General features: G+C 35.7%; 1 protein-coding gene across 3 annotated transcripts; it reads right to left on the reverse strand.

The window, feature by feature from the left end:
* Positions 1 to 29,951: 29,951 nt before the first annotated feature.
* On the reverse strand, positions 29,952 to 55,761 carry LOC131154450 (sphingoid long-chain bases kinase 1). Of its 3 annotated transcripts, none has more exons than XM_058107237.1 (9): positions 55,301 to 55,761; positions 54,439 to 55,062; positions 53,971 to 54,339; positions 47,224 to 47,317; positions 47,075 to 47,112; positions 41,658 to 41,804; positions 36,250 to 36,349; positions 30,592 to 31,587; positions 29,952 to 30,454 (listed from the first exon to the last, which is right to left on the reverse strand). In XM_058107237.1, the coding sequence occupies exons 2-9, from the start codon at positions 54,880 to 54,882 to the stop codon at positions 30,399 to 30,401; spliced, it is 2,244 nt and encodes a 747-aa protein (XP_057963220.1). In that variant the 5' UTR covers positions 54,883 to 55,062; positions 55,301 to 55,761; the 3' UTR covers positions 29,952 to 30,398. The 3 variants fall into 3 exon arrangements, with proteins under 3 accessions (XP_057963220.1, XP_057963221.1, XP_057963219.1); XM_058107238.1 differs by having other exon boundaries at positions 30,696 to 31,587; positions 55,301 to 55,752; XM_058107236.1 differs by having other exon boundaries at positions 30,635 to 31,587; positions 55,301 to 55,752.
* Positions 55,762 to 72,089: the final 16,328 nt, after the last annotated feature.

Raw genomic sequence — 72,089 nt, forward strand, 5'->3', positions numbered from 1 at the left:
GTAGGTTGTGCAACCAAACTGGCAATAAATGCCCAAGGATCATCTTCCACTAACTCCACACCAAGCCTTTCCAAATCCATCTGAATTTGGTCATGAATTGCTACTGCTAACTGCGCTGCATCCTCTAAATTATGGCTCAGTGCATCAGCCACCACATTTGCTTTACTTGGGTGATAGTTGATGGAACAATCGTAATCCTTGATGAGTTCCAGCCATCTCCTTTGCCGCATATTCAACTCTTTTTATGAAAAGAAATACTTTAAACTATGGTGATCAGAAAACATTTCACATCTCTCACCATATAAGTAATGTCTCTAGATCTTCAGTGCGTGCACCACTGCAGCCAATTCTAGAACGTGAGTAGGGTAGTTCTTTTCATATTCTTTCAACTGCCTAGAAGCATACGCTACCACATAACCATGCTGCATCAGTACACAACCGAGCCCTCTCAAAGATGTGTCACTGTAAATTACATACCATCACCTCCTGATGGAATCGTCAGTACCGGTGTAGTGATGAGCCGCTACTTTAATTCCTAAAAACTCTGCTCACATTCTTCATTCCACACAAATCTAGCATTTTTTCTGGTCAAACATGTGAGAGGTTCTGATAGGGTTGAAAACCCCTCAACAAAGCGACAATAATAACTTGTAAGTCCTAAGAAACTTCTGACTTCCCGCACGTTCTTTGACCTAGCCCAATTCACCACCGCATCAATCTTACTAGGATCCACTGAAATACCGTCTCTTGAAATCACATGACCCAAAAACGCAACCTTCTCAAGTCAAAACTCACACTTGCTAAACTTGGTAGAAAGCTTTTCCTCCCTAAGCGTCTGCAATACCCGTCTCAAATGTACCTCATGATCCTCAAAACTCCTTGAGTACACCAGTATATCATCAATAAAAATCACTACAAACTGATCCAAATACTGGTGGAAGACTCTATTCATCAGGTCCATGAACACAGCTGGGGCATTCGTCAAACCAAAAGGCATAACGAGGAATTCATAGTACCCATACCTGGTCCTGAAGGCTGTCTTTGCAGCATCCTCTGCTTTCACCCTCACTTGACGATAACCTGATCTGAGGTTGATCTTGGAGTACACCCGTGTACCCTAAAGCTGATCAAACAGATCATCTATACGGGTTAGAGGATATTTATTCTTAATAGTGACCTTGTTTATCTCCCTGTAGTCAATGCACATCCTCATAAACTCGTCCTTCTTAATAACAAATAACATTGGAGCTCCCCATGGTGACACACTGGGTCGTATAAATCCCCTATCCAACAAGTCTTGCAACTGGTCCTTTAATTCTCCTAATTCAGCTGAAGTCATATGGTAAGGAATTTTAGAGATTGGTGCTATCCTTGGAGGTAAATCTATAGCAAAATCCATCTCACGTTTTGGAGGCAACCGTGGTAGCTCCTCTAGAAAAACATTTAGAAATTCTCATACTACTGGTGTACCGTCAAGCTTCAATTCATTCTCTGACACTTCGTTTACAAAAGCCATAAACCCTTGACTTCCATCCAGGAGCAATCTGCTCACCTGCGTGGCTGACACTAACTGCAACGGAGCACATTCACATAAACCTACAAATCTGAACTTCTGTTCACCCAAGGGGTCTGAAAATAACTTCCTTCTGATGGTAATCAGTACTGGCATGATTTATCGCTAACCAGTCCATACCCAGTATTACATCAAACCCACACATATCCAACACGATCAGATCAGCTGGTAACATTATCCTTTGTATTTCTATTGGGAAGCCTCTGAGTGCCCTTTGACACCTCATCACTAACCCTGACGGTGTAGCTACTAACAATCCTATATCTAATGACTAGGTCTCACTTCTAGATAATTTAACATAAAATGCAGAGACAAAGAAATAAGTAGCACCTGAATTAAATAAAACAATAACGGAATGTGTTAAAATAGTAAAAGTACCTACCACCACATTTGTAGTAGCCTCAACATCACCCAACGTCAATGCGTAAACCCTGATTGGGGCCACATTCCTCTGCTGGCCTCCACGAGGCACCTAATATCCTCCATGATAGGGCCTAGGAGTTGGAACCTAGTCTGGCAGACCTGAGCATGCATGTGTCATGTGGTCAGGTCTCCCACAACGATAACATACATCTCTCATTACCAGGCACTCCCCCAAGTGTCGTCTCCCACATGTCTGACACACTGGGAAAGTCTGCGCACCTTGATTCTCATGAGGCCCTGTCGTCTACCTCTGATCTCCCCTGTCACAGCCTCCTCTCCATGGGCCCCTGCTAGAACCAGCCTAAAAACCCTGAGGTGCAAGCCTTTTTCTCTATCTCTCAGTTGTTATACCTCTCTGTATACCACTCTCAATGATCGCAACTCTGTCTACAACCTCTGCAAATGTATAAGCTCTAAAACCAATCACCTGCTAAAACAAGTTCTACCTCAGACCCTCTTCAAACTTCCTTGCCTTTTTCTCTTCATCTGGTGCTAGATGTGGGGAAGATCTTGAGAACACAATAAATTGAGTTGCGTACTGAGATACCATCATCTACCCCTGTACCAGGTGCATAAACTCTACTACCTTCGCTCTTCGAATTATAGTGGGGAAATATCACTTGAAGAACAAATCTTTGAATTGGTCCCACGTCACTAGCACTGGAACCGGCCTCTGCTCCTCAATCAGCCGTGCTGATCTCCACTAGCGCTTCGCCTCTCCTGTCAGTTTAAATGCCGTAAATACCACCTTCTGTTCATTCGTACATGGAAGCACAACTAGCGTCTCTTCAATGTCTTGAACCTAGTTTTCAACTATAACTGGGTCATCTTCTCCAACAAAATATGGGGACTTCATCCGCATAAAATGCTCGATCGTGCAGCTATGCTCCCCTGAGCTCCTAGCCATCTCAGCCATCACCTGTTGGGTGACGCTACGCAGTACAACATTAGTATCTCCACCTCCCATACTGGAAGGTCCTGGCCTGTCTTCCCCAACATTCATGTCACTGGTTCCTGGATCCATCCTGAAAAACAAGGAACATAATTTAAGAACCTTATCTCCTATACAATCCTAACTTGAATCCCATATTCATAATCAACTACCTTCCCTAATCTTAATTCAAAATCCAGTTCGGCAACCTAGACACATGACCCAACGATAGTTTACTATGGCTTTCCTGAAATCGTCATCCCAGGAAAAACACATAAACCACCATGAAAATATTGTACCCAGACTTAACAAACCTCAAAGCCCTTCCTATACACTGGTATTGCTTCCACTGCACTCTTCTATAGAACCTAGCAACCTAGGCTCTGATACCAAACTGTAAAGACCTGCTAAATTTTTCACTGCTCTAATACCTTCTAATATTAATCTAACTATCAACCTAAGCGGCGAGAAGCTGAAATCATACATCCACAACCATATATATATAATACCAGAGTGCCAGAATATCCTCAAAATATACATATACAACTGAACTAGGCTATATACAAGTACTCTCTTCCCAAAAACACTTACCCTACTGATAGGGCAGCATTGTAGCCCCCTTTATCTGCGAGCCTGATCTGCTCACCTAGCTGGATCACCTGAAAAATATTAGTTTAGTGGGATGATATGACGCTCAGTAAGATGAAATAGTGTGTGGCAGGTGAGCTACATGCTTGTAAAATCTGACTTAAAGAAATACCATTGTTGGCCTTATAGGTCATACCCAGTTTTGATTATGACAAATACTCTTGGTACTAATGGTTGTACTGAGAATTGCATACAGGTTCACCTTGTGTGCCTTTCAGGATTAAAATACATATCATGATGGTGTGCAGTGTTCGTGCTAAAGAATAAAGATCTATGTATTGTATTTTGTATTCAATAATTTATTTCTTCATTTTGGGATGTATTTTATTATGAACTGTGCATTCATATGACTTGTAATAATTTGCATCACGCATGGTAGGTAGGTATGCTCAAAGTGATCATAGTTGGACCTTAGGTACCTACACTCAAGTCCCCTACATCACTAATCATAATCAGGGGAATCAAATTAAAGCTAAAATGAACTTAATGGGAAAAGTTGAAAGGGTTCAGGCGACCGAACCTGTGTCGTGTAAAGCGGCTTGAGCAACCAAACAAGTCAACATGTTGACTTGGTCTTCGGGCACCTAAACCTATTTTGAACATATCTTCCTCGAGCACCTGAAAGCTTATCAGGGCACTTTTCAACTACTCGAGTGACCGACCATTTACGTTCAAAAGAGGGTCGAGTGACCAAATTGCCTAGTTTGGTTAACCGAACTGTAAGCCGGGTACCCGAACCTCTGGCCAGGCACCTGAACCTCACGCGTTAAAATATTTTTTACCGAATTTTTAAATAGGGTAAAATGGGTTAATATTTTCAATGGCCTTTTAAAAAAACTTAATTATGCCCATTTTGTCCCCAACGGTCAAAAATTCCTCCTTGCCTACATATACCCATTCATTTTTCATAATTAGTAAGGATTAGCAAACTTGCTTAGGGAAAAATTGTCTCAACTATAAAAACCCTATATTAGCCAAATAATATTTCCAAACACTCACATACTCCTCATTCTTGATTTCTCCAAACATTGTGAGTATTTTCTAAAGGCTATTGTGCTTAATCTCTGTAGCTAAAACTCTCACTTGCATTATTGTTTGATTTTTGTTATTTGAGAGTTTAGCATTAAAGTCCTTCCACCGGTTTCATTTGATAAATCTAGTGTGGAAAGACTTTGAGGGTTGTGGTTCTTGCATTGTTGTTGCAAGTTAAATAAACCTAAATTTTGTGTGTAAAAATTCTTTTCAAAAGCTAGTACTTCAAACAACTCCATTGTGCCTTGAATATTAGAATACATTATTGAGTTTGTTTGTCTGAACTTGCTTAGCATATTTTGAAACCCCAATCTGATATTGTATTATTCACATAGCGTGTTTCAAATATTGAATGGATATACACTCTAGATCTAAACTGAAAATCTACACGTGACTGAGTGTTTAGCACACATTAGAACACTGAGCTTATTTACATATCATTCGTGCTTGCATTATTGATTGAGCTATATTGGTGTACACATCTGCTTGTCTAGAAGTGTATTTTTGTGTACAAACATTTTTTACACATTGGTTATATTCCAGGCTCGGGCCTAAAGAGGGAGACTAGCCCTGTGGAATAGTTCCGAATTGCCTTTGACCCAGTTAGGAAAGTTAGGTGTGTCATTCTGTTAAGGCGTGTCAGTTGAGGTCAACCCCTTGAATTGACCTAGTTGTATTAGGTGCCGCTCCACCCATTTAAGTGAGCATTATAGTGGTAATCCTTGTGCTGATGTGGCCAAGGCGGGGACGTAGGCACAGTTGGCTGAACCCCGATAACATATCGTGCATGTTCCTTACATTTTCGCACTTTATCTTTATTGCACATGTATGTTTATTTGTTGATTGTGTAGACTAACCCTAGGTTGGTTTGTACTATTGACAAAACCAATTAACCTAGGCATTAAATTTTAAATACCCAATTCACCCCCCCTCTTGGGGTTGCACTAAATCTAACAATTGGTATCAGAGCCTCGTAACTTAGACCTAAACGTCACTTAGTAAAAGATCATGATGGCTCGTGTTAGTGCATCCCCTTCGTGTGAGGGAAGATTGGTCATACACCCACCTGTATTCTGTGGTGATAATTATGTTGTATGGAAATTCAGAATGACTGTGTATGTGAATTGAATGATCATGATAGGGACTTAGTATTGGTAAATTTTGATGCCATGAATACCTTACTGCATGTTTTAGATTCTAATGTTTTACGTGAGGTTATGGCGTGTAGTAAAGCTAAGCAGATCTGGGATGAACTTGAGAGGAGATATGGTGCATCCACGCAAAAGGATGTCATCTCTCCGTGCGACTCAGGCTCCACCGGTCTTAAGGGAGGTAACCAGTGTTTTGTTGCTTTAACTAACGATGAGGTTATCTCTATTCCTTCTGCTTTAGTAGAGAAATATGAACATAATTCATGTGCTAAATTGAATGTTGTATATGATTATGAATCATATGACAGTAGTGATTGTGAAAGCATGTCATCTTATGAGGAACTGCAAGTTGAATACATTAAGACTCATAAGTTACTTGTAAAATCAAAAAAGAAATATTATGTGCTAAAAAACAAGTATGATGCATGCATTAAAGAATGTGACTCAAAGGTTCTTGCTGAAAGAGAAAATAATTTGAAAATTAAAAGACTAGAGAGTAAGAATGAATCATTAGAAAAGGAGTTGACTGTTCTGAAATCTAAAGTTTCTAATGATGATAAAAGAACCACTTGATTGCATATCTTGAAAGTAAAGCAAGCAATATGTCTAAAGAACTTTTGAAACTTCAAAATGTTTGCAAAAATTTGGAGAACTCAAAAATTCAAGTTCTAGAGAAGAAAATAGAAGCCCAATCTAAGATCATCTACACATTCACTAAAGGCAAGGAAAACTTTGATAAACTGCTAGGTGCACAGAAGATGAACTTAGATAAGGAAGGTATAGGTTATAATGGAATTAAAAATAAGAAAAGAAAGAACCTCTACATGGGGTATTTTGTAAGAGAATCGAAACACTATGCTAGTACCTCTTCTAGTCCATACACTCACACCACATGCATCTTATGCATCTTATGTAAAAAGAAGGGGCACACAAAATTTGATTGCCCATTTAAAAAAAAAAAAAGGTATGAAACCCAAACAAGTATGAAAAATTAAGGAATCACCAACTCCTAACCCATTGACAATAAAAAGAAGAAAAATGATATGGGTTGTTAAGAAAGAAAACCCCTTGAAATTCAAGGAAGAATTTGCTCAAACAGGAATTATATGATCACACAATTCTTCCTTAGGAGTTAGGATTATCTATACGGGGTAACATTCTCTAAGGGGTTAGGAAGTGGCTTGGGGCTGAAAAATGTAAAATCTTAGTATTTACACTATTCAAAATATTACATACTAAGTATTTTGAAGAATCAAGCCAATCTGTGAATTCAAGCACATAACTTATCTGGACTTAATGCATATATTCATTGGTTAAAATATAAATTCATTGGCTATTTAAATAAAAATCCACTTCCAAATGGACATGGCGTATTTGCCTTGTATTTAAGTTTCAAAGTGTCTAACTCAAGCTTCAGCATATATATATAAAGTTAAGCACACTTTGTCCACTGCACAAGTCTTAGGTCTAGGAAACAACTAATAATCCTGAACTCATCCTGAAGCCCTTTTCAAATGCCCTAAGTCTTGTAGATAACTCTAGCTTTGAAAAACTAGTCAAAACAAAACAAGTTGACCAAGCTCGGGTGACGGAACCAAACAGTGCAATTGCACTTCAGCCGACTGAACTTGTAATTTGACCAGGCCATTGACCACCATTTGGGTAGCTGAACTTTCATATTCAAATAAGTTCGGGCTGTCGAACCTCTTCGGGTCACCGAACTTATATTCGAGCTACTGAATGGGGATTTCGGGTGACCAGTCCATTCAGTTCATTCTCAATTCAGGCACCCAACCCTCGATTTCACAAAATGGCGCCTAATATTCAGCCGATCGAACTTGTGTTCGGGCTACCAAAAATACTCAGCGGGTGCTCGTAGTTAAAGCTATTTGGGCCGAACATATGCTTAAGCGCCCGAACCGCGCTGATATATATGGTTCTTCACGAAAATCTATTCATTTCTTCCCACAACTTTTGAGAGCCCTCTTAATTTTTCCCACATCTAGCCCAGTTTTCCTTGAGATTTGTTCCCATGGCTAGAGATCAGAGACGTGCCGCCATGGGTGTTCCACTAGAACAGTGGTTTCCTGCACCCGATCGGTGAATCAAGTGTGAGAGAATCTTTCGCCTTAAATACCCCATTCTAGGAAAAATCTTTGATATCGAATTCATGCAAACCCATTTCAACAATGTTCTAGATACGTTTCGATATCAAAGGTGGTATGAGTTCATCGCCTTTCAGCTCAGGGGGATGTACCTGTTGCTCATTCGGCTCTTCTATGCCAATCTTGCACAAGATGGCCAGGGTTTCTACTCTAAAGTGCTTGAGACTGATCTTTATTTTAATGATGCCTATCTGGCAGAGACTTTTGAGATCCAGCGTGGCGACTTCATCTGCCCAGATTCTTCCTCCACCTAGATAGGTGAGCAGGACTTCACAGTAAGTAGCTTCGTCAATTTAGTTATGACGAATCCACTAGCTGATTTGACCCATACTCCCAGCTACAGATCCTTGACTCTAGAGGCAAAGGTGGTACACCACCTAATTTCTTATAACATCTTGCCTAAGTTAGGATCAAGAGACCATGTTTCCTGTCTGGATTGCTGTGTGATGTGGTGTCTCTTCCCTAGAAAAAAGCTAGACCTTCGTAGATTGATCCTACGGTGGATGTTTGTAAAAACCGTTGGAAAGAGGATCATTCTACTCTATGGTGGCATCTTGACCAGGATATTCGTTAGGGAAAGGATCAATAGGTCACCACTTGCCACCATCAAGAAAGTCTGGCCCTCCGACATCTTTAACTCCACCACTTAAAAGTTGATGGATTACGAGCTCACCGGCAACATGTGGTTGCCCACTGCACATGAGAGAGACCCAGGAGCTCAGGAGATCCCACAGGAGCTGCCCCATATGCCGTCTAATGCCAAGATTATGGCAGCCATTACCGATCTCTCTGCCTTGTTTCAGGAGTTTTGAGTCTCCATGATTGAGCAAACATATTCATCACAGGCTAGACTTGACTCCCTTTACAGCAAGTTTACCGAGTTCCAGTCCGAGGTGCAGGCTGACTTCCATATCCTCGATGAGTGGTTGAGAGAGATGAATGACGAGGACATTGGGGAGGATGACCAGATGGTGTTGAGCGGTGAGGAGGAGGATGATGATCATGATGAAGGGGAGACCTAAGAGTGCTTCATGAGGATCCATTTTGTCATACTCTAGTTCTTTATTTGATCCACTCTTGTGTTTTATTCAGATACACTCTTATTTGGTTTGTAACTTTAAAACAGCTCTTATATTTGTTTCTTTTGACGACCACACTCACCACACACACACACGCAGATACTATGATATTTGGAAGAGTGATTGGAAATTTCTATAGTGCTTCATATTGAGAAATCAAGTCTATCAATATAGGGCATTTTTCAACTACATACTTAAACTTTACTTTGACTTACTAAATTGTTGAATCTTAGAACCATTGCTGGAATTATTCTATATTGTGAATCTTTTCTTAGTTATCTTGATTGGTTGAATTAAATTGCTGAAAGAAGTATTCAAATTGGAATTCTCATTCATAAAGGTTTATAACTAAATTAATTTTCCTCTGAACTTATGATTGTAAATCAACTTTGCATGTGTGCTTGCTGAAACCAAAAAGAGTTAAGAAAAAATTAATTAAAGAAGGTATAAAAAAATTTTAAAATCCCAATTCACCCCCCCCCCTCTCTTGGGAATACACCTTCCTTTTCAGGCATCTCATAGGTGAGAAGCGATCTAATTAATTCATCTAAGGAAGTATTTTTTAGATTTCTTCCTTCCGTAATTGTCGTGGCTTTAGGTTCCCAAATTGGTGGAAGTCCTCTGAGGAATTTTCGGATCATCTCATATGTGGAGTAGTTTTTCCCTAAGGCATTTAAGGAGTTTATTATGTGGGTGAACCTAGTGTACATATCAATGATGGTTTCATCTGGGTTCATCCTAAAGGCCTCATACTCACTTGTGAGCATGTCGATTCTTTTATCTCTAACTTCAATCGTTCCTTCATAGGTTACATCTAGTTTATCCCATATTTCTTTAGTTGATTTACGTGTCATGACCCTATTGAATTCCTTTGCATCAAAAGCATAATATAATGCATTCATAGCACTTGATTTTACTTGCAACATCTTATGGTCATTGTCGGTCATCTCTTTTTCTTCTTTAGGTATTTATTTACCATCCACAATCTTGGTGGGGATAAGGTCACCTTGTGTGACAACTTTCCATGCTTTCAAATACATAGTTTTTAAGTAAATTCTCATTCTTTGTTTCCAAAAAGTGTAGTTAATACCACAAAAGATAAGAGGACTAGTTGAGGATTGACCCTCGGCAAAGGGAGATACACCTAGGTGTGCCATAGGAATCTTTGTGTAGCTTCTAGTTTAATATTTACTACAACCTTGCTCTGATACCAATTGAAAAGTAAGGTGTACTCCCAAGTGGGGGGTGAATTGGGTTTTTTAAAAATTTTCTTTGCAAATTCTTGTTTTTACAAATTCTTTTAGTTAAGTATTAACCCCTTTTTCAATTTGAGTTAATTTGCAATTACACTCTGTAACACAATAGCTTTAAAAGTATAATTGATTTGTAATAACCAACACTCAATCCTAGATTTGGTATTTATTGATGAATGATGATGATAATCAAAACTTCAATATTCAAAACCCAGATTTTCAATATCAATCCAATCAATGAGGTGAGCTTGATTTCACAATATGAAATAAAATAGAAAATCCAACCAGGCTTCCAAAATTCAAATATTGATATCAAATAAGTATCTGGAATTTGAGTATGTAACCAATCAATTTATTAATGAGCTTCGGTATTAATCAATCAATGTACTCTCTTGCAGTTTCCGCAATAATATTGATCAATCAACATACTCCCTTATGGTTTCTGCAATTCCCAAAGGCAAATTAATTTTTAGCAAATTAAGTACACAACCACGTAGTTTATATAAGAAAAAAATTAAAGAGAATAGAAAAGAGAGTGACACCGAGATTTTTAAGAGTTTCGGCTATACCCGCCTACGTCCTCGCCTCAGGTACACCACCCAAGGATTGCACTATACCACTCCTTTAATCGAGCAGAGCAAACTGTTTACACTCCTTCAAGTAGGATAGAGCCCTCCTCTCCAAGCGATGCCCCACACTTGGTACAACGATTCAACAACCTGAACCGTAAAAAACAACAAGAACAATTCTTGTGTACAAAGACACTCTCAAAACAAAGCTGATTAGTACAAGATTAAGCACAGTTAATATACTTCAATTTAAATATCAATGAAGAATGAATTTGAAGCTCAATAAATTAATCACTGAGTTGTTCTTTAGATTGAAAGATCTCAATAAGGACACAAGAACCGTGGGATTGTATCAGCGGAATCAGTAATACTTCAGCAAGAATATGTGAGCAAAAGAGCTTTTGAAGAGTGAGAATTATAGACTTTGATTTCTGATTGTGAGTAGTTACTTGGAGTGTTTCCCAAGTTTTTACAAAGATTGGGGTCCAAGAAATCTAATTTGGAAACTTTTATTCGTTCTTAAAAAATAGCCGTTACAAAGTTCAGTTGACTGGACTCATTAGGGTCAATTGCCTGGACTTTAAATTTCAACAAAATATCAAAGTCAAAATGGGGTCAGTCACCTAGGTCAGTCGATTGGGTCTGTTCTTTCTTCTCATAATTAATTCAGCATAAATTCCAGTCGCTTAACCAGAATGGATCAGTCGCCAGGACAGTTAGAAATTCATGTTTTTATATTTGTTTCCAAAAACTTTTTCCAAATTGTTTTGAGACTTTTGAAAATGTTTTCCGGGATTTTCAATATTTGGTCTCTAATTCAGTAATTAATCCTAATGAGCTTCAATGCATCCATATTGACTTTTAATTGAAGTACTTACATAAAACTTTCTTAAGACTTAAAAGCTTTCTAAACATGAAGTCTTCATGTATGTCTTTCTTTGAGTCCATCTTGACTTGAGCTTCAATATTCTTTAAGCTTTCATAAGATTTGTCTTTCTTTGATCTTTTGAGCTTTCTTTTGATCACATGTCTTTAGAATGTAGGCTTTCATAACACTTGTGACCACTTGATCTTGAACTCTAATAATTGATTCCTGAAACATCATCGCTTTAACCAAAACATGTTAAATTTCCTTGATTTGTTATCATCAAAATAAGATTCGTAAGCCTTTTTAGGCCAACAAAATTGCAACCGTTTTGGAAGATTTGAAAGTAACAAGACAAATAGAGAAATGCCTTAAGGGAAGTACATTTGATCATTGCATCGTCAAAACATAACTAGATATTAATCAAGTCATGCTACATTTCATGCACTTTCCATTTGCAAAATCATCTTTAATAAATCTTGAGGTCTTGTGAAGTAGGATTGGTCTACTACTTCCACCTTTATCCCTTGTAGACTAAGCTAGTCTATGCCTATCAATGGCTAATGACTTGCTTGTGTTAAAGGTAGTTATCTATCTTATAAACTAAGTTGGTTTGTCACCAACGGCAATTGGCTTGCCCGTGCCAAGGGCATCCCTTGTAGACTAAGCTAGCCTACACCTACAGATGACTAAGGCTTGCTCATGTTAAGGTAGTTACCTATCTTACAGACCAAGAGGGTTTGTCGCTAATGGCTAGCGGCTTACCTATGTCAAAGGAATCCTTTTTAAACTGAGCAAGTCTACACCTACATGGCTAGCAGTTTGCCTATGTCAAAGGTAATTTACCTTTCTTTCAAACTAAGTTAATTTGTCAATTCTAAAAAATAGGGTCGTGGTTCCAAATCCAAAATAGTATTATCAAAAACAGCATTGGTTTATCTATTGATGGATATATAAGACTACGACTCCTATGTCCAAGGCAATTTATCATAAGTTGGTATGATGTTGGCCTTACAAGGCTTAAAATCTTGTTTTGATGATAAAAAATTAGAGGAACTTAACATATTTGGTTAAGTGATGATATATCAGGATTCAAGAATGAGAATACAAGGTCAAGTGCTCAACAAGGAATGTTCTTATATTTCAAAGAAAGATGATCAAATGAAGCTTAAGGAGTCAAGGCATGGATTCAAAGCTGATCTAATAAAACTTGAAGATCATGAGAGCATGGATGTTAAAGAGGACTTGCTAAAAGCTTAAAGTATGTTCAAGCTTGAAGACAAGATGGAGCTAAAGAAATACAAGCATGAAGACTTAAGTGCTTAGAATGTCAAAAGTCCTAAGAAGTCTTTATGTAAGTACTTCATATTTAAATATCTTGTGAAATATGTTGAAAGCTCTTCTAGGGGTTATTCATTGACTTAGAGGCCGTATTTAAAACCCCGAAAAATGTTTTATAAGAAATCAAAGCAAGAGAGCAAAAAAGATTTTTGAAAACTAAAATGAAAATTCTAGATTTGGTCTGCCCAAATGACTGAGGAGCACCCTTAGAAGACTGAAGAAATACTTTAGAAGACTGAAGAATTTTCTAGAGAAATCCTAAAGAGGCCGTACACCCTCAAAAGACTGAACCCTCAGTTCAATCGTCTGAGTTAGGACTTTGAAAGTCTAAACCTACAGTTCAGTCATTTGACCTTGTGTCCAGTTCATATTTTTCAGTTTGTTAAGAAACATCAGAAGACTGAACTCGATACTTCAGTTGTCTAAACACTGTTAACAGTTAGAAATTTTAAATGTTTTAAATTTCAAATAAAGGTTTCTTGTGCCCCAAAATTAATGAAAACTTCGGAGATACTCCAAGTAATCTTGGGCAACACGAAATTACTTTTCTAAGCCTATAAATACATGGTTTTACAAATCAAATTAAACCCATAGAACAAAAGAATTGAAAAATATGTTTGTAAGCTGAAAGCTATCTAGCTGCTCTCTCTTGCTAAACTCTTTGTACAACCAAATTGCTGAATTTCTGAAGTGTTGAACATCCCACTACTGAGTTCTGAGTTGCTAATTCTTATCTAGAAAGAACTTGGTGAATTTTTACTTGAGCTTCATTGTATTTCACTTTGATATTTAATATTGAAGTACATAGTGTTTGAAATTGTACTAATCTGCTCTTTGTGAGAGTATTGTACTCAGATATTGTTTCTTGTTTCTTGATGATTCTAGGTTGTTGGATCGTTGACCGAGTGTGGGGTATCACTTGGAGAGGCGTTGCTCTAGCCTAGTGAAGGAGTGACCAAGCATGGGGTATCACTTGGAGAGGGATTGCTCTGACCTATTGAAGGAGTGATTGAGTTTTGCGTATCACTTGGAGAGGCATTGCTCTACCCTACTTAAGGAGTCTTTGAGCCTGGGGTATCGCTTGTGACAGTTTGTTCTGCCTGGAAAGGAATGGTATAGTGGAATCCTTTGGTGGTATTGGTCAAAGGCGAGGGCGTAGGCTGGAGATAAGCCGAACCTCGTAAAAAAACGTGGTATCACTCTTTTTCCCTATTCTCTTTAATTTCTTGCAAATATTAACTGCGTGGTTGTGTTTTAATTTCTAATCATATACACTACGTGGATTACATATTAAATAAACTAAAGCTTAATTTGATTTTGAAATTTGCAGAAACCAAAAGGAAGTACGTTAGTTGATCAATACAAATTGCAGAAACCATAAAGGAGTACGTTGATTGGTTCAACACCCAAGACTTATTAATTGAAAGTTTATTTAAGGTCTAAGTTTTTGAAAAGAGTGTTGGATTACATATTGAGCATCATATTGAAAAATTAAATCCATCAATACAGGGCTTAAATCAATCATATACACAGGGCCACAAACAAAGTTGAAAATTGCCAAAGTGCTGCATATTGTATTTTGTGATTGATTACTTTGAGTTATTAAAGTGCTGAATCTTGAAAGCATTGCTGGAATCAATCTAACTTGTGTATCTTGTTTTGATCATTTTGGTTGAATTGAATTGTTCGAAGATTATCTGAAAAATCTACAAAGTATTCAAGTTACCATACTTACACTTATTTATAATGGTTTATAATTTAATTAATTTTCCGCTGAACTTGTGATTATAAACCAACTTTATTTGTGTTGTGTTGAAGCATTGGTTTGTGGATTGATTGTCCAAATAAGGTTTGGTTGTATGATTACTAGATTAACAAGAGGTTAAGAATTCACGAAAGGAGTTAAAAGAAATTTTAATAATCCAATTCACCCCCCCTCTCTTGAGACAACTCCTTAACTTTCAATTGGTATCAAAGCAGGGTTGTAACAAATCCTAACTAGTAGCTACATAAAGATCTATATGGCACACCTAGGAGTAGCTCCCTTTGGAGAGGGTCAATCTTCAACTTAGCCTCCCATCTTTTATGGTTTAAACTACACATTTTGGAAACAACGTATGAGAATTTATATTCAAAACATGTATTGGAAAGCATGGAAGGTTGTCACACATGGTGTGTAACGCCCCAAACCCTTAAACCCGAGTCTGGCGTGCGTTATACCTAATAAAATCCTGATAATCCATAATTTATAATATACACAGCGGAAAACATAAACATAATCTTCATATAACATAATGCCAGAGTGTACTAATTCTAACTATAATCCATAATAAATCATTCATCACCTGCATTTTCATAAATCTACATAACTTCCAAAACATTTCAATATTTTCACAATCATTCCTTACTCAACAGCCTTAAAACATAAAGACATAAAACATAAATATTTACATTCCCCAAAGTTAACATAGAAATATACTCTTTTCTTTTTCTATTTCGCAATAATGCTATAAAAATCTCGAGCTCTCAAAGCTCGATCTCGAGAAAATCCTAAAAAAGATAAATTCATATTCGGGTGATAAGGGAAGAAACAATATATTAAATACAGCGTGTTGCTAACATGAGGTATATAACATTATAATATTTAACATTTGAAAATCGTTAACACAATTTCTGAAATCATTCTCTGATTCTAATCAAACACATGAAGATTTAACCCATGAGATTACCCGAGGATAGGGGTGATTACCCACCCATACAAGTAGCACCCCTCTACTCTGATACCTAGACAACCCAAAGGTCACAGCTCAAGCATACCAGGGCACTCACCTTACTCAGTAAGCCCTCAAGTGATAAATTGATCTCGTACTCATACAGTTCATACAAAAGTTTACCGGCGAAGGCTCCCAAGAATAGGGAAATCTACCCGCCCATACAAGTAGTTTCCCTCTGCCCTAGCACGTTATGCAGCCTACTGCTACACCTGATGCAACCAGGGCACTCACCTTTCTCAGCAAGCCCTTGGGCGAAGAGTTTGCCTCGCCCAAACGTAACCTGTTCTACTAGCATAAATACTGCTAATACTATAATACATTATTCTTTCAGTCATTGTTCAACCATTCACCTATGTTATGTTCATAACTTTAACATTTCATTTCATTTCACTTTAAATGACTCTTTCCCATTTTGCATTATTCACATTTCACATTTCATTTCCATTTCATTCATTTCCTTTTTCATTTCATTTCATTTCATACCTAGCATCTTTCAGCTGTTCTACCCAACATCTTTCAGTTGTTTTACCCAGCATTTTTCAGCTGTCATACATTTACCCAACATCTTTCAGCTGTTTTACCCAACATTTTTCAACTGTTACACATTTACCCAACATCTTTCAGCTGTTTTACCCAACATCTTTCAGCTGTTTTACCCAACATTTTTCAGCTATTTACCCAGCACTTTTCAGCTGTTTACATGGTTACATTAACACACACAAGCAACGTAGTCCATATCATGTTTTATTCACAATGCATTACTTACTTAACCTGCATCTCATACATTTAACATATATTTGCACAGAATCTCATGCCACACAGTTTAGCAATAAAATTCATACATTGCCTGTAAAATAAGCGAACCAACATTTAACGTTTATATATTAAAAATACCTTTCATTCCTTACATAATTACCCTGAAAATTTTTTTCCACTTTCATCAATTCATTTTCACATATACATATCTAATAAATAGCCCTAAACTCGAAAAAATATAATTTAAATGGTTGGCATTTTAAACTCATACCGAAACATATACACGTATATATAACACAATTTATTTTCAATTAAATTCATAAAAATTATGGCTTAATATATATTTTTCCCCTTATCTGGTTTCTTGAACTACGCCAACAGGGACTCCAAAAAGATGCCTGCGGCACTCACCCGGACCCTGAAATTAAAAATTCTAATTCCGTTAAATTAATCCTAAATAAAATATTATTTTAATATTTCCTAAATTCATAAATTCTAAATGAATAAATATACCCTTAAATTTAGCCAAATTACCAAAATTTTCAAATCTCACTCTCGCTTTGGAGTGGGGCTTAGAAAACCCCAATTGGAACTTTACTTATGTCAAAATGACGACGATCATGACTAGGACCCCATGGTGGTGCCTAATCATCAATTCAACAACAGATTTAACGATAAATTGAGAAATTAAGGAAAAACTGTCTTACCCCAGGAATGGTGCCTACGCCTCTTCCACGACAAATTCGCTCTAGTAGAAATGTCAGTGGCGGAGTTAGGAATCCAACGACACCTTCCGTTTCCCGATCGCTCAAATATTCGTCGAGAAATGAGGGGAGAGAGAGAGGCGGAGACGAAGAGTGGACGAGTGAGACAGAGAAAGAAGGAGAGAGTTCTGGAGAGGGAGAGACGCAGGTCCTTCTCTGAGTTTTCCTCTTTTTTTTCTTTTTTTGTGTTTCTTACTTTAACTTAACTTATCATATGATAATAATAATATTATATATATCTTATCCTTATATATTATTCATATATATATATAATCACCATTTTACTTAATTTAATTAATTTAATTAACTAATTAATTAATTAATAAATAATTACTCTTAATTTTTTTCTACTATTTCTTTTTATTTATTTATTTAATACATTAATTTAATCATGCTTAACTAATTAATTAATTAACAATTTTAATTAATTAATTTAAAAAAAAATTTCCTGGGTTATTACATGGTGACTACATTCCTACTAAAACCGTAGATGCCAAAGAAGTCCCTAAAGAAGAAAAAGATTTGAACGACATGGATTACAAAATGATGCAAGTAAACTCTAGTGCCATGAATACACTATTTTGTGCTTTAGATGTTAATGAGTTTAATAGGGTCATGACATGTAAATCAGTCAAATAAATTTGGGACAAATTAGAAGTAACCTATGAAGGAATTATAGATGTTAGAGATAGTAGAATTGACTCGCTCACAAGCGAGTATGAGGCTTTCAAGATGAACTCGGATGAAACCATAACAAGTATGTATACAAGGTTTACACATATCATAAACTCCCTCAATGCTTTAGGGAAAACATATTCAACCTATGAGATGATCCGTAAAATCCTTAGAGTACTTCCTCCAATATGGGAACCTAAAACTACAGCAATTACGGAAGGAAGAAATCTCAAAAATACATCCCTAGATGAACTCATAGGATCCCTTCTCACATATGAGATGTCTATGAATGAAAGAAGTGAAAAAACTAAAGCCCAAGAATCAATTGCTTTTAAAGCTTCAAACGAAAACTCTAGTGATGAAGATGAAGAAAAAATGGATGAAAAAGAAATAGTCTTCATATCTAAGAAACTTGCAAAAATTCTTAGAAGGAAGAATAAATTTACAAGAAAAATTCGAAACTCAAAATCGGATGAAGAAGAAGAAAATGAAATCAGTAAAAAGAAAACAAAAGCTGAACTTCCAACTTGCTATAATTGTAAGAAAATTGGACATGTAAAATCAGATTGTCCAAAACTTATGAAAGATTTCAAAAAGAAAAGAAAAAAAGCCATGAAAGCAACTACTTGGGATATTTTGAGCACAAGTAGTTCAGATAATGAGTAAAGTGATCAAGAGGTTGCTTGCTATATGGCATGGGATGATGAGGAAAGCTCCTCATCCGAATCAATTAATGATTCTTGCAATTATTCATCTGAAGAATCAAATGATGAAAGTATGCCTTCTTATGAAGAACTTCAAATGAACTATTCAAAGTGCATAAGATTTTGGTAAATGTGTCTAAACGATACACATCATTGAAAAACAAGAATGAAGGTGTAATGAAAGAGTTGGAATCTCTAAAACTTGCTGAAATAAACTAGAAAGTAAGAATGAAAAGGTAAGAAAGGAACTAGAGGATCTAAAGTCCAGAACTTATAAATAAAAGGACTCATATATTTCTGAACTAGAAAATAGAATCAGCAAAATGGCTCAAAACCAAGAAAAGCTACTAGAAAAGGGTAAAATTATACAAAATTCAGAAATCTATGATCTTAAGAGAAAAATTGAGGACCAAAACAAAATCATCTACAACTTCACTAAAGGAAAAAAAAAAAATTGATAGAATGATTGGTGCACAAAGAATGTCTCAAAATAAAGAAGGCATAGGGTTTAATGGAGTTGAAAATTCAAAGAAAAAGAACCTCTAAATGGGGTACTATACAAAAGCCTCCAAAAACTATGCTAGCACCTTTCTAATGCTTATACTCACACTATATGCTTCCTATGTAAGAAGAAGGGACACATCAAGTTCGAATGTCCATTAAAGAGGAAAGATGTGAAAATTAGACAAGTTTGGAAAGTAAAAGAAACATCTCTTGTTAAACCATTCGAACCCAAGAAAGTATGGGTATCACGATGAAAGACTAGTTCATAAACCTTAGATTTTAGGTATAAGTATTCTCTCATTAAGAGTTACGAAAACTAAAATTACGCTGAAATGAAATGGATTAGTAATGACTCAACAGCCTATAGAATTTAAGTTAGCCAATCCTAAAAGAAATAAAGTGATAATTTAAAATGTGCTATGATAATAGACATGCTTAACTCATAAAATATAAATAGATGTGTCTACCTTAAGGATTTGATGCATAATATGAATGTCTATATTAACTATGCTTATCATGGTGAACATTTAAGCTATAGCTAAAGGGATGATAAAGCATAATCGTAGATGAGTAGTTATAAGTACTTAAGGTTAAAAATTTTTAGAGCATAACGTACTTGAGATTTAGAAAATCAATCACTAACAAAGCTTATAAGTGAAAAATATGAAATACAGTTGATTAAAGTATTGTAGGTGCAATGAACTTGTTTTATGCTCATAGCATATGGCTGACTCAAGAAGAAAATTCTCCTTGATCAATTCTATGGAAAATCATTTTATAATACAAGGATATTAGACATGTTGAAATAAGGGATAAGGATGAGTTTCCGAGCTTATTGATACTTATTATATTGAAACAAATGAAAATAATATTGTTGGCCACAATCTATGGATGAATTGTCGAAGGCTTATTTGTCTTGTGTTGTACCTTGCGTTAGAATGCATATGCTTATTGATAACCTTCTTTATTAATGTCAAAAAGGGGAGAAAGAGAGTTGAATTGAAAAATTGGTATCTATGAACATAAATTGATATCCATAAGCAGCTCATGATATGATATTACTATTGGTATCTATGAAATATATTGGTTTCCATGTGTATGTTTATTGATACTTGGAGCATGACAGCATACTTGTATCCATGAGCATATCATGATAATGATATAATATTGTTATTATTCTTGATATTGGTATCCATGAGCACTTACATGAAATAATTATTATTTGAAGCATGGCATGATCAATATAAAAGCATAATTGGTATCTTCATAATACTTTAAATGAAAGTCTGAATTTATTAAATATGAAATACATTTCATTTAGGGGGAGTTAGACTTAATAAATAATGGTATCATGATTTGTGGAAATCATTGAAAATTATGATATACAATCTTTTGTATTTTCTCATGCTACTTTGGAAACTTATTGTCTAATCTTTTTATGCATGATGAATAAAAATTTTTACTTATGGTTGCTCAATGCCTTAGTGTTTATACATTTTTGATATCTTACTCTTTTTTATTGATGTCAGAAGGGGGAGAAATTTTGGGCAAAAATTGAGCATAATACTACATGCTAAAGTTGATATATTGGTATCTTGATCTTGAATGATGTGCTGGAATGATGTGATTTTGATATATGAGCATGATATTGAAATTAATACTGAACTTGATCTTGATATCGCAAATATTGTTAAGTTGATGATTATTGTAAGGAAGAGTCTTTTTAAGACTTACTCAATTTTTTACACCTTATTTGTCATCATCAAAAAGAGGGAGATTGTTGGTCTTATAAGGCTTAAAATTTTGTTTTGATATTGCAAATATTGTTAAGTTGATGCTTATTGTAAGGGGGGTCCTTTTAAGACTTACTCAATTTTTTACTCCTTGTTTGTCATCATCAAAAAGAGGGAGATTGTTGGCCTTAAAATGCCTAAGATCTTGTTTTGATGATAACAAATCAGAGGAACTTAACATATTTGGTTAAGTGATGATATTTCAGGGCTCAAAAATGAGAATACAAGGTCAAGTGCTGAACAAGGAATACTAAAAGCTTATATTTCAAAGAAAGATGATCAAATGAAGCTTAAGGAGTCAAGGCATGGATTCAAAGCTGATCTAATAAAGCTTGAAGATCATGAGAGCATGGATGTTAAAGAGGACTTGCTAAAAGCTTAAAGTATGTTGAAGCTTGAAGACAAGATGGAGCTAAAGAAAAATAAGCATGAAAACTTAAGTGCTTAGAATGTCAAAAGTCCTAAGAGGTCTTTATGCAAGTACTTCGTATTTAAATGTCTTGTGAAATATGTTAAAAGCTCTTCTAGGGGTTATTCATTGACTTAGAGACCGTATTTAAAACCCCAAAAAAATGTTTTATAAGAAATCAAAGTAAGAGAGCAAAAAGGATTTTTGAAAACTAAAATGAAATTTCTAGATTTGCTGAACCTACAGTTCATTTGTCTGACCCTGTGTCCAGTTCATATTTTTCAGTATGTTAAGGAACATCAGAAAACTGAATTTGATACTTTATTCGTCTAAACACTGTTAACGGTTAGAAATTTAAATGTTTTAAATTTCAAATAAAGGTTTCTTGTGCCCCAAAATTAATGAAAACTTGGGAGATACTCCAAGTAATCTTAGGCAACACAAAATTACTTTTCTAAGCATATAAATACATGGTTTTGCAAATCAAATTAAACCTATAGAACAAAAGAATTGAAAAATCTGTTTGTAAGCTGAAAGCTATCTTGCAGCTCTCTCTTGCTAAACTCTTTATACAACCGAATTGCTGAATTTCTGAAGTGCTGAACATCCTACTACTGAGTTCTGAGTTGCTAATTCTCATCTAGAAAGAACTTGGTGAATTCATACTTGAGCTTCATTGTATTTCACTTTGATATTTAATATTAAAGTACATGGAGTTTGAAATTGTACTAATCTGCTCTTTGTGAGAGTATTATTATACTCAGATATTGTTTCTTGTTTCTTGATGATTCTAGGTTGTTGGATCATTGACTGAGTGTGGGGTATCACTTGGAGAGGTGTTGCTCTAGCCTAGTGAAGGAGTGACCAAGCGTGGGGTATCGCTTGGAGAGGGATTGCTCTAACCTATTGAAGGAGTGACCAAGTGTGGGGTATCACTTGGAGAGGCGTTGCTTTAGGCTACTTAAGGAGTGTTTGAGCATGGGGTATCGCTTGTAGTGGTTTTTTCTGCCCGGAAAGGAACGATATAGTAGAATCCTTTGGTGGTTGTGCCAAAGGCGAGGACGTAGGCTAGGAATAAGCCGAACCTCATAAAAAACGTTGTGTCACTCTCTTTCTCTATTCTCTTTAATTTCCTACAAATATTAACTGCATGATTGTGTTTTAATTTCTGATCATATACACTACGTGGATTACATATTAAATAAACTAAAGCTTAATTTGATTTTGGAATTTGCGAAAACCGAAAGGAAGTACGTTAGTTGATCAATACAAATTGCGGAAACCGTAAGGGAGTACGTTTATTGGTTCAACACCCAAGACTTATTAACTGAAAGTTTATTTAAGGTATAAGTTTTTGGAAAGAGTGTTGGATTACATATTGAGCATCTTATTGAGAAATTAAATCCATTAATATAGGGCTTAAATCAATCATATACACAGGGCTACAAACAAAGCTGAAAATTTCCAAAGTGCTACATATTGTATTTTGTGATTGATTACTTTAAGTTATTAAAGTGCTGAACCTTGAAAGCATTTTTGGAATCAATCTAACATGTGTATCTTGTTTTGATCATTTTGGTTGAATTGAATTGTTGGAAGATTATCTGAAAATCTATGAAGTATTCAAGTTACCATACTTACACTTATTTATAAAGGTTTATAACTTAATTAAATTTTCGCTAAACTTGTGATTATAAACCAATTTTGTTTGTGTTGTGTTGAAGCATTGGTTTGTGGATTGATTGTCCAAATAAGGTTTGGTTGTGTGATTGCTAGATTAACAAGAGGTTAAGAATTCACGAAAGGAATTAAAAGAAATTTTAATAATCCAATTCAACCCCCCCCCCCCTTCTTGGGACAACTCCTTAATTTTCATATGGTTTGTAGCCCACTTAGGGAGTATGTGGCCATGGTCCCAAGCCCAAAATGGTTTTCTCACAAATGAGACAGTGATGTGGTTACCCATGTCATAGGTTTATCTCTTCTGACATATAGTAATATAATTGCCTGGGTCATTGATGGTTTCCTTTCCTAAAGACTGAGATTTGTCTTATCACCAATGGCAAAATAGTATGGTTACCCATGTGATAGGTTTATCTCTTTCGACATCTATCAATGACATAACGATATTGTTACCTAAGTCTTCAATAATTCTTTCCCTTTCTATAAAATTGTGATTTCTTTTCTTACCAATGACACTGTCGTATGGTTACCCATGTCATAGGTCTATCTCTTCCTATATCCATTAGTGGCATAGCATTATAGTCACCCAGATCACTGATAGTGTCCTTTCTTGAAGACCGAGATTGGTCTTCTCACCAATGACAAAATAGTGTGATTACCTATGTCATAGGTTTATCTCTTATAGCATCTATCAATGACATATTGGTATGGTTACTCAGGTCTTTAATAGTTTCCTTTCTCTCCTAGAAAACCATGATCGGTTTTCTTACCAATGACACAGTGGTATAAGTCTATCTCTTTCTGCACCTACCAATGACATAGCAATATGGTTCCCTAGTCACTAATAGTTTCCTTTCCTAAAGACGGATGTTGGTTTTCTCACCAATGACACGACGAGCTGGTTACCCATGTCAAAGGTTTATTTCTTCAAGCATCTATCAATGATACAACAATGATGTTACCTAAGTCACTGATAGCTTTCTTTCTTGAACGTAAAATTGATATTTCTTCACCAGTGACATAGTGGTGTGGTTACCCATGTCATATGTTTATTTCTTCAAGTACCTAGCAATGACACAGTAGTGTGGTTATGCAGATCTTTGATAGTTTCCTTTACTGAAAACCAAGATTGATTTTCTCACCAATGACATAGTGGTGTAGTTTACCCAAGTCTCTGATAGTTTCCTTCATTGAAAATTGATATTGGTTTTCTCACCAATGACACAAGGGTGTGGTTACCCATGTTAGAGTTTTATTTCTTCTGATATCTGCCACGGGTTTATTTCTTCCAATATTTGTCAATGATACAACAGTATGGTTACCCAAGTCTCTAATAGTTTCCTTTCCTAAAAATCGAGATTGGTTTTCTTACCAATGGCCTAGTGATTTGGTTGTCCACGTCATAAATCTTTTCTCTTTACACCTATTAGTAACATAGTGGCTTGGTTATCCCTCCCTCAGATAATCCCCTTTCTTGAAAATCAAATTGATTTTTCCTCACTATTGACATAGCAATGAATCATTCAAATCTCTGGAAAGTTCCTATGGCCCCACTATTTCTCACTATTGTTAACTTATGAGTCTTTTTGCTCACCTCGAAGGTTGTGATTATCGATTTGATTTCATCCAAAAATTGGGGTCTTGGTCTTTACATTTTCATTGCAATATAATGTGATTCTAACCTTCCACAACAACAAACATACAAATAAAGGAAGATGTAAACACCCAATTTTGTTTGAGGTCGATTTAAATAAACTCTAAGATTTTTCAATTAATTAGAGTACAATAAACAATAATTAGTTAGGGAATAATTAGTTATGACTTCCCTGCCTTTCTCTAAGCCCTTTGATTTTGGACCAATTTTATGTTTTTGGTGTTTAATTACCTTTTCCCCAACTGATAGGGATTTATCCCTATCATGGATAGGATTTGCTCTTTGGCTTTAAGAAAACTTGTTTCCAAATACCCTTGTAGGACAAAGAAGAGGTTTCCTTGTTTCAAAAGGGCATTTTTTTGGAAATTGAAGCTTAAGGCAACACTCCTTGCTTCTCTTTCTCTACAAAAAGGAAGCAAGGAGGAGGACAAAAAAGGGGGGCACACATTCACTCACTTGGAGACTTGCACACACGTTTAACCGCAAGAGGGAGTGTACATTCATTCCAAGAGAGGACTCCAAACCTAATTATGTTAGCTTTGGTGTATTCCCAAGAGGGGGGGGTGAATTGGGTATTTAAAATTTCTCTCTAGGTTTGACCAGACATTTGCAGTATTACACAACCTAGAGTCTGTCTATGTAATCCCAAATGCGTAGATAAGTATAGTATGCGGCAATTTAAATCATGCGCATCATTCACACAATAACATACACGTGCAGGAATATAAATTGCGGAAATATAAACAAACACACCATATGTTATCGAGGTTCAGCCAACTGTGCCTACATCTCTGCCTCTAGCTAAGCTCTAGGATTTCATTAAAGCTCACTTAACAAGTGGAGCGGCACTAGTTACAATCAGGTCAATTAGCACATGGCCAACCTCAACCTTTACAACCAGGTCAATTAGCGGGGCTGACCTCAACCTACACGTTACCAGGATGGTGCACCTGGCTTTCCTAACCAAGTCTAAGCCAATCCGGGACTATTCAACAGGGCTAGTCTCCCTCTTCAAGCCCACCCTTGGAATACAATAGATATGAAAATTTGCGTACACATAAATACTTCTTAACTAAGCAGACTATGTACCACAATTTAGCACAGTATAATCAATGCACACCAAACATGTAAGAATGATAAGCTCGGTGCTCTACATGTGCAATCAACACTCAGTCTAATGATTATTCTTAAGCAAGCACTAGAGTGTTTAAATAGGCTATTCTTTGAAAACCAAGTATACCAAATCTTAATGTCAAATCAGTGTTTCAAAGATGTTAGCAATAATATTCAAACAAACTCAAAAATATTTTCTTCAATGTAGCAGGCACAAGAGTTGTTTAAAAATGAGCTTGTAAAATATTTTTTTTTTGCACACAAAATATAAGCCTAAGGAATCTTGCAATATCAATACAAAGACCCTCAAGCTACTGAGTTTTCCCACACAAGATTTATTTATTAAAATCAATGGGAACAACTCTAACCTAACTTTCAAGATAAAAATCAAACAATACAAACTTTAAATAAGAGTTTAGGCTTTTTAGAATAAAGGACAAGCAATCTAGAAACTCTCACAGTACTTGGATAATCAAGGAATAAGTGTACGAGAGTGAATGGGAGTAGTATGAGCCAAATAGGTTTTGAAAATTTTGAGAGAATTTTGGTTTAATGATTTTGCTAATCCACCCTTAATTTTGCAAATGAGCTTGTAGGCATAGACAAAATTATGACCGTTGGGGACTCAATGGGCATTGTTATAAAAGTTTTAAACCTGTTTAAAGAAAATAACCCCATTAAACCACTTTAAGCTCCGTAAAAAAATAAACAGCCCGAAAGTTTTCGGGTGCCTGACCCAAGGTTCGGGTGCCCAAATAGACACAGTACAAAAAAGTGTTGTTCGAGGTTCGGGTACCTGAAAATGGGCTCAGTTTACTAACCGAGGTGATTCCTCAAAAACATCGCGGTTCGGGTGCCCGGTTTAACATTTGCTTGGGCGAACTCACAAGTTCGGTCACCCGAGGCTATTTTGAATGCTAAGGTTCGAGCGCCCAAGTTGGTGAAAAGTAACCTGACACAGGTTCGGTCGACTGAGAAGGATGTGTACAATATGGTTCGATCTGCCGAACACAGGTCAACATGTTGACCTGTCTAAGGTTCGGTCGTCCGACCTCTCACAAATTTGGCGTTTATGTTCATTTTTACTTCAAATAATTCCCCTGATATGTTAAGTGATTTTAGGGACATCTTATGTTCTAGTGCTGGGACTTAGGGTCTTTTTAAGGTTTTCAGCCTATAGTCCTATATGCATGATATGCAGATTATTACAGACTTTAGAATAAATGATTATTACATACCCAATTGAATGAAAAAATACAACACTTAAAAGCAATAAGGGTCTTCATATTTCTTCGGGTCTCCGAGTGTCATCATATGATATTGTCAATGAAAACTTGCACAACAACTTGGCAGACATTAAATACCTAAGTATTGGTCATAATCAAAACAGGGGTGACCTATAGGGTCAACAAATTCATTGTTTGTTGTGTATAAAAACCTCTATTTATGAGCATGAAATGTTAAGATCAAGTTTACATTTATTTGACTTGAATAAGTAAACACTCTAATTTGGTTTAGTTAAAAGATGTGCATGCTTGTCCAAATTATTTAAGGTGGCTTCAATGATATTTGATGTTTCATGTGTATGTGATGTAATTGGATATTTTATGTGATAATCTTTGAATTCTTGTCAAAATTGAGAAAAAAAATTAAAATGAATGAAAATTCAAAAAACCTTAATTAATGAACCCAACAATGGATGTCATAGGGGAGCGCAATAGCACTCTCTATCCAATTTCTTGAGGTGAGGGAAGCCTTACATTATAAATCGGAATTCCGTGGAAATGTTAAGTGGAACAACATTAAATGTCAAGGTAATCTTTATCAAATGAAAGACAATAAATGTGACTCGGCGATTATGCGTAGTTTAATCGGTACGGTTTGTAGAACGAGTGTGTAAGGGATGCTAATACCTTCCCCTCACATAAATTTAATCTCGATTTGGAATTCCGTGCATTGACTTTGGACTATCAATTGCATGGTCTCTAGGGATAGCTAGTTGACCACATTAATTAGTAATAATTAAATAGATATTCCAACCTCACTTAAGTTAAAATAAATTAGTGCTAATTTCATTGACATATTTTGACCCACACTCTCATTTTCCCTAATTCATAATTTCTTATTTCGAGTTCTTCATTCATAATTTCTTATTTCTTCTAGGCCTATCTTATCTTCACTCAATTTTCTGTCCATATTCTAGTGTCGAATGACTTTGGTTTCTTATTTTGAGCGATTGATTATTCGTCTTCTTTGGCCTAGCACATTGATTCCAAGTATACAATATTTCCTACTTTTAGTTATGTAACAACTGAGAAAAGAACCTATGGCACAGGAAACAGCTTCCCCAAAGCTGGTTAGCCCAAGAAAAATGCAATAATGTTATTCTCCTTGTAATACAATTTTTTTAAAAACAAGATTCATCATATAATTTTATTATAATAGATAAAAATATAATTAAATGATAGTACTCTTTTTTTAAACCACCTTCCAAAAAATACATATATCACAATTTTGTATAAATTATGTATCACGATTCTTTATAAAGTGGGGAGTATTTTATGCATAAAGATGGAATTGAACCTATATAATACTAATATAATCGAGTATAGTTATGTAACTAATTACTTAATTATACTTATACCCTAATTGCATAATTGCACACATATGATCTATATATTTATGTATATACTTAAGGATTATTTTGTAACCCCATCGTAATATTCCTCTCAACTAGTAGATCTTGTCTCTGAACCCAAATTATGAAAGATTCATTGTCGCCGATTGCGGCCTCCTCAAAATAGTTAGATTTTTTTTATTTTTTTTTTTACTAACTCTGAATTTCTCACTTAAAAAGTTATGCATACATATATAAATAAAAATCAATTAATAATATACATATAAAGTTAGTTAACATAGTGGGACTTAAGGCTTGTTATTGTTGTTGTTGTTGTGTGTAGTTAGTTAACATATCAATTACGCGCATACAGTATCTAATCACTTACACAAATACCTCAAAAATGAGAACAAAGGCATGTGTGTATATATACATAATTACATTATTTAGTATATAGTCACGTATATACTTATGTCCATACACGTGTATAATTATGTACAATTACATAATTATGAACATACATATCTAACACATTTATTTATGGTGGGTGTAAGGTTATAATTACCACCTCTAGCCACGGGTGACGAGACCCTTGCTACTATAGTAAGTATTGATTATTGGAGATCTTAATGTTCTCATTCATTCTCCATTTTAATTAATTACATAACGGTATTTTTAGTATTTTCCACATTTGAGTTAACATTACTTAATAGCATTATGACTTTTCATAATTTAAGAATCATAGGAGGGATTTAGTGATCATGAGAAAACAACAGGTTGACATGTTTTCTGGTTAAAACCACAAAGGGGCTTGATGTAATTTTCCCAAATTAAGTATTAGCTTGATTTTTTATAGCTGCAAAAATTTTCACAATTTCTTTTGTTTCAACATTTAATGGTTCGATTATTTGGTTAAATGATTGTGGTTTAATATTTTTTTAGGTCAAAAGACATTTGATTTTTCTTGAAATTTTCCCAAAATTTTAAGAATTTCACGAACTTCACTTAAAGTTTGTCAAATCTTTCCTTCTATTTTATAAAAGGCGAGGCGAGCCTTTTAAATGATGTCGAATATTATCATTTTTGAAATCCGTCTTTCTACCAAATATGCCTCGCACTAGCTTGTGCACCACAACATAGGCATTTAAGGATTCTTTGTGAAGAAGATGTATTACTCCAGCAGAAACTCATGGAGGATGTCCAACTTTTGGTGCCAATGGAACGGAAAGGTTATTAGGCTGCAAATGAAGAAGGGTAACCTTTCAGCAAAGATACCATTTTGGAGACTGAAATCCTGCTGTTGTTTTCCCGATTAATAGGCTATCAAGCAGCTTCTCAATTTAGTTTCCCTTTTCTTTTCTTTTTTTCTATTGGAACACAATTCTTATTTTATTTTCTCATCTGGTGATAAAAAACTTGGGGCAGGCACAGTGGGATGAGAACGGGAAAGAAAAAAGTAGTAGGACAAAAAACACTTCACTAAAATCTCAATTCTCAGGTGCATTTCCAAGATGATTACAAGAAATTGATTTTCCAGCAGAGCAGATTGCAGCTGCTGGCGAACAAGTGTACATAATGGGAGAAGAAGGTGAAGAAATAAACAAATGAGGAAGCACCCATTAAGGGGGATGACGGAACAAAAAATTTACAGACCTTGGACTTGCAAATGGTGCACTGGTGGGAAAGGGCTAAACAGAAAATAAAACAGAAGGTACAAAGGTTTGGCATGACCGACGTTCAGATTCTACAACCGAACTCACAAGCGAAAACAGACATAAATGTACCCATGGAACCTTATGAAGAGCTAAAATACTGAGCCAAGCCACTGTTATATGTGCTGGTTTGGGGAGCGCCCGATAAGCCTGCACTGTTCTGGAAGCAATGAAGAGATGACTTGTCCGTTGACTGGAAGAAGCTCGCCGTCAATGCCACAACCACTGTGAGTGCGCTTTCCAGGTGTAATCTTCACCGATTTTACCTACATTGTAATGGAAACTCATCAGATGGTATCAGCGCAGCACATTCATTTTCCAAGATTACATGTATACATTTGCAATTTTTTTTGGATTTTCAAATCAACTTCTGATCATAATTCAAGTGCCAAGCAATACCAACCTAAATTCCCCAAATGGAAAAAAGAAGAGAATTGCCAGCACACCTTAACATATTCAACATACGGCAGAGAAAGATGTCGACCCAATTGTAAAAGCAAGAAAAACCTCAATAGCTTTAGTCGTCCACTTCCACGAACTAACAACAAATCCAAGGCATTGTCATCATGCTCAGCTTTCGGTGCTACCACCTGAGAACTCAAACTCTGAACAGTTTTGCATGCATGGTTGCAGACCAGGACACCAAGAAATAGTCCTTTGGTAACCATCCATTTGTATTCATGCCGAGGCACAGCTTCCTTTCTCGTTCCTGTTTCAACATCATCCGATGGCCCTGGCAATTCAATAGGATTATCTGCATCCCAGTTAGGTTCCATGTCCCATTTTGGCTCAGCATCCCAAATAGGACCTGGATCAGACATTGTTGATGAAATATCTTCTTTATCATTTGTTGTTGCATTGCCCCAAGAACATCTGGAAGGATCATTTGAGGCAGTCATTCCAGTCCATCCTTTATCTGTCCTAGACTTTGACCTGGTCCTTGGACAGCTTGGAGTTGTTGACAATGGGAGCTGAGGATGAATAACTTCTGGCTCGGCCATTACATTGCTTCTCCCAGACGACATGCGTTTTGATTTTGGATCTAGACCACGCACATACTCGGACGGCTCAGCGCTAGCATGAGTGCTACTGCAGGTCGTATCCAAGTCTCCTCCAGACATTCGATTAGGGGACATTATGGAATCAATACTTGATAGACTGGAGGCTCTGGGAATGCCATCAGTGTTTGATCTCTTCATAATATCTGTATACAGGTCTGAAATGTCCACTATTTCCCGGTCAGCTGCTAATTTTCTGTCTTGCTCACATGCCTCTTTTGATGCTGGAAGATATTCCACTTCAAAACTGTACTTTGGCAAACATAAGAACTTCAGGAAGCCAGCAACAAAGTAACGCAGGGGACCAAAGCGTTTCTGATATTTCTCAGAAAGTTCCAATACTGCAACCAACAATAGGCAATGGGAAGTACATGGGTAAAAATGCCTAAAACAAAACACAAACGAAAAAAAAAAAAAAACAAAGAACAAAAGAAGACACAAACAAGAGTCGGGATAATTTTTTAGACATAGATTATAGTCGTTTACAATTCCTTCTTCCAACATTTTTTTTAAGATCGAAAACAATATTTATGTTCTACTGCTCACTCTATCAACCAAAACTAAAGGATCACAAATGGATTTAGCAATTTTAAGCATCCTGTTAAGATGAAAGGTTTGAGCAAAATTTATGTAACCTGACACCAAATCATTAACATATGAAATTCAGAATCATGCATGTCCTAGGAATAAATTAGCATAAGCAATAACAGGGTAGCCCAATCACATTGTCCAAAGCTAGTGCATCAAGCTACAAGAATGGAATAACCATGCAGATGAGAATTGGAACAGCAAAAGAAGATAAAATGCACAAACCAGCAGAAAGCGTCGTAAGCATGGTTTGTTCAGAAACTTATCACACAGAATTGACCAGCTAATGCAAACACATGATTGCCACACAAACTCCAGAACATCTGAGAACCATTCACATAAATACCTTACATCACAATCATAGGTTATACAAGTCGAAAGTGACATTATTTTGTAAAACAGATGACCACTTCCAAATCATTCTTCTAAAAAGGAAATAGTGCAGCTTTTAATGTTTTAGAGACAATTATCACCCCTTCTTTTTGGAAGATTTGTTTCAGTAGGCAGACCCCAAGAAGAGCTCAACAAAGAAACATCTCATATTGAACAAAAGGCTAAAAGCTTATTCATATTTATTATTAGGCTATATCAAATAATGGACTATATTGTACAATAATAAATGTCACTCAAGCATTCAGATTTATTAGGGTGCACCGTATAAAATGAAGCTTCAATATCTTACTCTCTAACTCGTCTGAAATAGAAGCAATCATTAAAAATATAAACTACAAACTTTCAAAAAGGAAAATCATCAACATTCTATGAACAAGGTGAGATTAGATGATGAAAAACTTGCAATTAATTTATTCTTTTTCATAACAAAAGTTCAATGAAAGACAAAGAGAGAGAGAGAGAGAGAGAGAGAGAGAGAGAGAGAGAGACGATATCGCATCCTCTGCAAAAACAAAAAAAAAAATTAATCAAAATATCACTGCCCCTCACCCCAAAAAAAAAAAAAAAAAAAAAAAAATAAAGATCCCCAAAAGATGCAAGAAAAGAAACTTTCTCCCAAAGCAAAACCAGAGAAGTCTTCTAATTCTCGCAATTTATCGTGACTCCAAAAAATAGCAAACACTGCACAAGGCCATATACTCCTCCCAGTGCATAAAGTCCTCCCACTTCCTACTTTAAAGCCTTGAAATCTCACTTTACAGGGAGGGCCACCCGTGCCTTGCCACAATGAGAGAACAAAGTATTCCGAAAATATCTCACTACTCAGAAAAGAAGAGAAAGATGTGTGTTAATCTCATTTGACTTGAAACATCTGGGCTGAGAGCCTTATAAGGCCTACTTAGCTGTAGCAAGGCATTTGTATTGATCCTGTTGAGAACTACAGTCGAGATAAGAGCAAAAGAACCTTTCCTCACCAAACAGTAAAGAAAGGATTTGGGGAGAATGGCTACAAAGAATCCCCAATCCAAATCGAGCCATGACCCCACAGTAAAAACAAAAGAATCCAACACTTCCAGTAAGGACGTAAGCTCATCAACCTCTCTTTCATTTAGACTCCTGAATAAAATGGAAGTCCCATGAAAAAGAGCCCCCTTCTGAAAAGGAAAAAGCTGAAATTAGTGCATTAGCAAATGTAGATAGCTTAAAAATCCGAGGCACCACAGTTCCAATTCTACTATCATTACCCCACTTTAAAGCAAGTACAAGGTAAATAGATAAGCGACTTCAGAAACGAATTTCCAAGGACTTGCATGGGAAACATTGCCACCTTCTTTTGTATCCCATCCATTCCAATGAAGCCCACACTCACTTTTAGTATCGTGGAACCATAAGGAACAAGGAACTAGCCTAAGAAGAACCTCCATTACTACTTTCCAACTAAGGAGATATTTTTATATTCCACATTATAAAGCCCCTTCCCCCCCCCCCCCCCCCTCTCTCAGATTTGGTCTCCTAACCCCATCCCAGCAAACAACGTTATCCTTCCCAAAACTTGACCAAAGGAAATCACTCATAATTCTCTCCGAAGTCCCAGCAATCCTCGTGGGAATTCTAGAAAAGATATTTAAAAAATAAATAAATAGGAATATTAGAAAGGGCGGCACTAATAAGAGTATTCCAATCCCACCCCCCTCCAAGAGATAAATAAGCCATCTTCCAACCATGTAGTCTCCTCCATATTCTCTCAACCATTATGTCCCAAAAGGCATGTGTCTTTCATATTAATAATTACAAATCATGAAGCATACTTAGCCACCAAAACCTCAAATTTTTAGTTATACAATCAGCCACATGAATCCTTTGTCCCCACCCACCCCAAGGACCGCAAAAGCCTCTAATGAATGATGCCCTGGCATTATATCATACTGCAGATTTGATTCAAACAGAATCATATATTAAAAAAAAAAAAAAAGGAACTAGGAAATAAAAATATATATATGGAAAATACACATACACCCCCAAACAATCTACCATGTTACAAATTCGCCCTTAAACTTTGAAAGCCACACTAAAAGCGTTCAAGCTTTCTTTTAATTATAAAAGACTCTATAAACAAAAATCATTCAATATATGTGCATGACACATGATTAATTACATTTTTCTTCAGGATTTAACTGCCCTCATAAGCGTAAGGAAGATTATGATCAATGAAAATGATTGAAAAGCATTTTATCACATATCTTGAACCTGCTAATTTTCTTTCCTCTCTTTAGTTAATGGGATTAATTACACATCCTGTGGCAATACAAAAAATTAATACAAATATATATATATAGTTGTAAGTCCCTCGTATTATCAACAACTGAACATTGAAAGTAGCAGACAGTTTCCAACAATATCATAAGTTCCAATAGTTATATAACAAAGCTAAATAGTGTCGAAAACATTAAGGACCTGTTAAGTTGTGGAAAACAATTTTCATTTTCCAATTTAGTTTTTCAAAGAATTAAAAAGTTAGCTAATTTTTCAGTTGTATAAAATTTGTGGAAAAAAATATAAACAATGGTAAAAAGTTTTGGCACTATTTTCTTGTGGAAAGAGTTTTATTTCCCATTTCTAATTTTTCAAATAATTACAAAAAATGCCACCTTGTTTTCCCATTTTCTAAATTGAAATAGAAAAGTTGGAAAACATCTTTTTATTATTTTCTAGATTTCTCTGGGTTTGGGAGCATGGAATTCAGGTCTAAGGACTCTGATTTGTGCAGATTGTGACAAAATATAAACATAAAATTGTATTGAGTTTCTTCCAAATCTACATAAATCTAAATCCAAACCCCAAAATCCATGATCTCAATATGACCTCATACAATCTTTGGAAAATTGAAAAACAAGTTGTCTTTTTTGTAATTATTTTGAAATCTAGAAATAAAAAATGAAAAACTGTTTTGTACAACTAAACAAACTCTTTAATTTCTACCATTTTAATACAAATCATGGAAAACTAAAAAATAAGGTGCAATTTTTATAATTCTTTTGAAAACTGAAAATGAAAAATGGAAAATGTTTTCACAATTAAAAAGGGTGTCCCTAGGCCCTTGGAGTTGAACCCATGACTGGTCACAAAGGAGCAACCTTAATGTTGATCCAAGGCCCACCCTCATTTTTTCAAAACTAAACGGGCCCTAAATCTGTCAAAAATGAAACAGAACATGCACTAACAGCTAACAATCAAAAAACTCCAAAAAATTTTCCATCAGCTGAATTAAAAATAAAAAAATAAAAATTGTATCAAAATGTATAAAAATGTCCAAAATATAATGATGACAAAGTTCAATGAAAAGTATCAATGTCGGTCTTTTTAAGGTAATTAATTCATAGGATGTTTGTGCAAGGCATACAAGGACAATTTTTGCTCAAAAATTATTAATTATTCATGTTTCAAGCACATGTTGCTAACCCATTAGATAAAATGCTTTTTCTCAATAGAAGGGATACTTTCTAACTAAAAAGACAGTTCAAAGCGCTGGAGTGTAAGTGCATTTTCCCCTTGAATATATCGTAAATTTAAAGAATGCCACTTATCTAGCCCAGATAACCATGGGTGGCAGGATTCATGCCCTAAACACAACGCTAGCTTAAAGACAGACGCCCATCAGACTTTAAAGCATAAACCTGACAACATGCTCTCCTCAAAATTTTACCATGAAACAAGTATTGAAGGGCAAGATTTACTGATAAGGATAAATAAATCAATCAAGGAGCCAGTATCGAACATCTTTGGAAAGGAAACATTAGGATGCTCCAAAAAACAAGGACTCAATATAACATGAAAATAACAAATGGCAAGGGTTGTAATGAGAAGCTTTAATAAGCCTCCAACCATGATGTTTGTTATTTTGAACGCAGAACCCATTAATGCTTAATTCACAACTATGCAAAACACTACAAAAGATTAGTCGCTGCTTGACAACCACAAAACACATGATACATAAAAAATCAATGGCAAGTATTCTGACTTACCATCACTAACAAAACCATAGTATGAAACGGTCATCCCAAAGTGAATGGCACCGGTCTGAATCCACTCGACGGCAAAAACGTCAGTAGCTGTAAGACCACCCTGCAATTGACATTCACTCACAGATGAGCAACAGGAAGCTCAATATGATGTAAATGCAACTTATCTAAACATAATAACCAGATATAAATAACAATGTAATTCAAATGAAACAATTTTAGAATTATAAACACAAAAATATTAATCTGCAGCTTTATCAATAAAAGTGACACTAGAACTAGCAAAATCATCAGCTTAAACACCAAATATGTCATTAGCACCACAGTTCTCATCCTCATCATCCACATAATCTCCATCACCCACATTGAGTTCCTCACCACCAACATCAACACCATCATTAACACCATGAATCTCAAAAATCATCTCTAGTCCGATGAACTTCCAAATATTTCATCAAAATATTTCTTCCATCTTCAAAAGCCGCCTTCTTCATTTTCCTCTTGTTGTATTGCTTTATCAAGAAAACCCAAGTAGCCCTTCTCTGACAAATGCATTAAACTGACTTGTCACAAATACATTTTAGATGCAAATTCTAGTAATTTTTCCTTTAGTTTGCCTCTCTCTTAACTTCCACCTGTTCATTACAAATACCATATCATTCATTTTCTTTTGTTGCCAAGAAATTTCTTCATTTTATGTGGACCTACAAAAGCCATAAAGTTATACAAGAATACTAACAAATAACCAGTAACTGAACCAACAAATAAATAAGAGGAACCATCTTGGCATCTTAAATGCACTCCAATTTTGCTGATGCTCAGAAGAACTGCAGGTCCTTAGTATTCGAATGGCAAACCTCTGCAACTCAAGACATTCATCTCTATATGAGTCCCACCAACTAGCTGGAAGTTTTTTGTACATTGCCACCTTCGTGGCCTCAATCCCAAATAGCCTTTTTCATCACTTAAATGATTCAAGTTGCAAGTCTAGCCTGGATCTCAGTTGGATTTGGTACCGTCGTGCCCAATTCTTAACCTCCACATCAACATTGAGGCCCAGACTACAATTTTTTTAAAATAAACAAAGAAAATTGTTGGATGGGGGGAAAATAGAACAAGAAGAGAAAAGAAGAGAAAAATGGAGCATAAGATAATCACCTACAGAGATTTCAAATCAGCTCTACTCGAGAGAAGCTACCCAGTCCTGCTGTAAATCTGGTAGAGGAAAATGACAAAAGAAGCCATTCGCCGAAACCCACAGCAATGCAAGAAACACTATTCTAATCCAAAGAAAGTTAGAGGTGTCCAAGTACTAAAAAATTCTGGCATTTCTCTCTAACCAAATCCCTCAAAAGTCAAAGAGCAAACGGCTCCAAAGAGGAGGGAAAACCCAATCTCTCTGAAAAATCCAGACAACTTGTTCCGAAGGGACCAAGAGAAATGACAAAGTAAGAACAAGTGCGAGCAAATCTCCAATCTTGAAGCAAAGGACACAACACATCAGCTAATAAAGCCTAGTTTGACACTAAAATGAGATAGGTTATATCATGCAAAGGCCTGTAGAGTTGGGGTCCCATATTTCATCAGTGATATTCCATATGGGTAACTACAAGAAAAATATCAATTCAAAATTTATTATATTTCATAGAATTAAAACAGCGATGAATGAGCTTGGAAACTTGGAAAGTAGTAGTAAACCCTTTCTTTAAATTACTGAAATCAGATAGCATCCTTTTAGCTTGATCCACTTGCTCATAAATGAAATCCATGGCCTGTTTCTCATCCGAATCTACTAGTCGAAGCACTTTAATAAGAGGATATGTGGCCTTGAGACATGTTTTGATATCCTAACAAAATATGCTATCCGCAACCACTTGCTAAGCATGCTTCCCTCTTGGGTGAATGCAAAACTATTAGATCTCTATCGTTTGGATGGAAGCATGGTCATCAACTGAAGCTTTAAGCCATTAAGGCATTCCCAAGTCAAATTGGCAGAGGCAAATCAAATAATAACAGGTCTAATTAAAAACCTCCCCTTCGTGAAGTGCTTCCACAAAGAAATAAACAAAGTCCTTGAATAAATGTACATTGTCATTTTTCTTCCTTCTGCAATTGTCACTTGATAAACCTCAATTTCTTCTCAAAATCTTATAAAATCAAATCAATACACGGGCACCATGAGTTGTACAATACAATTTTTTCCTCTTCTCCGACAAGAACTCCCCCACCACTTCACAATTTGCGGCATTATCAATATTCACACAAAATTATCCTTCTCCAACAGCCACAATCTCATCAATTCTCTCAAAAACCTTTTGACAAATTAAAATGTTAGATATCAGAGAGGAAAAAATTGTATTGTACAACTCATGGTGCCTGTGTATTGATTTGATTTGGAAGATTTTGAGAAGTCACAATTTGCAGCATATCAATATTCACACAAGATTCTTCTCTCCAACCTCTCCACAATCTCATCAATTCTCTCAAAAACCTTTTTGACAAGTTTAAAGATGTTCAATATATTCATTGTTGTCAGGAAAATTGTTCTCTTGGGACTATTCACTAAGAAAATGCATATAGAACACCTTTACTGATCATCAAATATGACAGAGCAAGTTATTTTTCAAATTCTACTTTATACTCTTCCAGCAACTCCACACAATGAGCTGCCCCTTTAAGTACTTCTCTGTAAGCTCATAATAAGAAGAAGAAGGCTTGAAATGTATCCTTCCCTAGAAATTCAAGTTCTTTTCCAAGCACCGACTAGTAAAAAAAGTCATGCAATTTGCCAACATGCTTCTCTCAAGTCCTCCTCGATCAATTGATTAATACTTGTTTGAGTGTTCCTAGACCCACACCCATGTTTTCTGCTTTTCTGCAAAAGCCTCTAAAACATTCTTTTCGTTTAGATTTGAGGTAATTTCATGCTCTTCAGTCTTCACCATCATCATTGTTTTCAAAATATAAATATCTTCATTTCCAATGCTCCGACAATATGGAGAAGGATTGATAACATCTTCTTCCTAATAATTTTGTTGTTGATCTAGGTGGTCCTTCACCTTCTTGGTTGATAGGGATTTGGTAGAGTTATCCTCTTTGCTAGTCTTGTTGAATAACTGTCGATTTTCTTTGGAGGAGGATAGTCGGTCTTGGTCTTCGGATTCTTTGGGGGTTTATGCTCGCAAATATTTTTGTGATTTTCTGACTAGATCTAATTCCTTTTTTCTCTCCATAAATCCATATGGAAGGCCAAAGTCCCCTCTAAAAATCAAGGCTTTTATTTGGTTGGTTGCATTTAATAGATTAATACCAATAGCTTGTTGCAGGTCAGGAGACCTTCAAAGGCTCTCTCTCCAGATGTCTGTGTACTCTGTTTTAACTGTTCAGAATCTGCATTGCATTTTTTATACATTGTGATTATGCTTGGAGGATATGGAATAAGTTATTTGGTTTTTTAGGCAAATGTTGGGTGAGCTCAGAGGCAGTGGAGGACTTGTTGGCAGTTCTTCTGTTGGCCTTGGAAGGAAAAATGAACAGGCAGCGCTCTGGAAATGTGCTTTCTTTGCAGTATTCTGGAGGCTGTGGATGAAGCATAATGCACATATTTTTCCAGGGAAGAAGTTGTATTTGCTGGTTTGGCAGAAGATACATTATTTGGCTTCTCATTGGTGTGTGGGCCATGGAAATTTTAAGGGGTGAGCTTTTCTGATATTCAGCACGATTCATGTTATTTATTGGATTGTTAGTTCTGTTCTTCTAGTTTTCAGTTTTTTCTCTGTTTTTCATCTAGATTTTTCCAGACTTTGCTTAGTAGATGTCTTATTCTCCTGGTTGTACATTCTTAATCTTTTAATGATATTCTTCTTTTGCTATTAAAAAAGAAAACATCTTCTTCATAACATTATCCACTACACTTCTACATTGCTTGGTATCTTTGCAAGTGTAAGCCAGACGATGTTTAAATCAATAAATTCCTCTAATGAGTATTTTTGTCACATTTGCACTTAACTCTTCTTGAATTGTTTACCTACATCAATTCCGTACTCAACTTATTTCCAACAAAATTGCCCCTCTTTGATTTCCCAGAAACAGATGCGGAAATTCTCCCAAAAAAAGGAAGAAGAAGAAATAAATCAAGCAAAAGGGCAACCTGATCAGCCAAAAAAAAAAAAGGAAAAAGGAAAAATGAAAAACAGTGGGCTGAGGAATAAAACAGAGGAAAAGGGAGAATACTGAGACAGATGAGCAGAGAGGGAGAAAGAGAATACGAGAGAGCTAAGCCCCCCAAAAAAAAAACTAGAGAATCACATGGGCAAAAAATAGAGACCAAAGCCAAAAATTGTAACCAAATTAACGAAGTGAACACTGATTAGCAATTATTGATGAACAAAAAACCAAAAAGAGAGCTAAGCAGACAAGGTTTCATCCACAGGGCTCATCAAAGTTCCAACAAAAACCATCCTTACTAACAAACCAGAGAGCTAAGCACTGAAACCAGAGAGAAGCAGAAGCTAAAAAAATCATGGTACCTCAGAATCAACACAGAAAAACTAGAAGATAATTTATCTGATACTAGGGTTTGAACAGCTGCTGAAACTGAACATGGAGCTCAACTGACCCTCCAAGATGTGACAAATCTCCACTTGAATTTCAGAGAACTTGACCCACTGCAAAGTCCAAGCTGACAAGCTTAAGTTGAACTGAAAGAGGGAAATGAAGTTTGATAGCAAAAAGAAAATAAAAAAACCAGCCCCAAACCTTCAAAACGGAGTTGTTTTACAGCATTTTTTCTGTGGACTAAGATTGCAGGAAGGAAATTACTGGGCTCAACAGGGACTTGAGACAACCCATGGTCAGAGAAGAAGCCCAAACCACTTACGAGAACGAAATCACAGTTTAACTCGCAATTTCAACAATGTCACAGATTTGAACCGTGATTTCAAGGCGAATTACATTCATGATTTTTCATAAAGCCAACAATCCAAGGATGTTTAAAATTGTAAAATTGAGCAATTTCTGATCCAGAACATGATTTCAACAACCATGGCTTGGACAGAGTTCTACAGTTTCTAAACCAAGGTTTAGACTTTAGAACTACTTTAAATTAGAGCTAAGTGATTAGGTCTAAGGTTCTTGGAAGATGATTATAATGATGACACTGAAAATAATGAGTATAATGACAATAACCAATAAATATCAAACTAAAGGTGATTGTGTAAACTAAAGATGAATAAACAGATACTAGGAGGGTGATACGCAAATCAAGCAGAAAGGAAAAGAATTAACTGGTACTAACAGCCAGTTGATAAATATTTTTCAAGATTTAAATTGAAGAACTGTTTTATATATTTAATCTGTTCAAAGAATTTCACATAGAACTATCTGTAATCTACATTTAGATGCTACTTTACCTTCACAATAGAAATTGCAGCTGAGATTGGATCTCTAACTCCCAGAACAGTCCAAACTAGTGAATTATCTGAACCAGCTGGTATAATTCCAATTGGAATAGAGATTGCTTCTTTCTGATTGTCTCTACTAAGTAACCCATTCAGGACCTGTACAATTTACTAGTTTAGGGCAATTTGTGCTACTATTAAAAAGGTAAGATATGAACATGGAAGAAAGACAATTTATGAATGAGAAACTAGAAAAGACTAAGTAAGCTTGGTAAAAATCGCAACAATTTTTCCAACTACCTACCTATCTGAAGATTGAACTCATTAAGAATTCCATATTTCCATCATCTAATTAAAGCTTCATCAAGTTAGCCCTTTTTTATGCTAGTGACATCACCAAAAGGCAGCACAATGTAACTGAAAGCGTACTGTTATGGGGTAACGTGAGAATTCAATTCTACCAAATAGCTGGGAGCAAATAATGAGAATACATCAAACATTTGTTCCTCAGGATACCACGAAATAATAGTTTCACTTTGGTCTTGACTTTAAATGCAAAATTACTGGAAATATTTGACAGCATATAGCAAACACTTGGCCAAATATTCCAACACAGTGCTTTCATCAACCCACACCACAATAGTTATAATTAGCACAAAATCTGTAGCCCCTCTAAGCCTCACAAAGCTGTCATAATTTCTACTTTCAACTATTGTCTCCATTGGTTCATCGAGTCCCATGCCTTTGACCCAAGCCTCAGTTATCAAACATAAGCTTTAAATAACCATGCAAATCAGGCTTCAAAAGGTGCATTTAGAAAAGGCTGAAGGTACCACAAAAGCAAACCTCCTTACAAAAACTTTTAGACACCACAATGTTTCACGCAGGGTCTCACTTTTATATGAGACTTTAGAAACTGTTAATAAACATAATAATGCAAGATGATAATATTACAAAAAATACATCAATGACAGGCATAGTAGTCAGACGTGCGAGACAAGCCGAGGCACAAAGGGTATTTGAAGCCGAGGCGCGCGCCTCACCAATTATTAAAATAGTGTAAAATACCTATTTGGGGTAATTGATATACGAACATATGAATATCTAGTAATATTAGAATTTAAAATGCCAAAACATTCAATAAAAAATTGAAAATTTAATAAAATTGAGTACAATAAAAGATTTCAAAGTATAAAAGAAAAGAGTACAATAAAATATAGTTCGCATGGGAGAGACACTGGTTTAAAAGATTTCCCTGATTTAAGCATTGAAGAAATTCTCCAAAGTACAACTTGCGTCCCTTAAGTCATTTCTCTTTTAATTTTCGCATGCGATCAATATTATAATTGATCCAAATTCTCTTAGATAAATTTAGCAGCAATAATTATAATTGAAGATTTGACTATACAATAATCACGACTTGAATTTTGTATTAAAGTGATTCTAATGATTTAAAATAATACTCTTAAAATTTAATATCAAAATTAAATTTAAATTGTCACATTTGATAAATCAAAACTTTCTTGGAAATACTATGGGGAGAGTGAATATATATTATTTTAATGAGTGGTACAGAAATTTTGATCATATAAGAATTATTTAAACATTAACCTTTTAAAAATCCCTTTTTTTTTTTGGGGGGGGGGGGGGGGTGTCATTCTTCAGAGCAAGCTGTATCCGAAATCCAATCCTAAGAAGACGGTAGAAGCTTGAAATCCATTGTGATCCATTGATTTGGGGGGTTACGTGTCTGAAATCCACCATCACCCTCATGTGAGATAAGCAAAATGCAAACAAGCAGCAGAAAGAAGAAGAAGAAGAAGAAGAAGAAGACGAGCTCGCTGCTGGTTCGAAATGTCGAAGACGACATGACGAACTCACGGCTGGTTCAAAGGCTCACAAATGAACTCGCACAGGCTCCTTCTAGTTCGAAATGTGGAAGACAAAGTCGCGAAGGGTCGTGCGACTCGTGCTAGTTCGAAATGTCGAAGACGAACTCACGGTGCTGGTTCGAAGGCTCAAAGACGAGCTCGCGAAGGCTTCTGGCTGGTTCGAAGGCTCACAGACGAACTCACGCTGCTGGTTCAAAGGCTTGCGAAGGCTCCTACTGGTTTGAATGTGCAAGACGAAGTCGCGAAGGGTCGTGGGGCTTCAAAGGGTTGAAGAGGGCTAGGGCTCCTATTTGTTCGAGTCAAATAAGGGCTACGTCTCTGGCTTTGGCTATTTCTTTCATTTATCAAACTCAAATTTTTCAACGCGCACCTCACTACGCCTATCGCCCCTCTGCACCTCATCTCGCCTCACTGCGCCTCTTGTAGGTCACCTCACCTCGCATGGTATGAGGCGTTAGCCTCCTCCCCTCTCTGCACCTCACGCCTAGGAGGCGCGCTTTTAACTACTATGATGATAGGTACGTGGTGGCTATGTGGTGCATCTAGGGCAGTACGATAATATAATAACCACATTAAACATATTCATAATATATGAGTAGTCCCCAATGAGTCCCTAAGTCCCATGCCTTTGACCCAAGCCTCAGTTATCAAACTTAAGGTTTAAATATCCAAGTAAATCAGGCCTCAAAAGGTACATTATGAAAAGGCTAAAGGTGTCACAAAAAGCAAACCTCTTTACAAAAGTTTTTAGACACCAAAATGTTCCACGCAAGGATTCACATTTTGATTTCAACTAAAAGACCAAGGGTTCAAAATTATAGAAACTTCAATATGGATTTTGATTTTGATTCTTTTTTTATAAAAAAAAAGATAGAAACTAATAGTAAAGCTTGGAATTTTTTATGAAGCTTCAGAAACTGTTAATAAACATAATAATGCAAGATAACATTACAACAACAAAAACACACATCAATGACAGGTACGTGATGGGTATGTCGGTGTATCTAGGGCATTAATGTAATACAACAACCATATTAAACACACTCATACTCTATGAATAGTCTCCGAAGAGTCCCTGAGTCCCATGCCTTTGATCCCCGCCTCAGTTATCAAACTTGAGCTTTAAATTTGCTTTGTTGGTGATTTGAACGGCCCTTTGGTTTCCTAGAATCTCCACTATAGGAGAGCTCTTAACAGTAGGGAGATGGTGTTGTCCTCCTCTTTGTTCTCTTTATTGAATGGGAGTAACCTTCTCTCAGGGAAGGCCTTCATTCTTCTCTTTTGGATCAGTTGGGAGTGTATTCTTGCAGATCTTACTTTGAATTCTTGATCCGCTCCAAAGCTTCATTTCCGCTCTATCCTACTATTGAAAGGACAAGGCTTCCCCAAAAATTAAGGCTTTCACTTAATTGGTTGTGCTTGATAAGTACTAATAACTCATTGCAAATTAGGAGGACTTTGAAGGCTCTCTCCCCGATGTATGTGAGTGCCCTATTACAAAAACTACGAGAAAGTTTCCCATCTTCTTTTTCACTGCAAATTTTTTTGGAAGCTTTGGAATAAGCTTTTTGGTATTATGGGAGAGCTGGGTATGTCCTTTTGGGTGGAAGGCTTGTTAGCCATTTCTTTCACAAGCTTTGGTAGAAGGGAGGATAGGGCAGCATTATGGAAGTGTCATGTTTTAAATCGCAGTAGTGGATAACATAACATAACGATAACAGGTGTAACAGGAAGTGGGAATAGCAGATGTTACATAACAGGAAGCGGGTGTAACAGCTGTGAATTTTTTTCAAGCACGCACAACCATGTGCATATTAGTGTATTTGCATGTTTTAAGCTTTTAACCCTTCTTAGGAGAGTTTTAGCAAGAAATTGACATTTGCTTTAAACCACCAACACAAAAATAACATGCATGTGTATTTATACTTTCTCATTATTCTTATGCATAATAAATACTTATGTGTGATGAATTAATTAATAAATCAAAATACATTATACACTCCATTAATCTATAAGACAGATAAGACAAACAAATAATAAAAATATAAAATAAGTAGAAAAGAAAAAAAGGTTGAAGTTGAAAAATATAGAACATAAATATCATATTGCTAATATTATCAAAATAAAATATTTTCCTAACAAGTTAGTATTTTCAAATTGTTAATTAATGCATCTCTGGTGAGTATTCTAAAAGATAGTAAATTTTGTATCATTATCACCCTCATTATAATCTTTTCCCCCTCTCACCACATAGTACATATTGAGAAGGATTTATGAAAGTGGGGAAAAAAGCAAAAGTGGGAAGAAAAAAAAATTGGCGTAATAGTCTGGCAGCAGTTATGTAATTTATGTACTGGTCACGATCCGTAACAGCCACTATGACCGTGATTTTTCTTCCCACCAATTCGCTGTGTGTTGGTATCGGGAACCCAAGAATTACGTAATGGCATTACGTAACCTTCGTGGCCATTATTTAAAACCATCTGAAGTGTGGTAATTTTGTGGCTTTATGGGGAATATGGATGGAGAGCGTAATGCTTGGATTTTTTTTTTCTAGGAAAAAATAAAATTGGGTGCTGGTTTGGGACAAAATTCAGTACTGGGCCTTACTGTGGTGCGTCAACTATGGATTTTTCTGAGGGGCTAGTTTTCAGGAGTTACAAAGAGATTGGAGGAAGATGCTGGCTTGTTAATCTCTTTTCTCTGTCACTTTTAATTGTTTATTTCTGGTTTGTCCCCGTTTTCTCTTGGGAGATGTTGCATTCTCCCTCCTGTAAATTCTTTATCTATTAGTGAAATTTTCTTTTGTTATAATACATTACATACATACATATATATATATATATCCAAGTGAACCGGGCTTCAACAGGTACGTTTAGAAAAGGCTAAAGGTGCCACAAAAGCAAACCTCCTTACAAAAACTTTTAAACACCACAATGTTTCACACAGGGTTTCACATTTAAGTTTCAACTAAAAGTTCAGGCTTCAAAAAAAAAGAAAATTCAATATTGATTTTGACACTGTTACAGATTTCATGAACAGGTAGACAAGCATGATGACCAACACAGACACTAAAGCCCATCTGAAGCAAACATCAACTTAAATCATCAAAAGACAAACTGTTGAAATTTCTAGGAATATCAGGAACCCTGAAGTACTGGAAATTTACTTCATAATCTTAAAACCCTTAGTTTCACTGCAAAACCTAAAAGTCTAATCCACCACTTGAGAGATGAGAATCTAACCCCAGAGCTCACAGATAATTTTAACATTACAACGAAATCATCAATTCACATTTCATTATGTAAAAACAGTTCTTCTGATTATATTAATCATTTGAACAGAATTTAGTATTCAATCTAAAAACAAGAGGATTTAAAATTCCTCTTCTTCAAATAAAGCAGAGAATGACTTGATATTATTCAACAGTGAAATATCTTGACACTATTTATAGGTTTTGTGTATGGAAGAAGGAAAAAATTAATTATGCAGAATCATTAACTACTACAAATTAATCCAACACAAAACAAGGCTAACCTCATTAACAATTCCGTCACCTCCAACACATATAATTCCTGAAAGGAAGTAAAGTTGTACAAATGAAAATAGAGTGTGGCAAAGGTGATCCAAGAGCAGAAACTAAAGCAAATACAGTAGATTCTTAGAGAAAGCAACTGCGGTAGTACCATCAGGGCATGTACTGAAGTCAGCACTATATGCAAGGTTTCTAGCATGACCAGCAGAAGCTGTTTTCACTACCTCCATCTTAAATCCTGCAAGCTGTAACACAATATAATTTAAAAAGACTGTATTAGACATTATTAATCATAGAAAGTAGAATATAAAAATATACATGCCTATATTATATACTTCACATGAATAGTTAGTAACAAACCACTGATAGTAAATCAACAATAAAATTTAACAATAGCAACAACCAAGCCTTAAGTCCTACTTGATGGGGATGACACAAATATTTTTTGCTAATTTACAGAATCTTAAGCAATATCCTCTGACAAATGGAAGGCTGTTAAATCCTTTTTTTTAGATAATAAAAGAAGATATATTAAGAGAGAAAGAAGATACAAGCAGTAGAGGATAAGGAATCCTCAAAGAAAATAAAAACAAAAATTAAGACCCCTTCAAACCAAAATTACCCACAATCCAAACCACTATTACGCCTCCACCCAAAGCCCAAACTAAGCCTTAAGAAAAGGCTACCTAAGAAAGCCTCTTTTTAGATCTTTCCCATCATAATTCATGGAACACTGCAAAATAGCCAATTTCCATTGCCCCTTCCTAGCCTTGATTATGCCTTCATCCAAGTGAACTTTCTTTCCTTCTGAGTCAGCTAGCCGCATACCTTTTTATCCAGCATATGTTGAATATGAGACACAAAATCAGTATTGGTCTCATCTGCTCAATCTTATCTTCTACCTCTTCTAATTCATCATTCCTTGAATTGAGAACTCCCTCTAGATCATCCATTGGAGATGAAGAATGAGCCCCCCATAAAATCAGAATCTTCCGATCCATAACCAAGTTGTTCATGATCCTTATCTAAAAAAAGCCCTTCATCACAATCAAAATCACTAACCGTATCACCTTCCTCTTCTTCGTCTCCAGCGATGTTTCCCCACTAACTCTTCTATTTAAGACTGTTTGCATTCCATTTGAGTCTTCAATGTAAATATTACCATAACTGTGTTTTTTGAGGAGCTTAACCGGCCTCCTGTCTGCCTTGAAACTCTTCCCAATTGAGTCATCCCTAATTTCCTTGCTCTTCTGCCTCCTATGAGTATAAACCTTTAATGCTACAGCATTATCAGCAACCTGAGGCTCCTTTTAACCCATCAATCCTTGCCCTTGTCATTACTAAAGCTTGCAACATCTTGATTCCAGTTCAGAACATTCAAACCATAATCCTCCATAAGAACCTCCTTACACCCATCCCCCGTCAATTACGATGGGAAGGGTCTGAAAAAAAGGGGCTATTAAATTCTTACTATCTCATTCCAAGTTATTCTAGATCTACTCCTAGCCCTTGTATTGCCACTAGCTTGCTAACTTAAACATCATCATTGGTGCATTATGTGGCCTGGATGGCAGGAGCCAAAACCATTTGAATCTCCCCAAACTTATTATTCAACTAGCTTACACATCTCATCTTCTATGAGTGCCATGCCTAACTTACAATAACTCTATTTATTTCTTAATTTATCTTTTAGAGTTGCACCATTCATCCACCTTAGCATTCACATTTTGACCTTTTAGATATGTTGTTTTGTGGTTGACAACATTCTAACCCATATTGCATTTTGCTGTTCTTGTAGGCATGTCCCTTTTAACTTTAAGGGTATTCCACAATCACACAAAATGCATAAAGCATTTCTCCATTTCACCAACTTACATTAACTCTATATATTACATCTTCTTTAATTTCGCCTTCAACTTGCAACATGGACCCAAAGTATCAAAATCTACTAGTGCCATTAATTTCTCAATCATCAAGTTTAATCTTTTCTCCAACATTCCTCCTGCCAAGACTAAAACAACTTCATGATTTTGATTAGTTTTAGTTTTGGAAATATTAACAAATAGTTGGTTTTTGGTTTTTTTTTCCAGTTTGGGGTTTTCAATTTCTGTTTCTAGTTGTCTTTTACATAACTTTTGAAAATGATACCAAACAGCCCCTAAGGTTCCTTCTGAGGTTAAGGCTTTAGCATGGATGTCACGTTCTAAATAAAATAAAGTTAACACTGGAATGTGCCGCAGATCAGAAGACCTTACAAGGCTTTGTCTCCTCATATCAGTGGTGCGTCCCATGATCATCTGTTTCTTCATTGCTTTGTAGCTTTATGGAATACATCACTTTGTTGAGTGTTCAGTGCACCCTAGTTCTTGGGAGGCCTTTCTACTAATCCCTTTTAAAGGTTTTGGAAGGTGTAAGTATGCAAAGAGATTATGGTAGTATGCACTATGCAGTATTTGTTGTCTGATGTTGTTTGGCTAGTGCAAAATGCTCACATTTTCCATGATTTCTCTTTGTCTATCGATGTAATAGGATAGCCCTTTAGCATTGCTGTAGGTTTTCTCTGCTGGGTTGTTGTAGGGGTTTTGGTTTCTTTGATCTTCAGCATCATCGGGAGGCCTTGTTAACTTGATTTTTCTTACGCATTTGTCAGTTTTCTTTTTTTTTTTTCATGTTATGTAGGCAAATTTCTAATGTAGGCACACTGCACAACTAAAATCCATAACCCTATATTTGGTTCGCAAAATGTCCATTCCTAAGAATAGATTAGTTATAATAGGATAGTTACGATTAGTTATACAAAGAATTATGCTGATACCATAAAGGAAATAACAATGTTAAACTTCTTATGAGTCCATAACAAGCAGAATAGCTATTCCCAAATTTCACGATGGGACTGTCTATTCCTTTCTTATTACATTTTAAATGAAATAGTAAGGAACATAAAAAGAATAGCTATTACCTCCATTCCCAAAACTTTCACAATATTCCATCTTATTCCAAGGAATAGCTATTCTTCGAACCAAACGAACCATAAAATTAATACTCAATTTCTTTCAATTCCTAAAAAATAAAAATCAAAAATTAAAAATAAAAAATAAAAATATCCCCTGCGTGTTCACAGCCCTTATAAATTGAAAATAAAATTAAAATCAAATAAATTAAAATTGGAATAAATTTGTGAAAATTAAAGAAATCAAATAAACCAAAATTATGATCTCCCCCTACATGAGGAATAAGGCCTATCGAGTGGCTCTCTTCTCCACAATAGACTATCCCCTCCATCATTCTATCTCAACTCTGAAAAGCTCAGCCTCAAAGAGAAAAACAGATCCAAGGCGATCCAATACTGTCAAGAATCCCAGAATGTGTGATAAGGGTTGAAAGTGCAGCTCAAAACAAAAGTACACAACCATGGGTCTAACAGTATTTTCACTATCATCATAAATCGTATGGAACTAGAAGAGCCACGATCTCCCTAGTGAAACGTCACAAGCACGCAAGTCACAAACATAACAACGTAACGACTAACAAGAAATAAACTCTGCTCAACACTAAATCCACATCCACGCAAGGGCAAACTATCTACAAAGCCTATCCAAATGGCAATCAACACAATTCAATATCAAACTACTTTGCGCCCTGCTGTCCACAAGGGCATGCACAGAATGCTGGTGGGTAACAGTTCCAGCATGCTGGAAGAAAGCTTGGGAGACAGCATTGGGCATGGTTCCTTTGAACCCTAACAAGGATTACAGCAGACTTGTAACATTGGTGATTACTCACCAGTCACCATGGGATGCCTCCTTGTTGCTAGTAGAATCCAAAGGCTCAAATAGTGTTCATTTCCACCACAGTTGGATGTTTCTTTTTGGGGCACTGACAGTATCACAGTACAAATGACCATAACAGTCATAGGCATGAGGTACACTAGGCAGTGAGGCAATCACCTCATAGGAATTGAGGTGAGGCAATCTACAAGAGCATAAGGCATAGAGAGGCGCCAGGTGTGAGTCATACATGTTTACCTTGTTTTTCTTCACCCCTCCTTTTTTTTTTCTTTTAGGCCCATAACTACATTTCAATAGAGATTAGGCTCTGAATGGTCTAAAGTTCAATGAACCAATCTTGACTAGTAAGCCTCGCAATTGGCGTTAAATGACCTATGACTCAACCAGAGATCCCCCTTCTCATATTTATTTACTATGTGCAAAATGCAATGCACTTATACCAAATTAAATGGGCTTTACCTCATTCAATATATATATATATATATATATAATGTTCTATCTTGCATTTAATGTCTTTCAACTCTCATAAATTCAGTGCTCTCTTGAGAACGAAAAATTCTCAGCATCGCAAGACACACAGCTGCAATTGAAGTCCAACTCTGATTCTTTTCTTCTTCTTCTTGATCAAACAAAACTTGTGATTCTGCCGCTCTGCTAGTCAATTTACTACTGAGTTCTACAACATCTCTACAAAGATCTGCAACAATCTTACAAAGGTCTGAGATTTCCTTCTTGTGCTGTTGATGAGACATACTATTCTTCTCTACAAAAGCATGGTGTGATCTCTCCTATCTTTCAAGCTTTTTAAAACCCCGTTGAACTTGTTCAACCCAATCCTTGGTCACAACAGTTCAGTTTTTAGCCCCCTATTCAAACAATTCAAATATGTCAGGCCAATGTCCAGTTCAGCACAAATAAACCGGTTAGTTCAGGTTGTCAAATAAGTCCAATTTGAAAACCAATTTAAGGACAATTTCTTCTTGGTATTGTTCTCTCCCATGAAAATTGTGAGCTCTTTTCAAAGCAGAGAAAAAAGGTCAGTGAATATTCTTACTGCACCATGACATGCAACAAGGAAATGAGGACACACATTGAGGCTGACTGACAAGTAAATACCAATGAGGATTGAGAATCATAGTGATTAAGCTTCGGAGTTGAGCTTCGTTGGTGTTCGTGACGACAGTTGTAGCCTAATGAACGATGGGGTCTGTTTTGGTTTTTAGTTTTAATTTCTGGAGTTTTTTTTTTTCAGAATTTTTGACTTTGATGCTAAACAGACCCTATTCTCTTCTTCCCATACTAACTACAGTTTTGCTTCAGTTAGTTGTCATGGGAATCCTACTTTCTTTCTCTTCTGTACCCCACGTACTTCCCTATTTCTCTCTCTCTTCTTCCCTTATCTTCCTGACCTTCTTCTAGTTAGTTGTTTCAATATCCTATTTGTCTTTAAGGACTTCCTTCACTCCATCAAAACTTCTTTGCTTTACAATAGAACAAACCAACCACATTCCCTTGCAAAACAACAATTAATTTCAAGCCTCAAAAGGCCAGCTCATGTCACATGATTGAAGACTAATCAGATTCTGACAAGAACTCAACAAAATTCTATTCAACAAAAAATCTGAATCCCAGCTATCCAAAATTGGGTCTCAATCTTTCTTCTCCATTCAACTCTGTATAGGATAATATCTTCTCATTAGACTGTATGCGTCTTTTCTCATTGCCTCAACTCATATATTTTAAGCCTTCCCCATAGTAGGCTAAACTTATATGAAACAAAACTCCTTTCCTGTAATCATGAAACAATTTTCATGCGCCCTAATAAAACAGACTCAGCATATGAACAATTTATGAGTGTCAAGGCAGCCTTACAAACACATGCATATAAGGATTTGAGAATTAGCATGATATTAGATTATCTAATGACTTAAGAGGATGAATAAGACAAATTCCAAGCTAGCATTACAAAAACCAAATGCTGAATAAGAAATCAACTAATTCATGATGATATCAGTAACTGGTAGCAATATTTTTTCTCTTACTAGCCATTCTCACATGGAAAATTGCCCATATGGTAGAAAACTGGAACTTTCATAATAATCCTATCAAGAGAAAAGCCATCTAAGTACTGAGAAGCATTACATGATTGAAAATTAGTCAAAGCCACTAAGAAATCATTATCATCTGCCCAACTTAAGTCAAACTCTTAATATTATAATTTCCTGAAAAATATAGGATATACAATTACCAGAGCCCATGTGAATAAGTAATGAGATATTTGTATATTCTCATCCAAACCAAAATTGTATATTAAAATTGACTAAATCTATTGGAGTAAAAAAAAATCAGTAAATAAGTCCCTTGCTAGTCATACAAATTAATCAACGAGTTGGAACAACAAGAGGGGGGAAATGAAGAAGACGCAGTGGAAGGATCATGAGATCCACTCAAGAAAAGCCAAACATCATTCATAAACTTCCCCATACTTGCACACTATCTTTGTTCAATACATTAAGAGAACATGAACCTTAATTGGGTGTAACGTCCTAATCTCTTACTAAATTCTCAATCGATTTAACTAAAATGCAACACGATCAAGGTATTTAGTTTTTCCCTCCCTCTAACTAATTCAACTTCAGTTTTACACTATCTAGTTCTTGATTTTCCAGTGAACATTTTACCATGCATTTAAACTAAGATTTGACAAATTAGTTATATACCAATGGAAATGCCCCCCATGGAGCCATTAATTTTTAGCAGTTTAAATAATTGAATTCCAATCCAAATTTTATGGGATAGAAGATGTTAATGATGTTTGAAGCACAATTGAGGATAAACATTGTTGCTTCTTGATTAGAAAATTATGTAAAAACAGTCTGAAGGAATGCGGGATAACATACAATTTAATTCACACAATTGAAAAATAAATAAATAAATAAACTATCTCTTTTATTTTTCTTAAAAGGTGATGAGAATGAGAAACAAGGAAATGCAAAGTAAATGATACAATCCTGATCATTCATATCTGACAATTACCAAGTCAATAAAGCTTGCATAAGCAACACACATTAACATTATATTACCTAGACAAAACCAGAAACGCCACATACCTTAAATATTGGTTCCACCATCCCATGGAAAACTTTACTTGAACGTCCCCGACCAGATCTTGGATTTAATATTACAAGCATTTTTGGGGGACTCTTACATTTCAGACGTAATTCAGGAGGAGTTTCACTTGCAACTAAATCTGATGCCTGCTTTTTTGAAGAAACCAAAGGATGGGGCAAACAATTGACAAAACATTGCTGATCAGCAAACCCACTAACCCACTGAAGAGCTTCTTCAGGGGTAGAAGACAGGAATCGAAAGTCTTTCCGGCTCCTTCGAGTTTTCATAAAACAAGAAAGGCCACATGAACCCTTCTTTATGGGGTATGAATGCACCGTAAAATGCCTGAGACCTACATTGTATGATACCTGTAGAAGTAATGATGGAATGTAACACAAATTTTTGAGCTGAGTTGTAGTTCCAAAGTTGAAAATAGGCCATAAATCTTGAAGGCAAGGGAAGCTTACCGATATCACATCATCCAGATGCAGCATATTGGAACCCCAAATCAATGCCTTTCTCGTAAGTTTAGCATCAACAGCTTGTTGGTTGGTATTCTCTACTGCATTTTGTAAATCAGTGCTCTTACTTGTCTTTCCCTTATCCAAGACCAACTTTCCAGAGAACACTTCATTACCTAACAAATCAGACTGCTCATCTCCAATCTCAATTCTATGTTCCTCCCTCTTTACCTTGTCAGGATCATTGGCGGAGACATTGCCATTACTCCGCTTCAAGCTCTTTGCTCGGCCCCGTTTTTCAGGGAAGACAACTGGAGAGGAATGCTGCCCAGTTGCTATTTGAGAACACAAGCCCAAGCGGCGAAGAGACTGCTGAGGCATCGGTCTCGTGCCAGAAGAAGAATTTGTGGTAGCAATAGTATTCTTGGAGAGACTCCCACCCGTATGCATACCTTCCTTATCCCCCCACGCCTCCACAGAGGAAGAGGGAAAAAATACAATATAAATATATATATGTATATACACTTGGCAAAAACACGATCCCCTTTACAAGAACATGAGCTGAATAAGAGTGGGTGATGATTCGATAAGCAACTCCGCGATTAAGATCCGAATAAAATAGATCTAACCCTGCATATTATTGATGTCATTAATAATTAATAACAATCACTACTAAATGGTTATTTATGGCACAATCACAAATCATTTATGTACGAGAAAAGGAGATTCAAAACACATCGCACACCCAGTGACCCAGACAATTAGCCTAAACCATCCTTCGGTAAATCCCATTAAGGGTGAGGGTCAATCCAATTGCGACACACAGAAGAACTCAAGAAGAAGAAGAAGAAGAAGAAGGATCACTTGCCTACGAATGGATCCTCCAGCTTCCCAGATCCTGCTGGCCAAAAGCGTAAACCGAACCTCCCGCCACACCCAGATTCCTGTCGCAGGAAGAAGACGAAGATCGGTCTCTATCCAAATCCCAAACCCCTAACAAGCATCACAAAGCGAAGACCCTTTCCCTTTCGCAGCAAGAAATACCGAGGCCTATGCAGGGTCAGGGTCGCATTTCATTTCCTTTTTCTTCTTGTTTCTTTTCTTTTTATTTTTTTTCTTTTATTTACCTTTTTTCCATTTTTTTTTTAAAAAAAAATTCATTTTATCTTTTGGCTTGGCTGGGGATGAGGCGGTCAGCCGAAGCTGAGATCTAATCCTCCAGCCCTAAGCCCCCACCCAACGCCCAAACACTACAATTTCTCAAGTTTGATATTGCATGCCGTCCACAGTTCCCCGGGCGGCGGGCCTAAGCCTGTGTTTGTTACTTAGCTTCTCCGCTATCTTGTCCTCATAATATTATTTACTTTATTTTATTATTTATAAATTTTAATAAATTTCTAAAATCAAGAATCCCCTGGATCACATCTTTTGGCAATGTAATATTCCAATAATGTGATAATATACCCATTTTTTATTCATAGATAATAAATAATTAACAATTCATCATCTTACAATTATATTGGTTAATTACATTTGAGAAATATATTATTATTTAAGCGATGGTATTATAGCTTTTTAAAATTAATATAATGTGTTATGTGGGGTTTTGTGGTCAAGAACACGGGAAATTTGCGTATAGAAGGGTATAAAGCTTCTTAATTTTGACATTAGGAAAGGAGCAAGGGGAGCAGGTCAGAGAATAAGTAGATGGGCGGAGCAACAAGGGGCCAACATCACTGCTGCATTAGGCTTTTGGTGGGTGGTAGAATTGGCAACTACTTTGGCAATGAGGGTTCGAGTAAATCTCTAACACATCCATTGAAGATCATATCTCAAATTTTTTAGTGATTTTGGCTATAGTAATTTTGAATTTCAAGATTTTAGGAAGTGCTGCCGTGAAGATCAATCATCATCATCGACAATCGCGATGCTTGTCAAGCCGACAATGAAGATCAAAATCTCAAACTTTCTATTGATTGCCTCTAGGAGCTTGTCGACTCCATGTTATTTTAATGAGTAAAAGTTTATTGTAGCGTCGTGACTATTGAGCAAACCACAAATTTGAGCTTTATAGGGGGCAAGTTAGCCATTTTGTTTGGGGGAGGGGGGGGGGGTAATGTCATGTAAGGGTCAAAGAAGATAGTGTTCTTCTCTAAAGATCATGATTAGGAATATTTGGTGTTAAATGAGAACCAAACACATGAATGATTCATGCATGGTAATATGATTATAGAAATCCAATATTCCAATAATCTCAAGTTTTGTTGGAATATTAAATTCCATGAACCAAATGGCCCCTAAAGGCAGTACTCTAATAATTTTTTTTTTAAATCTAACATAGTACGCTTTTATCAACTTTACATACTTTCTATTACAAGGCACATGCATTGCGCGTGAATAAAATTAAGCTACATATAAAAAATTAAATAATAAATAACTATCAATTAGGAGTATTGGTTTTGTTTTTTCAAACCTCAAATATGCATTTTAAATCATTAGCATAAAAAAAAGAATTCTAAATCATAACATTGCAATAATTAAATTGTTTGCACTACATAAATCAAGGCACAACCACTTATACACACACACACACATACATAGACAGAGATCTTTCAAACATCTTTAACATGTGGAGGATCGTGACCATCATTATCATATGTATGGTTATCATCGAATTGAAATTTAAGCATTAATATTGCCAACAAGTTCTTATAGATCTTCAAAATGAGGATCATATATGTTGAGAGATCTATTTTTAAACCCCACCTATAGTCAAGAGTGACGGTCACCGAACCAAGTGAAATTATGAGTAACCTCCTTTCTTCAACAATCCACTCATATGAGTGCTCAGTTTTTCATCTCTCCAAACATTCAAGTTATATTTCCCATGATGACCTTTAGATCATTTTTTTAGACTATTATTTAGCCTCGATGTGTGTGTGTGTGTGTGTAAGTGGAGTGTTGGAACAAACGATGCTCTAATACCAGTCGTTGGAGTTGAACACAAAACAAAAGCACAAACAGCACAAATCAATCCAAAACAATTGATGCAAACAATCAATGATGTATATATAGATCAAGCAATCACAATCACTCACAAAGTAATTGAACAACAATAAACAAAAGACACAAAATTTACGTGATTCGATAATGTGCCTACGTCCACGGGAGTAATGACAAGTTGCTCAAGCTTACATTAGGGTTACAATACAATGTATTTATACCAACCCTATGCGCACAAGAGGCATATTTACCATCTAAAGCACTCCAATGTCGACTCCTGGAGGAAAGACCTCCAAATCCCCTTGGCAACCACCCTGTAACAGTCTCCTCACCTAAATGGCTGACACCAGCTGTGGCATGGCACGTACATGTGAACCCACAAATCTATACTCCTGATCGTCGGGGGGTCTGAAAATTACTTCCTTCTGGTGGCAATCTATACTGGCGTGATGAGTTGCTAGCCAGTCCATGCCCAGTATCACATCAAATCTCTGTATATCTAGGACCACAAGATCGGCTAACAGCACTCTCTCCTGAATACTTATTGGAAAATTCCGAAACATCTTCCTACATTTTACCATAGATCCCATCAGCGTACACACAGATAAACACAGAAACCACCACGAAAATCATGTTTCTAAACCACTGAACAAAACCTCAAATCCTTTTTCTTGAATTCTGGTATTGTTTTTCGCTGCAATCTAGAGTCTACAGAACCTAACAACCTAAGCTCTGATACCAAAATGTAACGACCTCAAAATTATATCATTATATATATACAATCATACCTATGCAGCAGAAACATAAGTCATACAACCACGTATACTATACAATACCAGAATTTAGTACATACAGACTATAGCCATAAAACATTCCCCTCCAGTATCATCTAACCCAAAAATACAAAACTTCATCACAAACTCACCTTACAACCAGGGTAATCAAGAAATCTCAATCCGCGATCCTAATCTGCTCGCCTAACTAGCTCACCTGAAAAATGTTAGAATAATAGGGTGAGTCGATGCTCAATAAGTGGAAATATGCTATTACTAGTGTGTGGCGACTAAGTTTTATACGTATACTTTAAATAACCTCTGAGCTATAATAAAATGATAAATCTGTAAAGCATATCTTACATTTTTCACAGTTTAAAACATAACTATATCATTTAAGTTTTCTACTTTTCATATTGCTAATATCATACTATATTTATCAAATACTGTAAAACTGTATACATATACATAACTGTGCTTTCATCCCTAGAACTTTTTATGTCATGATTTAACCCCTCATGACAAGGTTGTGAGGCGGGACTTAACCTGGTCGACCTCCAGGAAAGTCACTATACTCTACGCGACCTCAGCCTAGCCAAACTGCATACTCTCCTAGGCACAGGACTGGCTGCTATCTCGTCAAACTGGCCCCCTCAACCCACCGAATTGGGGAGCTACATACTCTCTGAGCACAGTAGACGATACCCACACACTATCTAAGATATGTGGTTGCACTCTATCTATATTAGCAATGGTACCGTGCTCTATTAACTGTATCTGTCTGTAATCTTCCCACAAGATTATGATACTATATATATACTCTTTTTACTGTTTTCATTATGTTTCCAAAATAACCATAACACTAATAATCTATACTGTAAACACTGTAATATTTGTAGTATCTTGATACTATAACTATATAATCTGTCTGTATACTCTGAGTGTTATGGCATTTAGGAAAACATAACATTTTGTAAATACTATATATATACTGATCTGAATAAACATGTGTGTGTGTGTGTGTGTGTGTGTGTGTGTATATATATATCCATCTATGAAACTATTAGATTAAAACTGTATATATACATGCATATGTCTGTATAATATTTGTAATTTTTTGGCTATATTTATATGTTCTGTATAACATTATATACTGGGAAATCCATATAAAATTCTACATCAAATAATATCTACTCAGGCCACAGATACTTTATAATCTCATATTCTATAAAAACTATATAATAATTGGTATACATGCAACTATAAAATTTCTGTTAATATAATCAAATCTCCTAACATAGCATATTTCCCTTACCTATTTTCTGAAAAGCTCTCACTAAACTCTGGCCCTACACCCGCAGGGTTCTGCACTCAACACCCTAAAAACGACATTCCCCAAAACAAAATATTAGTATTTTCCTGCATACAACATTTCCTATAACTGCAAGGAAAGCATATTCTAAATAAAACACCTTACCTTGAGTTTGGGATGAATTTCAAACCAACTTCTCCCACGATCAGCTTCGACAAACTTGCAGAGAACTTCGCGAGAAGCGTCGTGGTGGCCTCAGATCTTCAATCCTACGAGAAATGAAGTCGGGATAGAAAAGAGAAGGGGAGGGGTGCGTTTTAGAGAGAGAGAGAGAAAAAAAAAAAGTTTGCGCCAGTTTTCTACTAAAAAATTTGGGTTTTCACTATTTATAGCCCTGGATTCATCGATGAGACACGTCATCTTGTCGGTGAGTCCTTAAGGAATTTCGTCGACGAACTTCCTCCCTCGTCGACAAATTTCAGACTGCCCCAAAAACCTCTCTTGGTATTTTCTCATCGACGAAACTTGTCCTCGTCGACGAGCTCTTCTTATATCCTCGTTGACGAATCCCCTGTGTTCATCAACGAGATGCTGAAAATCCTTCGGGTTATTACACTTCCCTTTAGCAATCATCATCAACTCATTCAATGTGTTCTTAGTAGTATCAACCCTTTCTCCTAAGCTACTTTGTTGGAAATGGCGTGATCCCAAGAGTGGGGTGAATTGGAGATTTAAAAACTTTTCGGCTAATTTAAATGTTTCGCCAATTCACCACATATCATATCTCATTCAATATTAAATGTGTGTATGTAAAAAGATCAAGCTCTTTGGTTCATGCATACACACGTATCTTATTCAAAGTAAATGTGTGCATGCAACTAAACATAACAGTAAATAAATAGGCATACACATACTGGATTTAAAGTGAAGTAATTTAAATGAGACAGGGAGAGAGAGAGACAAAAGATTTGTTATCGAGATTCAGCCAAACCAACCTACATCCCCGCCTTGGGCATACCCCCCAAGGATTCCACTAAACCTGCTCACTTAACTGGACGGAACAGAAGCCGTTTACATCCTCTCCTTATGGAGTGAGGAAAACCCTAACTCAATTACTAGGCTAAGCTGAATTAGTCTCACTTACGAGACTGGGACTCCCTAGTTCAATTTCCAAGCTGAACCAAACCGGTCTCACTTACAGAGCTGAGACTCCCTAGTTCAATTAATGGGCTGAACTCAACCAGTAATAAAAAACCATTTGTGTACATAATACAGTGCTTCTAAATTCAAGGAGGAATGTACACATTTAAGCTCAAATGCAAACATTCTAACATGATATGAAATGTATGCTCAGTAGAGTAAGGGTGTGTTTCTCAAAATATTTTTCCAATCTTTGAACATAATATGTATGATGAAGACTTCAAATATTTAAACCCTACATCAAATATTTCTCCACAAATATTTTCAATAAGACATAGGAGAACCTAGGGTTATAGTTTCAAAAACAAAATATATGCATTTGAAGATCTATGTACAAATCAAAGCAAGTAAGAGTCCAACTAAAATATACGCTCTCTTTGAAAAAAAATTCTAAAGAATAATAAAGAGAGATTTGGAGAGTAAAAGATTTGCCCTAATGAAAGAGTTTTTGCAATAAAAATGTTTTTGGGGGAACTTTGATTAGGATAAAATTAGAGAGAAAAAATGGCTAATCAAAGTTACTAATTTTGACAAATGAAGGGGTATTTATAGTTTTTCTAAAAATTATGACCTTTGGGGACCTATTGGGAATTTTGGAAATATTTTAATTGAGTTTTAACCTTAATTACCCTGGTAAAAATTGGCAACCCAAGAGTTTCGGTAGATTGAGCTATAGGTTCGGTCGCCTGAACAGACACAAAAGAAAAAAGCAATATTTGAACTTCGGGTGCCTGAATATAAGTTTGGTTTGCTGAATTGAAAGCGATTTCAAAAGAGTGCGATTTGATCGCCCGATCTAAAGTTTGGTATGCCAAACTTCAACTTTTGGTCACCTGAGGCATATTTGAACGTGAAGTTCGAGCGCCCAGGGAATGTGAATAGTGACTGCTCAAGGGTTCGGTCGCCTGGGGACGCTCAGTTCAATTTGGTTCAGTCGCCTGAACAAAGTCAAACTTGTTGACCAATCAACCATTCGGTCGACTGAGGCATTTTTAACGCACACAGTTCGGTCGGCCGAAGCCCTTTCACACTTAAGATTTTGCCCTAATTTTTAGAAAAATTATGTGCAGGGACCTAGGGTTAATCTAAGGTCTAGGATTTTTATTTTACCCTAAAAAACCTAGCATCAGTCAACCAAAGGTCAACCAAAGTTAGCCCTAAGGTCTGTCTACTGTTCTGCCTGAGCATTCAAATCATTTCATGCATATGCATGCATTATTACAAACAATAATAATAAAAATTAAAATGCATATACAAATTGAAACAAATGTCTTCTTCTTCTTCTTCTTTGCTCTCCTGTCCTTATAAAATATGCCAGATAATATCGCTCTTCAAGTTCTTTTTGCAACCATCTATCGGTATCTTATGTTCGTGCTAAATTGGAAACCTATTCACACACTAAATGCATACATAAGATACTGATGGTTTGTCAGCATCAAAATAGAGATCGGACTCAAAAAGCCAACATACTTGTTTTAACTAAAGAACAATTAGGGTCACTAGGAATCATATAGGCCAAATGTAAGCATGACATGGTAGCTTGAACAAAACAAAAAAGTCCTTGTTATAAAGGATAACCTAGGTAGTAAGTCTCAAAGCTCTTGACTTTCACAACTGATAGGAGTTCAACTAGGGTCATTTCAATGGTTGTTGCCTTCCTCTCTGAACTAGTTACTTCTATTAGAGATTTTCTCTATACTACTACTTGGAGCTCTTCAACCATGTCTTCAATCATGTCTATTGACGAGCTTCTAGTGGCAAGTTAATCTTCACACTTGGGCTTTCTTATTAGTTATCTAGAATTGTAAGATCTGGGCATCTATCACATCATGTATCTAATGCCTTAGTGCTATAAACTTTATGTGGAGTGGCTACAAGTGTTCATATAGAACTCACATGATACATTAGGATTATACCACTTCGAAAATTGGTGTGCAGTCAAAGGCACTAGAGAGACATTACCTTGGGAGGCCAACTGGCGGTGTTGTTCTATCAACGACAAGGAAAGTTTGTTGATTTCCATTATTCTCTTGAGAGCTCTCTTAACTAATGTTAAGTTAAAATTTGGTGTAATGGTTATTGGATTTGTGCGTACTCTTTTACAGGTAATGAGCTGTTGGGTGTCATGAATTGTAAATAAGAAACATCTGGCTGAGGAGCATATGGGAATTGGGGATGAAATGGTGGGTCACTCTATTATTGTCATAATTGACTGCAATGGCGTCCCTGACCTTGTTTTTGAATGCAAATTCCTTCCCTGTATTGTTACAATTTGGATGATATCAACACTGTATTGTCCACCATCTTCCTATATTTCAATCCTCTCTCATTTTTCTCATTGATGTGCACAATATTTTCAAAATTACCCAACTTATTATAACAAATCCCCTCAAGAGTTCCCTTAAAGATGTTCACCCTTTCCTCACTTGGCAATGGGGAATCAACTTGAGTAAATATTACTTTCCGGCATTATGCATATTGCTTGAACAAATTTGACTCTCTTTGCCATGTTTTGTAGGTCTACACAATTGGGAGCAACAAGTGCATTGAACTTGTTCTATTTGAGGAAGTGGTTAGCTAAATCCCTTCACTTTTTAAGATGTGTACCATTTTAATGCTAATTTGTAAGATTTTCATGGAATATATGTATGAGCAACTTCTTATCCTTAAAATAAGCTGCCATTTTCCTTGGGTATATTTTCAAATGGGTCCTTATGCATCAGGTCCATTATATTTGTCAAAATCAAGTACTTTAAATTTAATAGGGATCTTTAGGTCAATTAATAAAACATAGATCTTCAAAGTCTATTGTCTTCGAATCCTATATGCCTTGGATTGGATTCAATTATTTCTTTATGAGGTTTGTTGGAATTAGATTTTGATGTTTGAAAGAACTCAAATAATTTGATAGGACCAACATATTGTGTGTGAAATGAAATGATGAATAAGTAATAGATATTTTAGTGGATGCTTTGATAGATACAATTGCAAATGCATTAACAGATGCAATTATAAATGCATTTGATAGATGCAACTACAAATTCTTCAACAAATACTTTGATGTTGGTGTGTGGAAAAATATCTTGAAAGGACCAACCATTCCAAAGAAAATTATTAATGGTCAATCAATTCCTAAGACTGAAGAAGAATGGAATAATGGTGACAAAAGACATTAATAAGCAAATTTGCAATAAATAATGATAATAATAATTAAAAAATAATAATATAAGATTAGCAATAATGATGATATATAGTAATAATAGTACTAATAATAATAAACAAGAATAAAAAAAAAAACACACACACACACACACACACACACATGACAAATTTCAAATCAAGGAAACAAAATAACATGCAAGACTTATCTAATTTATATAAAAGGCAACACTTTAAATTCCAATCTTGCTTTCCAACTTTTGAAGGATCTATGTTCCAAATCTTAAAAAAAAAAAAAAATTAAATTCAAAGTCCAAAACTTTATGTACAAGGAAACTACCTTTTGATCTTTTTCATATTTTTATTTCTTTTTTTACCATTTTTTATTCAGTTGGAAACCCTAATCCTAATCTAAAAAAAAAAAAAAAAACCCTAGAGATCTTGGAAATCCTAGCAAGTAACTAGAAATTTTTTAGAATTTTTGTGAAGTCTTTATATTTTAAAATAAAACATGCAAGCTTGCCTTAAAATTTTTTAACACTAAAGCGTGCAAGTAAAGAAAATCCATGATTTTGGGAGATAACAATCTTAAACTAAAACACTCAAGCATATTCTCAAAATGATTGAAAACAAGATTTTTAAAGAGATGATCCCTTTAAATAAACATTCAAGAATGTGTATTGGCATGTGACAACATGTTCTAAACACTCATCTCTACTGGGATGAATCTTCAAACTACCTTGACATGAATGGTGAACTTGAATTTGGACTTGGAGGAATGAGATGTGGGTCAAAATATGTCAATGGAGTGCCACTAAGCTACTTTGTCCTAAGTGAGGTTAGAACACCTATTTAATTCTTATCAATTTTGATATGCCTATAATAAATCACACTAATAAGGGCAGGTTAACACCTGTCTCTCACTTTCTCCAGGTCTGACTTTCTAACGAGTGATTAGCTCCGATCTAATAAAGAGGAGGAGAGATCCACGCCAACACCCATAATAACCAATAATAGGTGCACGTACTTATGGCAGGAGAGCGATTCACGTCCCCGTGCAATAAATCCGATCCAACCGGCGGTCAACTCAAGCCCCTATAAGAAGGGATTTGAAATACAGGCAAAGGTAAGTGATACAACACTACTCTACTGTTGCATTTAGCCTCCCTAAAAGCCTTCCTCTTACTTAGGCATCGGACAGATCCCCTAGAGTACACCCCGGGTCCTCCAAGCCTTTCTTCTCTTCCTTTTTCAGGTCAACGAGAGTCGAAGGAGCATTCCAGCTACTTTTTACCCCGCAACAGTTGGTGCCGTCTATGGGAACTTATTGAGAGGTTTTCTTTTTCAATCCTTGATCATGACTATATCAGATAATTGAAGGTCGATGCATTGGCTCAATTAAGATCGTCCGAAATACCACCGTTCGACACCTAGACGTACTCGATGCCGTCTGATCCATCGCCAATTGGGACCCTACCCAATGCAAACTCTTCATTCGCGGAATTGGATGGGACACTACCATCAAGAACCTCCACAATCTCTTCTCCACCTATGGTGACCTCTAAGAAGCCATCGCGATCCTTGGCAAGGTCACCGAGAAAAGTAAAGGGTACGGGTTTATTACGTTTAAGCACATCAATGAGGCTTTACTCGCATTGAAAAAGCCAAGTAATAAAATTGACGGACGAATAACCGAGACCCAGCGTGCGATATTGGAAAATTCCGGATCTAATACGAATCCAACTACAATTGATGTTTCTATGCACAAGATTTATGTAGCCAACGTGCCTATTCTCAAGGTATGATTTTTTCTCCATCATACAATAATAATTCTAAAAAAAAAAAAAAAACAAATAGATGTCATAGTTTCAACCCTTGAAAAGCTCCATCTTAATGGCTAATAATAATTAATAGGATGTTCAAGTTATTTAATTATTTGAACAATGACCTATGCACCAAATGCATAATGGGGTCATGATAGCTGCACTGCAAGTCAAATAAATAAAGCCAAACTTTGAAATTCCAATGGGTTGGCCGAATGCACCATGGGTTTGGCAATAATGACTTTTGTACATTCATGTGCGTTGAACAGTGCTCTGAATAGTGAATTTGAAATTGCGATTGGGAATTTGAGTTGAAATTACAACACACATTGAAATTGCACAATTGTAGCAACTACAATCGGCAAAACCTCAAGCAGAAAAATCAAGCTCCTTAGTGACATTCTATCGAGCACCTGGAGCCCAATCAGCCAAACACTTCACACCATAATCAAAACAAACAGTAACAAAATCACCGTCGTCAATGGTAGACATCTCGCAAATCTCAATCTCAAACTTTAATCTACCATTGCACTCACAACCCCATCCAACATGGGACTCACGAATCAACTGGGATATAATTGAATAATCTGAGTTTATAGACCCCACATATGACACAGACAACACAAAAATAGTCTGCGAAATCTATAACATTGCACGCTTACTTGCAGTTCCCTTTGCCATAAATGATCGAACACTTGGTGCATACACATCCAAACCCTTTGAAACAAATCCATCTCAAACCGATTAAGAATCCTAACTGATATTGAAAATACCATAACTCACATCTTTAACCCCAATGAAATCAAAACTGCAAGAACCTGTCGAATTGAACAACCATCCCAGCATCGTAAATTATCAAAATGTTACTAAAGATATAGCCCAGAAAATGAGCACAGCTCATTAGGTAGGGAAGAATCGGCCCAACTGATGAGCAACGCTCATGAGGCCAGAAGACTGCCCAAAAAATGAGCACAACTCATTAGGCAAAGAAGAATCAGCCTAACTGACGAGCAACGCTTGTGAGGCTAGAAGACTGCCCAAAAAATGAGCACGACTCATTAGGCAAAGAACAATCAGCCCAACTGAGGAGCAATGCTCGTGAGGCTAGGACTGCCCAAAAAATGAGCACGACTCATTAGGCAAAAAAGAATCAGCCCAACTGACGAGCAATGCTCGTGAGGCTAGAAGACTGCCCAAAAAATGAGCACATCTCATTAGGCAAAGAAGAATCGACCCAACTGACGAGCAACGCTCGTGAGGCCTAAAAACAGCCCAAAATATGAGCACAGTTCATTAGGCCAGAAATGACAAAAAAGAAGAGTGCGACTCATGAAACCACAAGCAACCCAAAATGCCTCAAGAAGAGCTGCTCGACAAAAAAAAAAAAAAACAATTTTCAAACTTTGGAAGTCAGCTTCAAAAATTTGAAACTAAAGGGGGGACAACTGATATACCTCAAATATATCACTTACCATAAATCCAAAGGAGACTAGAGCCCAGCATTGATGAGTGCAATTACCACCTAAGTCAACTGCTCAGGCAGAGCAATTGATGCTAGCTCCATGATGACTAGAGCAACCTACGCCAACGTTATAACAACTGGAGCGATTCACGTTTGCGCCATAATTCGCTAATAAATGGCACATCACCCTTGGGTCAAACTCCATCACTATAAATGGGGATTCAGAGAAGAGGCTAAGGTATCTCATTCTAAACTCTACTTTACTGTTGCATAAAAAAATCTCTCAAGTCAATCCCTGACTTAGGCATTGGAGCGATCCCCCGAAGTACACCCTGGGTCCTCCAAGCCTTGCTTATTTATCTCTTTTCAGGTGGTCGTGATCAGGGATCGTGAAGGTCGTTCAATTTTTGGCTGCAACAAATTTTAATGTCCACTTGCTACTTCTAGGGCCAAAAGAACCATTAGTTTGTGGTTTGCATACCAGAGTACTATTATGTTGATGGAAGGTAGCATCCCTACACATATGTCCTTTTGAATGGTATCATGGTAACATTGATAAATTCAAGTATTAATCAAATAAAGTCTTTAATTCTTTCAAGTTAATTAGGTTACCTCCCTTTAGATATTGTTGCACCTTACAACTATCAGATATCCCATCAGAGTAATAAGGCTTCCTTCACCTTGAGAATCCTAGGAAGAACATTATCATATGACTTGCAGATTTATGGAAAAATAAGATGTTCTTTTGAAGTCTCTTAAGGTTAAATAAGATGTTCTATATGGAAAAATATGCCAAGATAAGCAATAAAGCATGCACCCAAAGTTACTAAAGTAAAGGATATTAAAAGAAGAATGCCATTAATCTAAGGAAACACATCTCATGTAATATTCATAAAATCTATAAAAGGCAACCCAATATCCATTTACTTACCTAATCTTAAAAAAAAAAAAAAAATCCTATGTTAAAGAAGCAAATTTGGCATTTTATGTATAAAGGAACATTTTGAATTTATGTAAAACATTTTTTTTTTCGCCTTGAAAAGATTTTTTTTTTTAATTTCAACTAATCTTACTTACCTAATCTTATAAGTTAAAGAAGCAAATTTGGTATTTATGTATAAGGAAATATTTTGTCTTTATGTAAAGAAAACTTTCTTTTTTTTTTTTTTTTTTGTCTTAAAAAAATTTCCTTTTTTTCTTTCAATTAATCTTACTTACCTAATTTTATCTTAAAAAATTTATTCTAATTTAAAGAAGAAAATTTGACATTTTGTGTATAAGGAAACATTTGACTTTATGTATATGGAACTTCCTCTCTTTCTTTCTTTTGCCTTAAAAAGACTTTTCCTTTTCTATTTAACCACTTTGACAAGAACTAGAAACACTAATTAACACTCAAGAGAGAAACCCTATTGTAACAATATGAAATTCCATACCATTTTTTTTTCAAATAATATATAAAATATACTGATAATCATTTTACTCTGACACCCCTGAAATCACCTAGAATCCAGTATTAATCCAAAGCATACATACATAATTATACATAATCCCAGTACCTTCTATCCAACACTCTTGAATACTACTCAAAAATACAATCCCCTGATAACACTTACCCTTCAGACAGGGTAGTGTAGACGACCTCTCTACTTGCGAGCCTGATTAGCTTGTATAACTGGATCACCTGAAAAATGTTAATTAACTTGGATGAGACAACGCTTAGTAAGAAGAAATATGCTATTACTAATATGTGGCAACTGAGTCTACATAAATAATTTACTGATAAATAACTGAACTGAGATATCATGTAAATACTGTGCAACTCACACCTACATGGCTTAAAATACAATTGTATTATCTAAGTTTTCTATTTATCCATATTGATAAGAATATAATATATTTGTTATTCTTCTATAAATCTATATATATATAAATGACTAAAAAATATCTCTGGAAATCTGTATGTCATGATTTAACCCCTCATGACAGGATTGTGTAGCCCGTAGGCTGGACTTAACTCTGGTTGGCCTACCAGGATAAGTCACTTGAATACTCTATCAATCCTCAGTCCGGCCATACTGCAATCCCTCTAAAGGCACGGTACTGGTATCTACCTCATCAAATCGGCATCCTCAACTCAGATGTCTGGGGAGCCTGCAATCCCTCTATAGGCACGGTTAACAGAATCCACACACTATCTGAGATATGTGGTTGTACTCTGATATGAAAAAACAACGGTACCGTGCTCTAGTGACTGAATCTGTCTGAAATAATTCATTAGGGATCTGATACTATATAATACTAATATATATAATTATCTTGTTATTTCATCATGATTCCAAAATAACCATAACACTACAAATCTGATCTGAAATATTGTATTATTTGACTAAAATAGTTGTAATATCTGACTAAAATAACCGTAATATTTGAATGAATAATCTATAATGTCCGAGTGTTATGGTTTTGGAAATCATGACATTCTATAAATACTGTAAAATATATGTCTATATAATATCTGTAAAATATCTACCTGATAAATATCTGTCTATATAATATCTGTGTGCAAAATATATCTGTCTATATATACATTGTAATTCATAATTCTGTAAAATCTAGTAAAACATGTTTCTATGCAAAAACACTGTAAATCATGATATTTTGAAAAACTATAAAAATTCTATACTAAATAAATATCTATTCATGCCACACAATTAATAAAACTCATGTTCTAAAATCTGTAAAGCTATATAATTTATACCATGTACCTTAATAAACAAATACTATAATTTACTGATAATATTTATGAAATTTCTAGCATAGCATATTTCCTTTATCTTGGCTAACTGAACTCGTCTACCGATTCTAACTCAGACTCACGGCGTTCATAATTTCATTTCCCTAAAAATATCATACATATATATATATATATATATAAGTATGTATGTATGTATGTATGACATTTTTATATATATTCCTATCAAATAATTGGATTTCCAAAATAATCTCATACTCACATTTCTCGAACTATAAACTATTCATTATCTTACCTGAATTCTTGGGAACACCCACTAAAAACCTAGCCCGTTTGCCGTGTATATACCAACCCTTAATTGTATAAAATCTCAATTTCTCAATTTAACCTCAGAAATACATTCATATCTAAGCTTATACCTTCAATAAATTAATAATCAATCTAAAAATACCCGAATAACACACTTACCTGGTCTCCTAAACTATGCCTACAGGGATCCCAAAATTATACCCACACCGCTCACCCAAACCTTGAATTCATAACCCTAATTTAATCAAATCAACCCTAAATAAAATATTATTTTAACATTTCCTAGGCCCATAAATTTTCAATAAATATTTAAACTTCCAAATATAACCAATTTACTTATTTCTCCAAATCCCACTCTCGCTTTGGAGTGGTGCCTAAGATACCCAAATTGAAATTTTACTCCGACCAAAACGACAACAATCGAGACTAAGACCCCATGGTGGTGCCTGATTGTCGATTTAGCTGAAGATATAAGGAGAAATTGAGTAAAAAGTGAGGGTTTACCTTTCCCTAAGAGTGGTGCCTACGCCGCTCCCATGACAAATCCACTCCGGTAGAAATGTCGATGGTGGAGTTAGGAATCTTACAGTACCTTCCGTTTCCTGATCAGCCAAATATCCGTTGAGAAATTGAGGAGAAAGGAAGAAGAGAACGAGGAGTGAGAGAGACGAGAGTTGAGCGTAGAGGGCGTGAGCTCTTTGTAAGTTTAGGAAAGGAAATTTTTTTCCTTAATTAATATTAATATTAATATTAATATTATTATTATTATTATTATTATTATTATTATTATTATTATTACATTTCCATGCGCACAATTTTTGGGGTCATTACACCTATAAACCCTAGCATATTGTCATATTCAAACCATTTCTTTTTTTTTTTTTGGGACTTTTTATACCAACTCTAAGGTCAAATCTATGCCTAGAAAAGTCCTAGAACCTAAATAAACTAAAATAAATAAATAATTTTTTTGTTATCTTATCTAATTTTTTTTACAATTTTTTTGGACTTTTAACCAATTAATAACCACTAAAAAGAAATAAAATTCAAATAAATAGGCTAAAGCTAAAAAATAATCAAAAGAAGCTATAACCCTAAAGACACTCCCAAACAATTTTATTGGGACAACACAATTTAAAACTCATTTAAACTAAAAAATTTGTAACTAAAACTCATTTAAACTAATAAAATAGAAAATAAAGGATGATAATCACCACTTGCATCCATTAACACAAAAAAAAAAAAAAAAAATACTCAAATTTTAGTACAAACATGTTATGAAAATTGAATTTATAAGCATAATTGAAGTTAAATCTTAAAATTTACCCAGAATCTATGGTGTTTCATATCATTATCTTCAAGTGCATATTTCAATTTTTTTTCCACCAAAATTCATGAAAACATGTAAGAAACACAAGATTGAGGGAGTTTAGAAGCATGCCTTGCTCTTCAAGCTTTATTTTTAACCTTGAATCCTTTAATGGAGTTGGCCAGAAGATCCTTAGCTTGAAGAAATTCTTCTTTAAGTCTCCAATGTCTGGTTGCTCCTCCTTCTCTTGCCCCTCTCTATTGGGTAAATGTGTGTGTTTGTGTGTGTGTGTATGTGTGTGTGTGTTCTTGTAACTCCAAAAGTAAGTGAATATCCTCACTTGAATGTTTGTCTCCTTCAATTGATTGTTTCTCCTTGATTAAATGTATCTACCCCAAGCAATTGAAGATATGTGTGTTCTTGTAGTCTCCTCCTTAGGGTTTTTTTTTGGGTTGAACATCTATCTTCTTATGTTGACCGTCTCCCCCCTTTGATGGATGTGTCTCTGCCTCTACAAGGGGCTTAGCCAAAATTCCATATTTGCCCCGAGAG

Source organism: Malania oleifera, chromosome 4, assembly GCF_029873635.1.
Source record: "Malania oleifera isolate guangnan ecotype guangnan chromosome 4, ASM2987363v1, whole genome shotgun sequence".
In the NCBI taxonomy this organism is placed as follows: Eukaryota; Viridiplantae; Streptophyta; class Magnoliopsida; order Santalales; family Ximeniaceae; genus Malania; species Malania oleifera.

Bases quoted from the DNA above. Each gene is read 5' to 3' on its own strand.
- LOC131154450 (XM_058107236.1), bottom strand. From the start codon at position 54,882: ATGCATACGGGTGGGAGTCTCTCCAAGAATACTATTGCTACCACAAAT. The intron at 47,318-53,970 runs GTATGTGGCGTT...ATTGTGTTACAG, and splicing joins TGGTGGAACCAATATTTAAG to CTTGCAGGATTTAAGATGGA. The intron at 31,588-36,249 runs GTAAGTCAGAAT...TGTTGGTTGCAG, and splicing joins CTATGGTTTTGTTAGTGATG to TATTGGAACTTTCTGAGAAA.